The 71,542-nt window shown below is 39.0% G+C and overlaps 3 protein-coding genes and 2 long non-coding RNA genes across 9 annotated transcripts; 3 read left to right on the forward strand and 2 right to left on the reverse strand.

The window, feature by feature from the left end:
* Positions 1–3,738: 3,738 nt before the first annotated feature.
* On the forward strand, positions 3,739–6,755 carry LOC148737082 (uncharacterized). Its single transcript, XM_088749253.1, has 4 exons — positions 3,739–4,583; positions 4,714–5,109; positions 5,623–6,161; positions 6,412–6,755. The coding sequence occupies exons 1-4, from the start codon at positions 3,739–3,741 to the stop codon at positions 6,753–6,755; spliced, it is 2,124 nt and encodes a 707-aa protein (XP_088605379.1).
* A 3,758-nt stretch (positions 6,756–10,513) lies between these two features.
* Positions 10,514–33,919, forward strand: LOC148737083 (replication factor C subunit 1-like). 4 transcript variants are annotated; one of them, XM_088748640.1, is made up of 19 exons: positions 10,525–10,609; positions 10,719–10,809; positions 11,575–11,680; positions 12,734–12,928; positions 20,036–20,347; positions 21,206–21,385; positions 22,174–22,423; positions 23,834–23,980; positions 24,947–25,165; positions 25,960–26,045; positions 26,520–26,657; positions 27,264–27,359; positions 28,046–28,144; positions 28,727–28,878; positions 29,697–29,814; positions 30,361–30,506; positions 30,982–31,063; positions 31,632–31,775; positions 32,029–33,919. In XM_088748640.1, exons 1-19 carry the CDS (start codon positions 10,549–10,551, stop codon positions 32,338–32,340), a joined length of 2,934 nt encoding a protein of 977 aa, XP_088604766.1. In that variant the 5' UTR covers positions 10,525–10,548; the 3' UTR covers positions 32,341–33,919. The 4 variants fall into 4 exon arrangements, 2 of the variants coding, with proteins under 2 accessions (XP_088604766.1, XP_088604767.1); XR_015996597.1 differs by lacking the exons at positions 31,632–31,775; positions 32,029–33,919 and having other exon boundaries at positions 10,514–10,609; positions 29,697–29,795; XR_015996598.1 differs by lacking the exons at positions 29,697–29,814; positions 31,632–31,775; positions 32,029–33,919 and having other exon boundaries at positions 10,516–10,609.
* LOC148737084 (uncharacterized) lies at positions 12,097–14,695 on the reverse strand. Of its 2 annotated transcripts, none has more exons than XR_015996599.1 (2): positions 14,551–14,695; positions 12,097–12,766 (listed from the first exon to the last, which is right to left on the reverse strand). It is a non-coding gene; the product is annotated as an uncharacterized LOC148737084 (long non-coding RNA). The 2 variants fall into 2 exon arrangements; XR_015996600.1 differs by lacking the exon at positions 12,097–12,766 and adding an exon at positions 13,561–14,268 and having other exon boundaries at positions 14,551–14,690.
* LOC148737085 (uncharacterized) lies at positions 15,044–16,712 on the forward strand. The gene is made up of 2 exons (XR_015996601.1): positions 15,044–15,184; positions 15,375–16,712. It is a non-coding gene; the product is annotated as an uncharacterized LOC148737085 (long non-coding RNA).
* Positions 33,920–36,274: 2,355 nt separating the features above from the next.
* Positions 36,275–43,365, reverse strand: LOC148737086 (uncharacterized). Its single transcript, XM_088749254.1, has 10 exons — positions 43,119–43,365; positions 42,472–42,608; positions 41,686–42,178; positions 41,526–41,573; positions 40,926–41,105; positions 40,009–40,273; positions 38,365–38,540; positions 37,819–37,948; positions 37,000–37,171; positions 36,275–36,485 (listed from the first exon to the last, which is right to left on the reverse strand). The coding sequence occupies exons 1-10, from the start codon at positions 43,363–43,365 to the stop codon at positions 36,282–36,284; spliced, it is 2,052 nt and encodes a 683-aa protein (XP_088605380.1). The 3' UTR covers positions 36,275–36,281.
* Between the last annotated feature and the right edge of the window lie 28,177 nt (positions 43,366–71,542).

A 71,542-nucleotide genomic window follows, 5' to 3' on the forward strand; every position in this document is an offset into this window, starting at 1 on the left:
TTTTCAAATTTTCAATTTTCAGATTGTTTAAAACAGTTTCCTGGAGTTTTAACAAGCAGAGACATTGCTTAGATGTAGGGTAACGGAAATAAAGAATTCTCAAACCCGCTTAATGATGACTTCGTTCTCTTAAAAGTTGAAGGCTCAACTGTGTAAATGAAGGTGTTTCCATGTAAAATTTATACGGTAACGGAAATAAAGAACTCTCATATCCGCTTGATGATGACTTCGTTCTCTTGAAGGTTGAAGACTCAGCGTAAATGAAGATGTTTCCATGTAAAAATTATAATAATCGAGACTTTTTTCCTTATGTTCCGTATTTTTAGAGATACATTTGTTTCTTCCGTTATAAAATAATTTGAATGAATACTCGGTTATTTTAGTACATGGAGACAGAACTAAAGTCAAACAGTCTTGAATCACCTGTAGTTAAACGCTACGACGATATGAAGTGCTTCTCAGAGTTTTCATACTCACTGCGTTTGCTATAGCTAAGGTAATGAGTATTTTTACTAGTCTAATTGCTTTAGAGACTAAACTAAATTCCCCCCTTTGGTTTTTTTCTCCTTGAGTTACAAAGGTCTGAGTGTCTCTTATTCATTGCCATCAGAATTATTAATCATCCCGATTAATCTTCTTGTTCCTGTTTTGTCCTTCTTGTCATGTAAAAAAAAAAACTTGCGCGTTTTTATGAGCCACAATTCTGCCGGGTTTCACTGAACATTTCACGTTCAGAATTTGTGTTGAGACAAAAGCTTCATGTGATAGTGTTTCTCTGGAAACTAAATTTTCTAGTTAACAACAAACAGTAAAAATATTTCTTTCCCTACCGAAAAATAGCTTTTATTACGTATTTATGATTTTTTAATGATGAAATTGATCTGAATAAATTTTGTAAAAATTTAAAACTTAGAAAACGTTGCCAAAAGTTAAAACCAAAATACCCCGAATGAAGTTCCCGCACACGATCGATTTTGTTGCAACTCGTTTAGAAAGTTTCTAAATTTGTCGGTGCTTTGTACAATCGTAGTTTCCTTCTTCATCATTTTCAATTAGTTATCATTATTGATAAAATAGCAAATTTCTTTGCACTCAAGTTTCGGGCCCTTGCTTTTCTTGAACTCCAGACTTTTATTACTTTAGGAGTTGCCATAGTCTACATTTTCATCCGACCCACACAAAAGAATGTCAAAGTTAACATACCATGGTTTGCAACTGTTAAGGTGTAGAACCAGCCTCCAAACAAAAAAAGAAGAAATATGAAAGAGAGCATCAGGCGGGCCATCTTCATGTAATATGTCCAAAAAGGAAGTTTCTAATCCACTATCACGGCAGTTTACTTTTTAAAAATATTTTTAGTAAAGTTAGACAAAAGCAGGAACCGTCAATTTCCCATCTCTAGCGCTTTTAGGTTCTTGTAGAGCCAAAACTGCGAAGTTTTACAGTTATCGTCATTCATTATTAATCAAAACTGGGCGGACAATAGGTTTCTTAACTGTTCCTCTTCACTATTTTATTCAAACATCACTTGTGCATAAAAAATGCTAATCACCAGGCCTCTTGTTTTGTGGAATTTTAAAAGAAAATTTATCTGAAGCATTAATCAAAACGAATCGAACGAACGATGAAAAAGAAAACAAAAATAAAAGAGGAGAAGATAAATCTAGAGATACTAATTGTTATGATGATTTTTAGTAGTATCACTCATTGACTTCCCTTGGGGTAAGTAAATTCCTAACCCTGCGAGCCAATTTTGACAGATCTAAGCCTTTTGTATTCTTGACTATGTTGGAATCAAAACAATTCCACAGTTTCATTAACTCCTTGAATAAAAAGAAATCAAATAACCACTGGGTTTGGTGTTTTCCATTCAATTGGGTAAGTGAGAGTGAAGACTGTCAGTCAAAATGATTATACAGTCAATAAAGAAGTCCCGACACGTCACACAACGTGAAATGATTTGCCAAAAGTTTTCTTCTTGGAACTTTTCCCATATATATTTTTAACACCAAAAAAAAAAAAAAATTAAAAGGAATGAAAAATGCTATAAATTTGAACGTGCGAAAGTAAGTCTGTTTATATGACAGGTGTGAATAAACATTTTAATCAACAAATAGACGAGCCTCCTTTGTGCTCTGTTCTGTTCCAAGGCACAGCGGAAGCGGATTGAGCACGAAAGAAGTGTAGGGGGAAACACGAGATGTAGTCTAGCTTTTTTATCCACTTCGTGAGTGCTCTAGCCGCTTTCCAAGTCCCTAACAATAGAGCAGAGTACAGTCATGGCTCTTCTATTTGTTTTATAATGAAGAATCCGTTAACCTCCCCACGCATTGCTTTCAATATTCAAATCAAGCTTTATTTCCAGTGCGAACAACAGTGTCGTCAACATGTTGTATACTCTCATAAAGCAGGCTAAAATAAGCCAATCAGAATCCCTACTAGAATGGTTCAAGTAATCTGATTGGTTGAACGAGACTAAAGCTGTCAAAAATGTCGAGCCATCAAAGTTCATTCACCATCAAAGTTCGTTCACGATTTGCAATAGTTCACAAAAAAAAGGAAATAGTTCGGCAGGCCGAATTTAACACTATTGCATGAAGCTCTAACTTGTCTTACGCAAATTCTGAATGTGAAATGTTCCGTGAAACTCGCTTACATTATTGTTATTATTGTAAGAAATAGACAACTTATTTGAGAGACATGTTTCGGCATGCTTATGCCATCTTCAATCAATGAGTAACTGAACGTGAGTAATTATATAGCATACAAGTAGATGAATAAAATATTTACAGTATGATGTAATACAAAAGCGGGTACTAGTTACAACGTGATAGCAAACCTCAAAGGTGTGAACTAAAACGCTAGAAAAGTGTTATAATGCTGTAATTGTTTGTTAAGTTCAGGTTTGGTCTCATTTATATAAAAAAAGCTTCTTTGAGTTTTAAATCAATTGAGTTGTTAGCAGAATCCACAATACTAAAGCACGAAAGGGAGTATTTGTTCTTACAAGAAGGAGATCTGTTGAAATGCTTAAAAATGTCGGGAACCGTGAACAATGCATTATTTCGTTTAGTTGTTATTGTTCTTTGTTGTGTATGACCGGAGATGACTTCACTCAATTTCCCAAAATGTACTTTGTACTCTTAGGTATCACGTAGCTGCTTAGTTAAATAGAGCGATCCTGCCTGCGCTCGTGTCGGTTGATGCTGTAGTTAAGCCTGGAGTTTAAACGAAGTGATTCTTAGAATAAAGGAGCTGAATAATTAGGAAAGGTGTTGGTGCGTTTTCGACAAACTGGCGACCACGAGGGGGCGGCTGAACGAGTATGGAAAAGGAAGAGGCAGAGTTAAACGCGAAAATTAAAACGTTAAGGTTTAGAGTCAAGAAGACAGACGAAATCCTCCAAAAGGATGATCGAGTGGCGTTGGAGAGACACAGAACTTCTCTTCAGAGTGTGGTGACTGCAGTTACGACGCTGAAAGAGTCTATAGAGGAGAAGAAGTTTGCTGAAGGTGAAGACGAACAAGCCGTTCACGAATGGGCGGAAGAATTTGAAGAATCGGTTGACGAGGCGGATAAATGCATGCGACAATTGGCAAGCAAAATAGAGCTGATCCATCGGAAATCTAAACATGAAGCCGCCATCTTTGAGCACAGGCAAGCCCTTCGTACATTTCATCAACCGCAATTGAGTTAATAAAGGTACGCCCTAAGTCTACGGGGTTACGACAAGTCGCCATGTTGACAGGAATCACAACAAGAGCCATGCAAGTATTTGATGTGGTCTTAAGTTCCGTCGCCGGTGATTTTAAGCTCGACGTGGACATTACGAAAGAAAACAAGAGAGAGTTATTGGTCCTGGAGAATCCTAGCTACAAGCCTTTAATTGAAGCAAATCCACACCTCAAGGCAGTACGAATGGATGATGAAGACACGAAGCAAATGTTGCCCGTTCACATCATGTTGGGAGCCAATGACTTTGCCAAAATACGCACTGGGGAGCGGCTGCGAGTAGGATGCCGGGGAGATCCTGTTGCTGAGTCCACCAGATCTGGATGGACAGTTATGTCGCCTGGGGCTGATAGTGGCTTATCGCCTGCGCTGTCGGTTGTAAACTCTAATGCTGACTATGAGAAGCTGTGCGCTCTTGACGTATTAGGACTGGCGAACTCTGCAACCGGAGATCAGAGTGCTGTTTATGATGAGTTCATGGAACAGTTAGTTCGTTCTCCGGAAGGATGGTACGAAACTGGGCTACCTTGGAAGGAAAACTGCCCTCCTTTACCAAACAACCGGGAAGGAAGTTTGCGCAGATTAAACACTCTTGCACGAAAGCTGAGGAAGACTGACCTGCTAGATGAGTATGACGCTGTGATCAGAGAACAGCTGGAAGAAGGCATAGTGGAGCGAGCACCAGTTGAAGTTACTGGAAGAGTGTTCTTTCTATCTCATCGTGCAGTTGTGAGAAGAAATGCTGAGACAACGAAACTGCGAGTGGTGCACGACGCGTCTGCGCGTGCACAAGAGAAAGCCCCGTCGTTGAACGATTGCGTCCATGCTGGACCTCAATTACAAAACAAGCTGTGGAGTTTCGTTGTTCGAAACTGATTCCATCCTAAGGTAGTGGCTGGCGACGTTCGTCGTCGTGCATTCCTGCAAGTGCGAATCCGAGAAACCGAGAGATACCCTACGATTTCACTGAATCGCGGACAGGAAAGCCAAGCAAGTTGAAACGCTGCGTTTCACTAGAGTGGTGTTTGGTCTCGCCCCTTCGCCATTCCTTCTCAATGGAGTGATCCAGCAACATCTAGCGAATCTGTTGTCCACATACCATGATGCTGTGAAAGAGATCCTTAAGAGCCTCTACGTGGACGACCTGTTCTGTGGAGGGCCTACTATCGAAAAGGCGAAACAGCTAAAACGAGAAGCTACCGAGATCTTCGCTGATGCCAAGTTTAAACTGCACAAGTGGCATTCGAACATAAAAGAGCTTGAGACAGCCTGTGAAGACTACGAGCCATCATTCACCAAGGAGCAGTTAGAGAACATACCGGCAAAGGGAGAATGTAAACTCCTAGGCGTTGGTTGGGACAAGGTCGAATATACTATGTATGTGTGTTTCCGGCCACACCAGCCGAGCAAACGAGGTGTGCTATCCTGACCAACCTGGCTAAAGTGTACGACCCACTTGGAGTGGTGTCACCTGTCATGCTTGAGGGGAAAGTTCTGTATAGAGTCCTATATCGACAAGAACGCTTGGGACGCCCCCTTGTCAGAGGAGACCATGAAGAAATGGAAAAAGGGGGAGAGAAGTCTACTTGAGGCAGTGTCGGTGAGACGCAGTATTCCTCTCTACCAAAAAAAAATTGACGAGATTTAGCTCCATGCATTTGGTGATGCCAGCAGTCGTGGGGTGTGTCCAGCAGTTTCCACCGTGGTCAAGCAAGCCTCAGGTACATCACAAGGGATAGTAACTGCAAAGTCCCGTCTAGCGAAACAAGGTCTTACGATTCCTAAGTTGGAGCTCTTGTCAGGTCACATGACCGTAAGTCTAATCACCAATGTACGCCAAGCGCTAGAGTGACTAACTCTTGCGACTAAAGACCGTTGCTGGTTGGACAGTTCTGTTGCCCTACTTTGGATTGCCGATAAAGGGGAGTACCGTCAGTTTGTGCAGAATCGTGTTAGTAGAATCCAGTCTCATCCAAACGTGCTGTGGCGTCATGTTCCGTCAACTGAAAACCCCGCCGATCTAGGAAGCGGTGGTGGTAGTGTGGTAGGCGCAGACCTGTGGTGGGATGGACCTACTTGGCTCTCAGAACCTGCTAAGTGGCCAGACGACATCATGCCAGAACCAAGCCGTGAAAGTATGGCAGAACGAAAGCTCCAGAAAGAAGTGTTCGCGGTTGGATTCGAGACCCGTGATACCTTGGATTTGGTCCTATGGAAGTTCGAACTGCGTAAGGCCATGAGGATTGGTGCTTGGGTCATGCGATTCCTGCATAATTCACGTAGCTTCTCCAGCAAGACGAAGGGACCACTGACTACAGCTGAGGTTGAGACATGTCAGATGTTTCTAGTCAAGAGAGCACAGCTACAGGGGATGATACACGCCAAATTTGACCAAGACCAAGAACAACTGAGCCTGCAGCTTAGTGAAGGTATGTTGGAATGTCGAGGACGGATCCAGGGTGAGTACTCAATACCCCTGCCTGACTCAGCTCTACTAGTAGCGAAGATAGTGCAACGGGCTCACGTCACTACACTCCATGGGGGAGTTGGTCTAACCATGGCGAGGGTGAGAGAGAAGTTTTGGATACCACGTCTTCAGAAATTGACGAAAATAATCGTGAAAAAATGCAATGGGAGCAAACGCTTTCAAGCCGTGGCCTTTGCAAAATCCACCACCAGCACCCTTGCCAATAGAAAGAACGGAAGGTAACACGCCTTTCAACGTGATAGGCGTGGACTTTTCCTGGCGTGTGAAATACCGTGACAAGCGCAAGGAAGGGAAAAAGGCCTATGTGGTGTTGTACTCCTGCAGTCTAACGCGAGGAGTGTTTCTGGATGTGCTGCCGAGTTTGGAGACTACAGAGTTCATCAAGAGCCTGAAACGGTTAATTGCCAGAAGAGCACGACCATCGAAGAGCTATTCGGACAACAGCCAGACGTTTGTCGCTGCAGCCAAGTGGTTAAAGAAAGTACAGAAAGATGAAAGATTCCACTCGTATCTAAGTGATCAGTCCATCATTTAGCAGTTCAACCTCAGCCGAGCACCCTGGTGGGGCGGACAATTCGAGCGACTGATTGGGTTAATGAGTCAGCGTTCCATAAGACAGTTGATCAAGGACAGCTCAGCTGGGAGGAGTTAGGCAAAGTAGTCCTGGACGTCGAAGTGACCCTTAATAATCTTCCGCTTTGCTACCAAGAGGAAGATGTCCTACCTCTTACATTGACACTACACAAGTTACTCTTCCTCAATGCCAATATCCTGCCTGAATTACAGCCACACTAGCTGGATGACAAAGATTTACTTAAGCGTACCGAGTTCTTGTTGAGAACTAAAGATGCAATGTGGCTTTGGTGGACGGCCGAATACTTGCGGTCGTCACGTGAGCGCCATCGTCTTAAACACGGTCACAAGAAGTGTACCCTTGCTATTGGAGATGTAGTCGTCATCCAGTACGCTCGGTTAATAAGATATATATATATATATAGCTCTTTGGCATACAAAGCCTTGCTTTCATGTCCAAATTGAGCACTCTAACTAGGATGAGTCATTGCTCTGCAATTGCGCATGCTCGCTAGTGTACTCTAGTTTGAGCACTCTGGCATGGCTTAGACGATACCACAAAGGTTGGATCGTTTGGTTCTCCTCCATCCTAGCATTAGCACTGCACTGATGAGGCCCAGAAGGCCGAAACAGTACTGTCTGCAGTTATATATATATATATATATATATATATATATATATATATAACTTCCATCGTTCATTGCGAGTTAACACTGTTCGCCACTCTTCTTTCTCTGGTCAGAATCGAAATGTTGGAGTGTACTTCCTGTGACGTTACTTCTGCTGTAAAAGGGATTTATTATTTCATTTGTATTTTTTTTCTTTTCTTGTTTAATGATATATCAATATGTGGTTAATGATTGCAGATCGATTAGATACTTGATTAATTCCGATTAGTACTTCGGACTCGTAGTGGGCTAGGCCGTTTAGCTAGGTCTATGCATACTACTAGTATACGAATGATGAAAGGACTGACTGCTTCTGGATAATGATGGTATAAATGAAATAGCAAAGTTTAAGCGCGGTGATATATTTTCATAAGTATAATAAAGGTGTTTTTTGTCTTGTCACTAGCGCTGGACAACGAAAACATTCAATTCTGAGTCCCTAGGAAGATCTTTTGGATTCCGCGTTCCAATGCTCCCTCACTGAGCCATAGGGGCAATGGTGGGCTAGTCATTCCAAGTGATAAGAGCCCTGCATACTGTTACGAGCAGCAATGTCATAGCCTCATGTTTGTAAGTAGAATAAGAAAGATGGCTAATTTTTAGCTCAATAAAGAAGTGAGAAAGATGTCGCTGTGTATGAAGCCGTTTTGTACAATTTTTCTTTGCTCCACTCGAGGGAATAGACGAAATACATCTTTCTTTATGTCTTCACGGAGCTCAAAACTCATCATCTTTCTTATTCCATAATCATTTATTGACAAGCTTTACTTTTCCCAGACAAATGATGTTTAATGGAAAGGGCTGGACCTTAAAGTTTTAAGTCCATCTCCTACCATGGGCAAGGGCAAGGCAAGGGCGATAACTCGCGAGAATACTTTTTCAAGACAGAGCTAATATAAATGATGATAGTGATTTGAAAAGAACTAAGTTAAACATAGTGAAAGCTAACCATACCCTGACTATTCCATGACGCAATTAGGATGCAATTTAAATGCAATCCTGCTGAACTGACTGAAAGAGGAATCACGGTGAGAACATAGAATGCAATCTGCCGTCAACACAAAGCTATGTGCATAATACGTAATATGTGATATATGATAAACCTAATTATATAGTCTTGTGAATGGCTTACCGCCCCATTTGTTGTTCTCTTTATCCTTGAAATGGTATGAACGGAATCTCTGTGGCAAGTATGGTCGAATCACTGTCCCTGGCTCGTATCCACTCCTCCTCTGTTATTCCGTATATGTTTCTATTCTGCAGAGGACGAACCTAATTCTTGAGATCCAGCGGACTCTTGACATAAGCTTGCCTATTAGCTCCAACTCCATAAGCCGAAATTGTACTTTAGTCATAGCCCAGAATGCTTAGCATTTTTGCACCAAGACCTTTTAAGAACAAAATGCAGATCAAATAAGGGTTTGGTTCGAGGTGTTTGAGGGTAAATATTGAGGGAAATAAGTTGGGAGGAAGAATGAGAAGTTTTGGATATTTTTGTAGCTTTTCGATTTATCATTTTTGTCCACCCATGTTAAAACTGATTTCTATGAATTCCCAACAATTACGAAAATTGGAATATTCGCACCTAAAACATTGTTATTTTAATGGCTATTTATTTCTATTTGTTCTTTTCAGTGAATGGTTTCTTTGGGGCAAACTTTGGCATAAGACCTGTCCTCCTCCTCCCCCCTTCCACACCATTCTAAACTCCAAAGTGGAACATTTTTTTGGTTTTAGCTTTTGTTTTTACCATAATTACAGGTAATGTCGCAATCTGATTTACAAAATGATTCACTTAAAGTGCACCTATACCCAAAAAATTTTTTTCGCTTAACGAAATAAGCTTATTTTTTGGAGTATTTCTCTGCAAAAATTTCTTAATTTGCTCAAATCTTTAATTTTCTGTGCCCAGTCAAAATACGGAAAATCGGCCGCCATCTTGCCCCACGACCGAGTTTAAAGAGGAATGGCTCTAGCGGGTAATGTGACGTCAAATCGAGAACACGAAAATCTGCATTTCACACATTTTCACTTGTTTGTGAAGGTTGTCGTCGATATTGTCCGAAATATGCCGACTAGGTGTGTTGTATGAGGAATGTACGAAGCGCGATACCCTCTTGCAAATTTCGCGCGTTGACCCATACCATTCCCATACCAGATCCTATGGGGAATGTATGGAACTTTACGAAATACGTAGAAATCCCATAGTGAAAGACAATAGAATGCACTTGGCGGGCACTAGTCACTATTTATGGGTTTGATATGGGAGCTAACATCCCATATAAAAACCATGCAATGCTCATAGATTAGCCATATGTTGTCCCATACCATTTCCATATTTGGACCATATATGTTCCATATCAACAGCTTTGGTAAGGGTGCATTTCTTTGATCTCACATAGCAACTGGGGTTCCTTTAATTTCCAATGAGTGGCCCATTTAATTAATTCAACTCTGTCCTTAGAGACCAATGTGAGAATGTTCTGTCCATGAACATGAAAGGGAATGTTCACTGACTTTTCTTTTTGATTTTCAGATCTGACTGGAATTCCAAGAAGCTTTAAAACTGAATGCCAGAAATGACTTTGGTATCTCTGATCAGCTCCCATTCCAAACAACTTAGTAAAAGTTAACCACTCAGCTCCATGATCTTTCATTACTTTAAGTGCTTCTTGTAACATCGGCCTCTGCACTTGTTTGTTAAAATGGTCAATAGCTGCTGGGTCTCTCAATGACATCTTTACCTGTTGTGATGTTACAGGAAAATGTTCTGATGGAGACTTCAACATTTCACTAATTAAAGTTTCATGGTGCTTCAAAACAGTTGCTGGCCATAACTGGGCAAGGTAACCACTGGAAAAACCAAGTTCTGTATCACTAGCTTGGGATGTGTTCAGAGATGGAATGATGAACTTGTCAAGGAATTCAAACAAAAACTTGATTTCAACTTGAATCATAGGACTTGAGCTCATCTTAATGACATCTTGCCAAATAGTGTGGTGGCTATCTGAATTTGGCAATCTTTGAAGGAGATTCTCAGCAAGCTCTAGACAAGCTTTTCCATACTTAAGATACCACTGGAGTATCATGAATCGCGATTTTGATTTTATTGTTTTGGGAATGGCAAGAAAGCCTTTCTGCGCCGAAGGTAGATCTCTTCATTTAGGATTGAGCACACTTACCATTACACCTTTCTGCCTTTAATAAGATTTGAATATTATAACACTTGGGTTGAATTTTTATGTGGTATCCTACAGATGAGGAAGAAGTTGTGCCTAAGAAATTAAAACCCTCTGCCAAACAGACAGAAACAAAAGCAACTAAAGAGGTCCAGCAAGTTAAAGAGAGGTAACATTCAGCACTCTTTTTCATTATATTTGATATATTTTAGTACCAAACCCTTGTGTTCATTTAGAACATTGGATATTAGTCTAGCTAGCAGGGCTCGACACTAACGGCAGCCCACTAGCCACAGACTATAGTAGAAATTCAGTTTTGGTCAGTTGTTTTCAATTTCCACTAGCCAGTTTGGCTGGTAAATAAACTGAAATTGTCATCAAAATCTAAGATGTCACTAGCCACTTGGCGAGTAAGTTGAAAATTTAGTTTTGAGCCCTGGCTAGGGATTCCTCTGGATTCTTTACAGAATTCTCTAGCTAAATTTTAATTGTACAAGTTTTTTTTTTCTTTTTTCACTCTATGTCATCAGAGGCAGAGAATGTTAGACTTGCCTTTGGACACTGCTTTCGTGCTAACACATTTCACACTTTGATCTTCAGGAGTGACCAGCATTTTAATTTTTCGTTACAATTAATAATTATAACCCCTGAATCAGACAGTGAGGTCCTGAGAATGAAAGAAGCTCTTGATTGTTAAATAAATTCTCCTTTCCAGCATCATAGGAAATGTATAGAGAATGGTATGGAGAATATGCATACTGATATTAGGGTGAAAAAAAAAACAACAACAACAACAACATGAGGGAGACAGTGTAAAACAGTCACGAAGAGAGAATTTTAACACAACATTCTTGACATTATTGAAATACTAATTCATGGATTTTTGTAGTTATCAAATAATCATTTTTTTTTATTAATATTATTTCTGTTTCAGTCCAGTCAAACCTAAAGAGAAAAAAGTGACCTCTGCTTTTGATTTCTTTGGTTCAACTTCAGTGGAAAGGGAATCCAGGAAAACATTTGCTAATAAAAGAAAACAGGTCAGTGACTAACTGCACTTCTGTGTTATTCCTTTCTTATGGGGCGGATGGGAGGTAGCAAGGATTGGTGTGAGGAGCCGTTCCTGGTTCACCCACAAAACAATTTTGAGAAAAAATTCAGGCATCATGTGTAGTTTAAACATTATTTCATGCATCACAAAATGTAACAAGGAAAACATTAAACCTCACTATACTATGTCTTTCTGTAAAATTCAGGTATCATGTATGAATCAGACACTCTCTCATAGTAAATTGTATGTCAGCTTGGACTACAGTTAACATTTTCAGTGTACCATCTTGCAAAACCAATGGATAATGGCCAATGCCTGAGTCACATATCGTATAATCAAATTATTGATTTTAAGAATTTATTTTAGGGCATGGAGAGAGTAGATGTTGGAGAAAAGTTGTAGCCAAGAATACTGTTCTTCTAGCGAGGATTAACTAACCCTGGTTTTAAATGATTCCATTTATTACACCAGCTTTCTGTCAGTCACTGTACTTTTCACAAAGGAAGTTGAATATGCTTCAAAATCTAAATTACACCAAATTGTGATAGTGATATAATAAACAGTGATCCCTTACAATCAAACAAAGATATTTACCCAATGGTATCTCACAGTAATTCTCGCAATTCCTCGTACTAGCAAATGACTCAAGTTGCATAATCATGTCTATGACGTCACCTAACAAATTCTAATTACAAAACAAATTGTTGGGGATACAATGATGCCAACACCAGAGGCCTTATAATTACACGTACATGGGATTACACCCTCCTCTACTTCCAAGATCTGAAATTAAATTCTCGGTACTGCCTTTCACATATGTCATATGATTTGTACTCTGAGAATATGGCATTGAATCAATCAATATTTTTCTTGCTTGATGAGTTTCTTCTCATCACATAATTGCCACTTGACGTGGAGTCGTTGTTGTTATGAGAAATTAGAGGATGATTCTTAAGGGTGTTGAGCTCAGTCTAGAACCCAGTCTGCTTCATCCCTTAGTTCCATGCAGAACCATCTAGAAAATGTTTTAATACTCCTGCAGAGATCTGACGAGTCTGAGGAAAGTGAAGATACGCTGAAAAATAGAAAAGAAGAATCTAAAAACAGGAGAGATAAAGGAGGAAGAGAAAATGGGAATGTGAATGGTCAGACAACAGAGCAACCATCAAAGAAAAGAAAGGAAGACTTCTCAGAGGCAAAGCTTGATGTGAAAAAGCCCTCCCCTGAGAAGAAAAAGGTGTGTAAACTTTTTGATGATCATACTTGTTTAAAAGTTGAAAATGTAACCATTTTTATTAATTAATGCTTAAACCTACTATCCTGAAGGTTACTCAAATTGTTTGCATCTGTGAAGCTGTTCTACTTTGACAATAGATGGTTTTTTTCTCAGATACAGAATACATGTACTTCACTGTCAACAATCCTATTGAGAACAGCTCTTGCCCTGCCAGGACAAATTGTTTGCATCTGTGAAGCTGTTCTACTTTGACAATAGATGGTTTTTTTCTCAGATACAGAATACATGTACTTCACCCTTGCGAAATGGTTTCCTAGCTTTCTAGGATTCCTAGGAATTTCCTAGGAATTTCTTAGGAGTCAGTGGAATTTTCCTAAAAACATTTAAGCTCTCTAGAGGTGTGAACAAACATTACTAGGTTCCTAAGAATTTCCTAGGAAATTCCTAGGAATGATTACAGGTAGAATTTACATAAAAAAATAGATTCTTGATCCTTGGGAAATTCTTAGGAATTTACTAGGAAAAATTATTTTTTAAAATAAAACCTTAATTTTTAAGAATTATACTTGTGAGTTTAGCTTTTGAAAGAAAAGTGCCATTTTAGATGTTTCAAAAAGTCACTACTTGCAATATACCACAAATTTTTTTTATTTTGCATTATAATTTACAACTCATTAATTTTAAAGCATATATTCTTGAAGTTTATACAATTTCCAATAAAACATTAATTTTTTATCCTTCAATTGCATCTCACAATACAATGAAATAAAAATTTACTGTAGTAAAGAATACAAGCAGAAAACTAAATCAAATGCAATTCAAGTGGGATTTCAATCCATGTGTTTGGTGCTCCAGTCAGATAATAAAAAATGCTATACTGCAAGGACAGCGACTCTGACCACACTGAAATACAAAGTTATATCAGCCTGAGGCTTCCCTGAAAAATGGTTTATCACAATGTGTAAGATTCAGCCAACATAATTTTGCACTGTCTCCTGATTTATTCCAATTATATGGTGAATTCTACATACTTTCCATTTAAAGTAAACTTAAGTTCAATATAGATAGTATCAAGTATCAATTTATTTGCCAGATTAGAATATTTTATACAAAAAGCTTAAGAACATATCTTTACTTAAATATTATAACAAGGAAGTCTTATTTGAAGCGATGGGAAATTTCAAATCTGGCATATTGAGACTTAAAAAGTGATATTTTCTTATATCTAACCACAGACAGCATTAAAGTTTGCAAATCTTATTATAACATGGTTTCTGGAATTGCCATTTAGAAGCATAATCTCCAAAATTTCAGTGACACTCTTTGCTTTCAGGTCAGACCTAAAACATTGAGAATAAGAAATATCAATGCGATGCTTCTTTTCAAAAAGTGCTAGAGGAATAAAAGAATAGTTGTAGGTTCAGAAGGAACAGTTGAGGAAGAGAGGATTTTGAAACTAATTTCTTAAGCTTAATTGCCATTTTTATAAAAGAATTGCTTATCAATTCTATAGTTTTTTTCGTACTGGTTTTGAAACTTACAAGCATCATTGAAGCTTGAAGTGCATTGAGACATTGTGAAATGCGCTATATAAGCTTAAGCATTACATTACATTTTCTTACCCGGTCCAACGTAACGATGCACAGAGCGCATGTGATTTTCCATTGTCTGTTGTCGCGAGAGAACACGTTTACAAGCCGTACATTCATACTTCTCTTGGCCGTTAAGTTTGACTAATTTGTAAATTTGATGTTCATTCCCATCCATGGTTCATACTAGCAGGCGTTAACACTAACTTTAAAAGTCATTTATCGCTACTTCGATCACCGTTCATAAGATGGCGACCATGGCGCTGAATGGATCACACGATCACTAGTCCCAGTCTTTCATGAGCAAAATCTTCACATGACCGACACATGACCAAGTATAATCCAATAAGGTGAAGTTTCCAGGCTTGCCGCTCAATTCAACGTTCTATTCCGCTCTACAACGTCCTTTACTCGAAAGTTTTGTGCGTTGCAGCTGAGTCTTGCTGTGTTCTTCTCTGATCTAAACGTTTTAAAGCGTTCGCAGCGTTATGTGGGTTCTGGTCGAATGGATCGAAGAAGGTCATAGCATAAGCGTCTTAAAAGACAAAGACATAATACGTTATGGAAAAGAAATCGCAACACGAATAGAATAATGTCGTGGAATTGTCGCCATACGAAGTAAAAGAGGGCACTCAGATTTTCAAGGCGAAAGTTATTTCTGTTCATAGTAAGTATTACACTTTTATTTGGTTAATCGTTGTCATATGTATCATTTCTACTTCTATCGATTGATTGCAGAACATATGAACAAATATGTAAGAATTTTAAGCTTAGCTTTAAAAGTAGCTTTTCTAAGTTTCATTAGTTTAAACTGAATATAATGGTAATAAATGCTTCTTATTTGTGTCATTTTAAAGGTACTAAAGGTGAAGCTACAAAGCAAGAACTTAGTTTGCTTGTTCCAGGTAATTTTGAGTTAAAGGCTTTTCATAACTTTTGCACGTGTGACAAAGCGAAGCGCCATTTTGCGGGGTGACGACGTTACAGCGGACCAATCCTTTTCCATCCCCCTAGAAAAAAGCATTTCTGCTTTAGAGTACACTTTAAAGCTTTTAATAGCCCATAGTCTTTTTGTATGCCTAGATCATTTGTGAAAATTCACATCACTTTTGGTTTATTTATACGACAAAGATCCAACATAAAACCTTCGCAAATTATATAGGAACTGTCTCAGAAGATATAATGAAAGCATGAGAGACACCAGCGTCGCAACTTTATATCAGAAGTCACTGTTTATATGTAGCGATTATTCGCAGAGGGTGAGGTGAATATCGTCGAATAATCCCCGAGACGAACTCGAGGGGATTATTCGACAATATTCACCGAGCCTGAGGTGAATAATTGTTTTAGTATAATTTCAGAGCTGAACAATAGAGAATTTTCAAAAGTCATAACATTTTAGTAACATTTATTAACATTTTATTTTAACATTTTATATAAACCGCACAGAGCGGTTTATATAGCGTCTTAGTATGATTTCTGAGCTGAGCAAAGAGTTCCAGCCATCTGATTTGTCGAGCAGTTCCTTATATGATGCTATATAAACCGCCCCACGCGGTTTATATAAAATGTTAAAATAAAATGTAAATGTTACTACAATGTTATGACTTTTGAAATTTCTCTGTTGTTGAGCTCTTAAATTATACTAAAACAATTATTCACCTCAAGTTCGGTGAATATTGTCGAATAATCCCCTCAACTTCGTCTCTGGGATTATTTGATGATATTCACCTCGCCTTCCGTGAATAATTGTTAAATAAGGAACCACTTGAGCAATCAGATTGCTGGAAACTCTTTGCTCAGCTCTGAAACTATACTAATTAACAATTAAAATGATATCACATAAGAATAACAATCTTAATTAGTTCAGATGCCAAAATAGCATTGACATGTTTGTGCGCGCATTTTATCAGCCAGAATGAAAACATGCTCCACTGGAAAATAATGATTTTGCCAAAAATGTATATTTTGATCCAAACTTTTCAAATTGCATCAGCCTTGCACGATTTCTGATAATTGATATATGTGAATCCTAAGTTGTCAATTTATTAATCCTTTGAATGATCTTTTACTGTTTGTTTTGCATTCCAAGTAATTTTGTATATACATGTACAATCTATAGTAACAACAAAAAGTATTGTTAATTATAATGTTTATTTGAGTTGTATATAATAAATTCAATTCAATTCCTATCATATGGTGTTGTATGTTTTATGCAGTTAAGTGCAATTTAATGGAGTTGACAATGTGGAGCACAAGTGCTACTCGGCGCAGTCAGCGGTCTGGCATGCACCTGTATTCCTTTTGTTCTTGGTCCACAGGGCGTTGTTCAGTTTTGTTAGTGTTTTAGTCAGTGTTTTTCTGAGCGTTAGCATTTTTCCCTGTTTTTCTCCTTCTGTGTGGGGGCTCATGGCTGGGTCGCCTGGATTTGCCATCCATGGGAGCAGTCTTCATCTAGGAGCTGGCTGCCAATAGTGGAAGCTCCTGGATGTCTCAGGCACCCTACCTCCACTTTGTGGGGCAGTTGTTAAAGTGTCTATATTCTATTTTTCCTATTTTCCTAAGAAATTCCTAGGAGTTTCCTAGGAATTTCCTTGGGGACCTAATCTTGGTCAGACAAAAGTGAAATGTGTATCCTAAGAAATTCCTAGGAATTTCCTAGGATTTTTTTCGAATTTTAATTTTTTCACTCCTAGGAATTTCCTAGGAAATTTCTAGGAATTCTTTGAATTCTTTGTCCCAATTTACTGTGAAATTTCACACCTTATTCCTAGGAATTTCCTAGGAATATTCTTAGGAAATTCCTAGGAAAATCTTAGGATTTCCTAGGAATTTCCTAGATCTTTTCGCAAGGGTGCACTGTCAACAATCCTATTGAGAACAGCTCTTGCCCTGCCAGGACAAATTGTTTGCATCTGTGAAGCTGTTCTACTTTGACAATAGATGGTTTTTTTCTTAGATACAGAATACATGTACTTCACTGTCAACAATCCTATTGAGAACGGCTGTTGCCCTGCCAGGACAAATTGTTTGCATCTGTGAAGCTGTTCTACTTTGACAATAGATGTTTTTTTTCTTAGATACAGAATACATGTACTTCACTGTCAACAATCCTATTGAGAACAGCTCTTGCCCTGCCAGGACAAATTGTTTGCATCTGTGAAGCTGTTCTACTTTGACAATAGATGGTTTTTTTCTCAGATACAGAATACATGTACTTCACTGTCAACAATCCTATTGAGAACAGCTCTTGCCCTGCCAGGACAAATTGTTTGCATCTGTGAAGCTGTTCTACTTTGACAATAGATGGTTTTTTTCTTAGATACAGAATACATGTACTTCACTGTCAACAATCCTATTGAGAACGGCTCTTGCCCTGCCAGGACAAATTGTTTGCATCTGTGAAGCTGTTCTACTTTGACAATAGATGTTTTTTTTCTTAGATACAGAATACATGTACTTCACTGTCAACAATCCTATTGAGAACAGCTCTTGCCCTGCCAGGACAAATTGTTTGCATCTGTGAAGCTGTTCTACTTTGACAATAGATGGTTTTTTTCTTAGATACAGAATACATGTACTTCACTGTCAACAATCCTATTGAGAACAGCTCTTGCCCTGCCAGGACAAATTGTTTGCATCTGTGAAGCTGTTCTACTTTGACAATAGATGGTTTTTTTTCTCAGAAACAGAATACATGTACTTCACTGTCAACAATCCTATTGAGAACAGCTCTTGCCCTGCCAGGACAAATTGTTTGCATCTGTGAAGCTGTTCTACTTTGACAATAGATGGTTTTTTTCTTAGATACAGAATACATGTACTTCACTGTCAACAATCCTATTGAGAACAGCTCTTGCCCTGCCAGGACAAATTGTTTGCATCTGTGAAGCTGTTCTACTTTGACAATAGATGGTTTTTTTCTCAGATACAGAATACATGTACTTCACTGTCAACAATCCTATTGAGAACAGCTCTTGCCCTGCCAGGACAAATTGTTTGCATCTGTGAAGCTGTTCTACTTTGACAATACATGGTTTTTTCTTAGATACAGAATACATGTACTTCACTGTCAACAATCCTATTGAGAACAACTCTTGCCCTGCCAGGACAAATTGTTTGCATCTGTGAAGCTGTTCTACTTTGACAATAGATGGTTTTTTTCTTAGACACAGAATACATGTACTTCACTGTCAACAATCCTATTGAGAACAGCTCTTGCCCTGCCAGGACAAATTGTTTGCATCTGTGAAGCTGTTCTACTTTGACAATAGATGGTTTTTTTTCTCAGAAACAGAATACATGTACTTCACTGTCAACAATCCTATTGAGAACAGCTCTTGCCCTGCCAGGACAAATTGTTTGCATCTGTGAAGCTGTTCTACTTTGACAATAGATGGTTTTTTTCTTAGATACAGAATACATGTACTTCACTGTCAACAATCCTATTGAGAACAGCTCTTGCCCTGCCAGGACAAATTGTTTGCATCTGTGAAGCTGTTCTACTTTGACAATAGATGGTTTTTTTTCTTAGATACAGAATACATGTACTTCACTGTCAACAATCCTATTGAGAACAGCTCTTGCCCTGCCAGGACAAATTGTTTGCATCTGTGAAGCTGTTCTACTTTGACAATAGATGGTTTTTTTTCTCAGAAACAGAATACATGTACTTCACTGTCAACAATCCTATTGAGAACAGCTCTTGCCCTGCCAGGACAAATTGTTTGCATCTGTGAAGCTGTTCTACTTTGACAATAGATGGTTTTTTTCTTAGATACAGAATACATGTACTTCACTGTCAACAATCCTATTGAGAACAGCTCTTGCCCTGCCAGGACAATGCTCAGCTGTTGTAATGTATGATGTACATGTATGATATACTGTAAATCCTCTATTAAGCCCCCCCCCCCTCTAATAAGGCTCCCCTCTATAGAAGAAGAAATTCATTAAGCCCCCCTGCCCCCCCCCCCTTCCCCTGAAAAAAAAACAAAAATTCAAAGTCACACTCCTTGTTAGTAAATACAATCAGTTTATTCAAGGACTGCAATTTTAATTTGTCATGTCCTATATTGTATCCTGGTAGTCAACTTCAGGCTAAATTAATAAGCCCCCACCTCTAATAACCCACTCCCCCCAAAGTACCTGAATTAAATAAGCCCCCCTCCCCCCCCCCCGGGGGCTTTTTAGAGGACTTATAGAACATGTATAATAGGCAGACCTGTATGATTCACATGTGTGATATTCATCTATGATATGCATGTAGCCTTCTAAACCTTGAAGAGTGACTAGCAGCTAATTCCCCTTAAGAGTAATACAGCTGAGTCATTCATTAGGATCACAAGAATAAAGGAAATGATCACCAACCTCAAAAGCTTTGATTGTTAAACAAATTCTCCCAGTCGGCACTGAAGAAAAATGTATAGAGAAGAGTATGGAGAATTTGACTGCTGATTTTAGGGTGTAAAGGGTTACCCTTTGTCCAGTTCCAAATTTTATCTAAGTATGGACTTTTCAGGAATTACCAAAGACAACTCCTGCTAGCAAACTGGCCTCCAAAGCTGCTGCATCTGCATCACCAGCAAAACCAACAACCACAATTCCGGAAACTCCAGTTAGAGACTCAAAACCAAGTCCAAGGAAAACTGTTACTCCCACAAAGAATGAAAAAGATGACAGTAAGAAAACTCCAACCAAGGGAACGCCAAAGGTGTCAAGAGCAGAGGAGGCAGATGAAGTTCCTCCTTCTTTGGAAAAGAAAAAATCTGGCTACCGTAGTTTTATGGCAAGAGATGGTCCAAGGGCCCTTGGATCAAAGGAAATTCCTCAGGTGGGTTAGAAAGTCCATGATCTGATTGTTAATTCTCCTTTCTAGCTGTCACTCGTTTTCCTGTAACTTAGTGATAAGAATTTTGGTGTTACACAGGCATGTAGATCAAGATGACAACTTCTACTTGATTATTGAGTATTCTTATTACCAGTGTGCTGGATAATGTATGGATATTCAAGGGAGAGGTTACATGTTAATCACACCTGGTAGTTGAACAACCATTTCTCAAAGCTCCTAACACAGGGCTTGACACTAACTTTTCAACTTACTAGCCAAGTGGCTAGTGACATCTTAGTTGTTTTTAGATATTACGACAATTTTAGTCTGCTGACTAGCCAAACTGGCTAGTGGAAATTGAAAATCACTAGCCAAAACTGAATTTCTACTAGTCTGTGGCTAGTGGGCTACCGTTAGTGTCAAGCTGTGCTAATGGTTTGTTTTCCATCCTTTTGTATTCTAGTAAGAGATGTACAACAAAGGAAAAAGAAGATTGTTATAATTAAAGCTGGTTTGGAAAATCTGGTGATAAATGTCACAGAAAAATGTTTTAAACTCGTAGTTTTATTTAGGAAAAAAATTAAATGTATTTTATTCTTTTACTCTCAGTTTTTCTTATCAAATGTTGGATCAATGTCAGTGTTTGAGAAATCATGCACTCGTTAGGGGTGGGGTACATGTAGGTGTGCCATTACTCAGATACCAAATGTTTATGGTGCTTCCAAACAGATGGTACTAATTTTTTTGTCCCTTCTAACTTTTCAATTTGAAAGGTATTAAGAGGCCCTCAAGGAAAGAATTATTCATTTTGTTTTGTACATCTCCTTTAGTCATGCATACTCTTGTTGATTTAATGTTTAGGGAGAAGAAAACTGTTTGGAAGGACTGACGTTTGTTATTACTGGAGTCTTAGAAAGTATCGAGAGAGATGAAGCAATTGATCTGATTCAGAGATATGGTGGGAAAGTTACCCAATCAGTGAGCAAGAAAACAAGCTATGTCGTTGTGGGACGGGATGCAGGAGAAAGTAAACTTTCTAAGGTAATGGACAGTTCAAAACAAAGAAACAGATAGAGCTTTAGAAACAAAATTGAAATGTAAAGGAGGTTATTTGTTATGGCAGTGGACATCCAAAGGTTGTGTGTGGAAGTTGAGTGCTACATGCAGAAAGGATTGATCAATAGTTTGAAAAGTGTTTGTTTTACAGAAACTTATGTAGGAATGCACCATTTGATAAATTGGGTAGCTTGTAAAATTCTCTTTTTTTTTTATCCCAACACTTTTACTTTCAATAATTTTTTTTCTTAAGTCATTGGCCTTCAATTGAACATTATATTTTAAGTTTATGTAAAATTCCGTGCCACCACCACATGAAAATTGGTGATTATAGTTTACAAGCAGATATTCGGGAATATTAAAACAGTCTATAAGTGAAGTGTGGAGGCGTGGTGGCCTCATGGTTAGTGCACTCTACTCCAGATCAAGTGGTCCGGGTTTGAGCCCCGGCCGGGACATTGTGTTGTGTCCTTAGGCAAGACACTTTACTCTCACAGTGCCTCTCTTCACCCAGGTGTATAAATGGGTACCGGCAATTTAATGCTGGGGGGTAACCCTGCGATGGACTAGCATCCCATCCAGGGGGGAGTAGAAATACTCCTAGTCACTTCATGCTACAGAAACCGGAGTTAAGCACCGGCCTAATGGGCCACTAGGCTCGTAACAGACTTTACTTACTTTTACTTATATTGAGTGAAGTAGCTTGAGGAATTACTGGTAGCTTGTGACTTTGGTTTCACTGGTTTTTTTTGTCTCTGGTACTTCACTCTTAGGCTAAGCAATGTGGAACATCACAAATAGATGAAGATGGTCTGTTTGAGCTTGTCAGAACAAAACCGGGTAATGCGACCAGCTATGAACCACCTAGAGTGGAGAAGAAGTCTAAGAAGAAGGAGAAAGCTGAACCAATGGAGGCACTCAGCCAAGGAAAAGATCACTCTGAAGGTGATTTGTCACAACTGAGTGAAAGATCTGTGACTTCTCCAGCGACACAAACACCATCATCATCACCTGCGCTGAAAGGTGGGTGCTGCGAATTCTTTCAACAATTAGAACAGGAGCATAATTTCAATGGAAATTTCCTCACCAGTAAAAATTAATATCCTATTGTATGGTAGTTACATTTAGCAAATACTTTCTAGGCTCTTTCTTGTGTGTGTTCAGGTGTAAGTTGCTAATGACTTCTAAGTATGTGCTGTACCAAAACAGTGGCACATAAGCCATAGGCTAGTCTGTGATGACTGATTACATATGCTAATCATTCATTTATTCATCCTCCTGTTTATCTTTTCATTTATGTATCACTTTGCTCATTTTTCCATCCTACCATCTATGGGTCTGTGTTTGTCTGTCTGTCTGTCTTTCTATCTGTCTGTCTGTTGGTGTATCTGTCTATCTGTATGTCTGTCTATCCGTCTGTTTGTTTGTCTATCTGTCTGTTTGTTTGTTTGTCTATCTGTCTGTCTGTCTATCTGTCTGTTTGTTTGTCTATCTGTCTGTTTGTTTGTTTGTCTATCTGTCTGTCTGTCTATCTGTCTGTTTGTTTGTCTATCTGTCTGTTTGTTTGTCTGTCTATCTGTCTGTCTATCTGTCTGTCTGTTTGTCTATCTGTCTGTTTGTTTGTCTGTCTATCTATCTGTCTTTCTATCTGTCTGTCTGTCTATCTGTATGTCTGTCTATCTGTCTGTTTGTCTATCTGTCTATCTGTTTGTTTGTCTATCTGTCTGTTTGTTTGTTTGTCTTTCTGTCTATCTGTATGTTTGTCTATCTGTCTGTCTGTCTATAAGTTTGTCTGTCTGTCTGTTTGTCTGTCTATCTGTCTGTCTTTCTATCTGTCTGTCTGTCTGTCTATCTGTATGTCTGTCTATCTGTCTGTCTGTCTATCCGTCTGTTTGTTTGTCTATCTGTCTGTTTGTTTGTCTATCTGTCTGTCTTTCTATCTGTCTGCCTGTCTGTCTATCTGTCTGTCTGTTTGTCTATCTGTATGTCTGTCTATCTGTCTGTCTTTCTATCTCTCTGTCTGTCTGTCTATCTGTCTGTAAGTTTGTCTGTCTCTGTCTGTGTCTGTCTGTCTGTTCTTGTGTGTGCTTGTTTATCCTTCCAATCAATGTTTATCAGTCTGTCCACTAGCCAGCATCCCCATTCGTTCCCTTACAGCAGCGCCAACCAATCAGTTTAATCAACTATTAATTTTGTCAGGTCACTCACCCACTTTCTTATTAGCTCACCCACCCACCCACTTTACCTATCAGTTCACTTCTTAGTCCATCTGTCTGTCCATATAATTATCTGTCCTTCCATCTTGGCACACTTTTTTAAACAAAGTTTAGTTTGTTTTCCTGTTTGTTTGTTTGTTTGTTTTGAAATTTTTGATAGTAAAGGTCATTTGTTTCCTTTTACTGTTTGTTTACTTGTCTGTTTGCTTTTATCAAGGAGAACCAAGTTTGCTGTGGGTGGACAAGTATCGGCCTCGTGCTGTAAAGCAGATTATAGGTCAGCAGGGTGATAAGAGCAACATGAGAAAGCTGATGAACTGGCTGAGAGACTGGGAAAAGAACAGAAAGAAACCAGCCTCTAAATGTGAGTTTGCATCTAATTCTAGGCGTTCTTTGTACAACATCCTGTGTCATGTAACTTGTTCGACGAAGGATCAAAAGGTTGTACTCCAAGCCCAACCCATATGATTGTGTTGTATTCGTGGGTAAGGTGCTTCACTCTCAAAATGCCTCTCTTTCGCAAAGAATGGAAGTGGTTCAGGCAAACTCTCAGAGGAAGCAGATGGAAATGAATGCTAGGGATGGCAGGGCTTGACACTAACTTCTTTTCAACTTACTAGCCCAGTGGCCATTGACATCTTAGATGTTTTTAGATGTTACGACAATTTCAGTTTGTTTACTTGCCAAACCGGCTGATGGAAATTGAAAACTACTAGCCAAACTGAATTTCTACTACTCTGTGGCTAGTGGTCTACCTTTGGTGTCGAGCCCTGGAAGGTAACTTGATGCGGAAAGAGCAACCTTGTCTAGAGGGAAGTATAGATATACTGTAACATACCTGATGCTACTGGAACTTGGATAAGCTTCAAACAGATTGGCTTTCTGTCTCTTTACCCTTCAACTCGCATCAGTGATCAAGACTGAATTTCTCCTTACAATTTTTTTTTTTTTTGGCTTAACCCTTTAAGGAATAAACTTTTTAAGAGTATCAAGATTTTCCCTTGCTCACAAAGAACACGCTATTGCTTTTTGTTTTTTTGTTTGTTTTTTTCTAAGTTTCGTCTTTCCGCTCAACTTATGCGATCGATAAGATGCTGAGATCAGGCCTTAGAACTAAGAAGTGTTTCATAAACTAGAAGTTATGATATTAGAAACAGAAGCAATAGTGGAATAATAAATCCCTTGTTCAATGATGTTGCTTATCACTCGCAAAATAGGCCCGCATAATTTATGTTAAACATTCTAATAAGGGGCATTTGCTCAAATTACAAGCACACATAATAGTAAATGGATAACAGTTTTAATTCAGTTCCTTTTTTTTTTTCTACAGCTTCGTTTTTCAAGAAAGATCAAGACGGATCGTCCTTTAAGGCAGCTCTTCTGTCTGGTTCTCCAGGAGTTGGTAAAACAACAACAGCAACACTGGTTTGTGAGGAACTTGGTTTTACTTACATTGAAATGAATGCCAGTGACACACGGAACAAAAAGACTTTGGAGGAACATATATCTCAGTCATTAAGCAATAAAACCATGGATGGTTTCCTAACAGGTAGCAAAATTTCTGTAAGATTTGGAATGACGAAGGGCGAACGCTCGAAACGTCAGCTTTTAAACTCTCTACGGTGGCCAATTTACATTATTAACTAAGTTGATAAAACCAAATTACCTTTTCTTACTGAACTGACTTCACTGCATCATTTTCTTAATTTCACCTTTTTGCTGCACTGTACATGAATGAGTTATTACGGTAACCTAAAATGTATCATTCTAATAAACATGCAAACTATCTTTATTTTAGCATGCTTTGTATATGCGTGTCAATTGTTTTGTTCTCAACTGTACACTGCACTATTGTACAGTTCTTCTCAAAAGTAAGTTGACAGTCTCGACTTGAAACTCGATCTTCGATACTCGAAACTATCGAGAGTCCAGGTTCGAGAGATCGAGTGTCGAGTATCGGGTATCGAGAATCCAGGTTCGAGATATCTAGTGTCGAGTATCGGGTATGGAGAGTCCAGGTTGGAGAGATCGAGTGTCGAGTATCGGGTATGGAGAGTCCAGGCTCGAGATATCGAGTGTCGAGTATCGGGTATCGAGAGTCCAGGTTCGAGATATCGAGTGTCGAGTATCGGGTATGGAGAGTCCAGGTTCGAGATATCGAGTGTCGAGTATCGGGTATGGAGAGTCCAGGTTCGAGATATCGAGTGTCGAGAGTCGAAGGTCACGAATCGAGGGTCGATCCGCAGTGTCAATAAAGCTATTTTATTATTGCACGCAGAGCAATAGTAAAGGACGAAGTGCTTAACATGCGGCTTCTTTTTTTTTTTTTTTTTGTTGCGTCAGGTCACAAAGCAGACCCCAGTAAACATGTTCTCCTTATGGATGAAGTTGATGGAATGGCTGGCAACGAGGATAGGGGAGGCATGCAGGTATGGGGGGAAAATATGATATTTACCTGTTTTGTTTCTTTCTGTGTTTGTGCTTTTTCCTTGTTTTTGGTTTTTGTTTTTGTGTCTGTGCTTTTTCCTTTTATTTGGTTTTTGTTTGTGCGTTTGTTTTCAGATTTGTTCTTATTTGATTTTTTTTGTATGTTTCTCTTTGCTTTTTGTTGTTGCTATTTTGCTGTTGCTGTCTTTTTTTTTGTCCGAATTACCTTTGGCCTCATTCTCAAAACGAGGCCTAGTGCTCAACCATTCGTGTGGAAGTGAGTTTGATATTCATGCAAATGAAAACTTCCAGGGAAAGGATGAGTACCAGGACCGCTTTGAAAAAGAGGCCAAGGGTATTTCGGAAATGGGCTATTGAAGTCATTGTTTCAAACTCTGATTTGTCTTCATGTTCTTCACTTTGGAAAAAAGCAACCTTTGACAAAAATATTACTGTTAATTCCATTTATTCAACAGGAACTCATATCGCTGATAAAGAACTCAAAGATACCCGTCATCTGCATGTGTAATGAAAGGAACAGTTCAATAATACGCAGCTTGGCAAATTACTGTTTTGATTTGAGATTTCAGAGACCTCGGGTTGAACAGATCAAGGTAATACTAAGCGTGCCTTTTTTTTTTTGGTTTGTTTGGTTGGCTGTTTGGCGTACGCATGCATGCAGAATACATATTATTATATCTTCTTTCCCAGTAAAGAATTTGAAGTTAGGAATAAACAGTATTGCTCTCGTGTATTACAACACCCCCACGCGCGTGTGTAATTGGTGGGAATTACACGTGCTTCCAGTGCGTGTAGTTACGTGCGTGTAGCGGTTTACACGCGTGTATTTTGATTCGTCTTTTGTAGTTGTCTGCACGCAAATGCGTGTACTCTCACACGAATGCGATCGCTGTGGGAGTTTGTATTTCGACTTAATGATTTCAAATACATGTCTCAAAGCCTTCGTCAAAGCGAAATATGCAGCTATAATGAAACTCTGACGAAAGACTAATGCTCTATAATGAAACTCTGACGAAAGGCTAACGCTCTAAACGTCAGCACCAGAAGGTCTCTTCGGTGGCCAATTTGCAATGTCAACTCTGTTGATAAACCAAACTACAAAGTCTCCTACTGCGGGATACATGTTCGTTTTGAAAGTGTCGGCCTTCAAGTCTGATCTTACAAATAAATGGAGAATCAAAGATGTGTTTGTTTTTCAGGGAGCCATGATGAGCATAGCATTTAAGGAAGGACTCAAGATACCACCCCAGGCCATGGAGCAAATTATCGTGGGCGCAAACCAGGATGTTCGACAGGTAAGTTGACAAAATTAACTCCACTGACATATGGATAGAGCTGCTTTTTTGCATTCAACTACCAAGCACAATTTAGCGAGACTCTCTCCCACCCGAGTACCGATCAAAAGTAAGTTGGCAGTCCCTCGAAGCTCGCGTACGGTCTTTATACTGTGTTTCAAAATAGTATATTTTTATGCTACATAGCAACATAGCCTAAACAAAGAACAGTGGAACTTCCATTGTAGAGCTTTAGATGTGGAAGCGGGTGAGAAAATAGCATTGAAGAAGAAAGGTGCATATTGAAAACCTGAAGTTCTAGACAAACAAGAGGGGGGAGGGATTGTTTAAAAGAGGAAGATTTCTATAGTGGTTAGTATGGGGGTTCCAAAGTGTTCACCGTTGCTCAAGACTTAAAATAGTGATCTCGTGATTTCTTGCTTGCGTTTTTTTTTTTTTATAATTTGTTGTTGTTGTTTTTGTTGTTGCTATGGATGTTTTAGTGTTGTTTTGTTTTGGTTTTGTTTTTTCTTTCTGGTTTGTTTGTATGTTTGTATGTTTGCCTTTGTGCTGAGCTAAACTTTCTTCAAATGCGAGAAAATGAAAAAAAATACTAAAGAAGTAATAACAGGGAGGGAAAAGTTAACGAATTGGGGGAGTTCAGGATATACAGGATTCAGTTAGATTGAAAATGGTTTTTGCCGCAGGTTCTTCATAACTTATCAATGTGGACAGCTAAAGAAAAGTCGCTTAACTATGACCAGGCAAAGGAAGAGGCTGCCAAAGCGCAAAAAGACATCAAAATGGTAAGAAGTTTATCATCGAATGGTGATAAATTATTTATTATATTTGTTTAAGATAACATTCTGTCCATGTCTACACCGTTGCGATTCGTCTACGGTCGTTGACGAATCGTCACACCGGAAGTCGAGAGGCATAAGTAATATGTGAAAATGAGTACCATGGTTCGACGGAAGTTGAACTGTGTGTTAACGGAAGTCGAGGGGCGTGAGCAATGAGTGAAAATGAGTGGCAGGTATGAGAAAATGATAACATTAACCTTTCACGTTAAGGCGTGAAACGACTGAAAGTCCATCGTCAGAAAATTATAAAAAATGCAGGGGTAGAAAATGTTGACGAATCGACACGATTCGCACGGGTCTACTCGATAAGTTGGGTCGATTCGTCTCACCGGAAGTCGATTCGCAGAAGACAATACACGACTCAAGCTTCACGACTAACCCTGCAGATTTAGTCGCCCTTATTTTTTACCGGTGACCATTGCGGCCCAAACGGTAGCAGCTTGTTGGACTACAGGTTGGTTTAAAGTCATATATAACAGTTGCATGGTTTAGAAAAAAAGTGACAGGAGGCCTTTTGATCGTCAGGGTGCATTTGATGCCGTGAGGAGACTTCTCTCTGGAGCTGAAAGTTCGAAGATGAACTTGATTGAAAAATCGGACATGTTCTTTTGTGATTACTCCATGATGCCTCTCTTTATGCAAGAAAATTACCTCATGGTTGAACCAGGCCAGGGCCGGTGAGTTGAGATCTCAGTACTTTTGTTATTCGCTTCAAGTTATTAGAGCAATTTTCAATTCACTTCCGAAAGTAATTCGGGATTTTTATGGTATTGCTCCACTCCGCTTTGTGATTGATTTAAAGAGGCGGCGTGGCCGAGTGGTTAGGGTATTTTGGACTTGTAATCCGGCGGCCCGGGTTCGAGTCCTTCACCCTCTACCCGCTGGATTTGTTCTCGTTTGCCCCGAGTTTAACTCCTCGGCTGCGCTCTGTAAATAGCCTACTGGTCTGCCTCTTTCCAGTGGGGATTTTCATGCACTTCATGTTTATTTAAGATCTTTGTTTGATTTATTTGAGGGCTACAAGTTCATCAGTCGAATTACTGTTATGTGTTACCCTCCTTAAATAAAGTTGTTATTGTTATTATTTTAATTATTGGTCCAGAAAACTCACGTTATCCTCTCAACCAGTCAGATTCAAATCTTAAACCCACCACGACCGCGTTTTCCCGCGCTTTGAGCTTTGAAGAGTAAAGAAAGCAGGAGGGATTGGATTAGGTCTGGTCGAGAACGACCCAAACCTCCCTCGTTTTCGCTCGGCCACTTCTATGGCGCCCTTACTACTTCGTTCTGTTTTACGAACTGAATGTCTGAAGCAAGTCAGTCATTTACCAACCATTCATTTAAACTTTTTAGGTTAACTAATAAGTTCATTTAGGGAAAAGACACATTCTCGTTAAAGAGTACTTACGAAAGTGGATTGATTCGTAATTTCGATGTTATTCTTGTTTTTTTTTTTTTTTTTTTTTTTTTTTCCATGCGTGATTGCCTTATCTAGTGGTGATATCAAGAAAACGCTGTCACTCGTTAGTCAGACAGCCGACTCCATTTGTGATGGAGATTTGGTCGAAAAACTCATCAGGCAAGGAGGCAACTGGTCCATGTTACCCATGCAGGTACGAGATGGCGCTTGACAAAATTTTGCCTTTGTGATTTGGGTTTTTATTACAATCCCTGTCGCTCTTGTCGTTCATCCACAGGGACCTAACCCGCGTAGCTGGCGCAGAAGAAATGCCACCCCCCCCCCCCCCACACACACACACACACACACACACACTAGGCATAAATTCGCAACATACCGAGAAGTATAAATTCCTTGGTTCGTGTTGCCCGCTTAACCCTTTTTTCCCCTAACATTAGTAGGATATGTTCCCATACAAGGTGCTAGGGACAATTGGTCCAGCAATCTAGAACGTTTTTAGTTGGTGATCATTTCCTTTATTCTCCTGACCTTAATGTGTGATTCAGGGGTGATATTGTAATGAGAAATTAGATGTAAGTCGCTCTTAAGAGGTTAAATGGTTAAGGAAGAGAGGAATAGCGCGAACCTCTCTGTCATGCTAATACTCGCTCAATAAATGCCCATAAGAATTAAAAGTAGCAGCCAAGTAACATTCCAGTTTGACCTTAGTGTTGATTTAGCGCTGCTGGATTTTTTTCAGGCCATGTTTTCGTGTGTGATCCCGTCAACCTTTATAAGCGGGGGAATGGGTCAGAGGATCGAGTTTCCTCAGTGGCTGGGAAAAAATTCCAAATATGGCAGGCTAGACCGCATGCTTCAAGAATTGAAGGGTCACATGCGATTGAGGTAAGGGTATTTGTGGAATGTGACCAGTGTAATAAAGAGCATTTCCATCGGGGTTATCGTAGTAAACTGTCAGAATAAAATAGAGTAATCAAAGGTAGCCAATGAGACGCGGAAGTAGAAACTGGAAAATTTCCTGAAGTGCGAAAAAACGCAAATAATTAAGACGCGTTTTACGTGTATTCGGTACAAAAGATTTTGGCTTTTATTGTTGTTGTCGTTGTTTTTTGTTTGTGTTGTGTGTTTGCTTTTTTATCAGTCTGCATTAAGCATCAAAGCAAAACCAAAGCCTTTCTCACTCCTAAATTCGTATTATCATTGTTATCGTTATCAGTATCATTATTCGTTGTCATTATTATTACTAGTAGTAGTAATACGTATTGTTATTGTTATCATTGCATTTGATTTTATTTATTTATTCATTTCTTTTTTCTTTTTTGTATTTTTTCGTATTTTAATGTTTATTGATATTTTTTAGCACATCCGGAAGCAAGTTGTCAATGAACATGGACTACATTCCTTATCTCAGAAAAGTCCTCACCAGCCCGCTTCTGACTCAGGTATGTTCGACGGAAACTCGTTTCTGGTGTGAACTTGCTCACTTGAAAATCAATCAATCAATCAATTTATCAAACAATCAACTAATAGGCCAATTGACAGTTGTGTACTTAGTTGCCAAGCCTTTGATTTGGAGTGAGGCCGGAGATGACCTTGTTTTGATAGAGATCAGTATCTGGCTAGCAGGATAACAAAGTAATTTACATTAGAAAATCACCAACGTTTTTATTATAACCAGGTCACCCTTGGCCTTAATTCTTTTCAAAGGCTTTTAACACGTTCTTGGAACTGTCATCTCATTACTGTTTACTAACCATTTACATCCTAATCTATATATATAAATATATATATAAAGTGTGATTTGATTTTCGTAGAACAGTGCTCAATACATAGAAGTAGAGCGAAGTATATATTGTGGGAGGAAAATATATATATAATATATAATTTTTTTTCCATACTCTGCGCATTTTCTTTGGCACTAAGAAGGAGAATTCGTTTGACAATCGTGGATTCTTAGTTTGGTGATCATTTCTTTCATTCTCATTGTCTTGATCCCGTTTCTACACTTAGGAATCAGACCAGATTAATTCTGGTGTGTCCAGTGTCATTCAAGTCATGGAGAACTATGATTTAACCAAAGAAGACTGGGATTCTATCATTGAGGTTGGTCAATTTGAAGGACAGAGAGATCCAGTCGCGTCGATTCCTTCAAAGGTTTGTGCATTCCTGTTGGCCGCTAAGACATGAAAATGCGTGGTGTTTAGATTTCAGTGGTGGAGTCATCCGTGGTGTATTTGGGGCAGTGACGACTGATTGCCTTTTTTTTTCTGAGCTTCCCGTGATAAATCCCAAGTTTAAAATTGCCCTGCAGCTTGCTCGCCAGCTACATTACTTTATGTTCTTTATGAGTAACTTGGGAAAATGTCATTTATAATCGCTTTGAAATTTTTATGACATTTCTCTTTAGGTGAAAGCAGCGTTCACACGAACCTACAACAAAGAAAGTTTTAAGACACCTTACGCCATTCGCGCGGCGCCAAAGAAGGGACGAAAAGGCGGAGCAGAGGACGGACAAATGATGGAGGAAGAAGGAGAAGGAGATGTGGTTGAACAACAGGACGACGACGATAATCTGGAGAATAACCCCATGATCAAGGCGTCAAAGAAACCAGCCAAAGCAGCAGCAAGGGGTGGGGCAAAAGGCGGAAAATCAAAGGAGGGTGCTAAGAAACAAGCGCCTACATCAAAGGGAAAAGGACGAGGAAAAAATAGAAAATGATAGGTTTGTGCGGGGAGGAGCACCTTCACTGGGAAAATAATCGACTGGGAGGACAAGGATCGATTTTAAAATGTATAGCAATGGAATAATAGCTTTAGAGCGGATGACAAAAGTGAAAAATTTCAAGGAAGCCGAGGCGTGTCTTTCATTATTTTCTGCGATTTGACTGCTTGGAAAGATGTGTACATCCAGCCATCCGCGAAATTCTAACCAAGAAGTATGATTCTTTAATCCAGGTCTTCCTTAGCGTTGCCTTCCTGACTGCTTGAGGTCTCTGTCATCCGAAACATACAACGCACACTATAAAACACGAGCAATGAAAAAGTAGACCCGATGCTAAAATTACAGCGACGCATCATGCCGAGAGGGAATTCCTATTCAAAACTATTCCACTTAGAAACGTACGTTTCTGTGATTTCAGATTTGAGCTGCAAGACGTTTGTGAAACGATTTCATTATCCATGGTCTAAATCTACCATCGCTTTTAACTCAAATACCTGAATTACACGTGTGAGGGGGATCAAGGAGGCATACTTGTGTCGCCCAGGACTTACATAGGTGGCTGTATAATTGTTCACTAACTTTACCCTCTTTTGACTCTGTTTGCGGAGCAAAAATTTTTTTAATTTTCGTTTTCTTTTTTTTGCCGTCTCACGCGTCCGCTTCCCTTTTTTTGTCAGCTGAATAGTTCTGAATGGATGAAATAGATGAGAGCAAAGCTGCTCGAAATGTCAAAATAAAATTAAAAAAAAATAACAACAAATATAAAAAAACAAGACGAAGCGATAAGGCATCAAATACTTTGTAGCACTCACGCGAAAATAACATGGCTGAATTTTATAACCGTATAACTATTGTCTTGACACCAACTTTCACCTTTGATGGTGTTATGAATTTTACATGCATCACTACCATACATTTCTTTTTTCTTTTATAAAACTTTGACTCGTAAACAACGTTGTTCTGTTGGTGTAACATTTTATTTCTTAAAAAAAAAAAAAAAAATTGTTTAGCCACTTTATGTACTTTACAGTCCTCCGTCGTGTCCTGTTTCAGCTTTGTGCGAACTCTAAGAGTGACTAACATCTACTTTCTCCTTACAATTTCCCCTCTGAATCACACATTAAGGTCAGGAGAATGGAGGAAATGATCACACGAACTAAAGAAGCTCTTGATTGTTAAACAAATTCTGCTTGTCAGCACCTTAGGAAATGTATAGAGAACAGTATGGAGAATATGCATGCCGATATTAGGTTGTAAAGGGTTAACTCTGTCCAAGAGATTATAAAACTCGAGCGCAGACAAGCCTGAGGGGGTGTAAGCGCACAGTATGGAAAATTCCATTTTTATGCTTGTGACAGCCTATATTGTATTTTTTGAATTCGTAACGTTTAAGCACGTGAGAGAACTCGTAGAACGTGATATGATCCATGTTTTGTGTCGAGAATCATGATGGATAACCAGGAACAAAAATTCATACACCGTAGTTTCTCTGATTTAGTCCAACCCCTCGGTCTTTACAATTCGTAAGGATCAGCTGAAATTTAACGGACAAAATTAAAGTAAACAAGAGCGTTAACCTGTAGTTTGAGAATGAGAATTGAAATGGAAATTTTGAGTACTCAATCAAAAAAAGCCTACGGACTTTATTCATGTCCAGTTCGTCTTTTGAAGTCCGCACGTCAAGCTTTATCTCATACCCTAGCTGAACTAATGAACATGTCCATTTCAACTGGTATCTATCCCCACAAATTAAAGCATGCTGTAGTAATTCCAATTTATAAAGCGGATGATGAAACTGACCCAAACAATTATCGCCCAATATCGTTACTGTCCGTGTTTAATCGAATATTCGAAAAACTAGTGTACAAACGCCTAAAATCTTTTATAAATAAAAATGATATATTTTTCACATCGCAATATGGATTTAGAGAGAACTGCTCAACTCAACATGCAATTCTGGATATTCTAAATACAATTCAAAACAACATTGATAAAAAATTATATTCCTGTGGCATTTTCATTGACTTGAAAAAGGCCTTCGACACAGTTGATCATTCGATTTTGTTGCATAAATTACACCATTATGGAATTAGAGGATTGATTAATGACTGGTTCTCATCATACTTGTCTGTCAGGATGCAATCAACCCAAATCGGTTCTATTGTCTCTAGCAAAGAGAGAATAGTGTGTGGAGTCCCTCAAGGTTCTATACTTGGTCCGCTTCTTTTCTTAATTTATGTCAATGACATGCATCGTTCCTCTAAAAAGTTTGACTTTTACCTATTTGCTGATGATACCAATTTACTATATGCAGAAAAAGATCTAAAGAAACTTGAAGTTGTCGTCAATGAAGAGATATTAAAGTTGTGTGAATGGCTGAATTCAAATAAATTATCTCTTAACGTATCCAAATCTAATTTCGTTATTTTTCATCCTTATCAACACAAACTATACCGAGAAGTAAACCTTAAAATACTTGATAATAACTCGGAGCAATTGGTATCTCTTGAACGTAAGACATATGTTAAATACCTAGGTGTTCTCATTGACGGTAATCTCTCCTGGAAGCATCATATTAACTACATTTCCACGAAAATAAGCAAAGGTATCGGTATTGTTGCAAGGCTAAGACACTTGGTACCGCTCACTACTCTTATAAACATTTACCGCTCGCTCATTGAACCGTATATTTCCTATGGCCTCGTTGCTTGGGGCCAAGCCGCCAATACTCATCTAAACAAAATCGTCATTTTACAAAAGCGGGTTCTTCGTCTAATGCACTTTTCCGATTATACATCTCACAGTGCTCCTCTTTTTAGTCGTTCGGGAATTCTACCGATAAAAATGCTTTACTTCAAATTGGTTGCCTCTCTGTTACATGACATCAAAAATCGCTGTGCTCCTCTCAATATTTCTGAACTTTTTACTCACTCTGAACAGGTTCATTCCTACTCTACTCGTTTCTCAGTAGCTGGAAGCTTTTATATAAAACAGGCGAGAACAAATCATCAGTTGTTTTCCTTTTCTAGAGTTGGTGCGAAAATATGGAATGGCATCCCCCCTGAAATTCGTAAGCTAAAGAAAGCACCTTTTAAACGTGAGCTAACTCACTTGCTTTTGAAAATTCTTGAAATTGAGGAGATGAATGTTGACTTGCGCTACCTTGACCTTTCTAGCTTATATTTGTATTTCAACTGATTAGCTTTCTCTTTGACCTGTTAAAAACTCCCTTGTGTGACTGGCTCAGTTAAAACCTTTAACATGATTTTACTACTATTATTTATTATTTATTTTTATTTGCTCATTTATTTATTTATTTCATTGTTGCGTGTGTGTGTGCGTGCGTGTGTGTGTGTGTGTGTGAGCCTATACAGTGTCTGTTTAGGTAGCCCGCCTAGAATAGCTTTGCTAACTGCGGGCTACAAAAGCCTTTATTTCTTTCATTTAAAAAAAAATAAAGTCAATGTTGTTGTTGTTGTTGTTGTTTGTTTTGTTTTTGTTTGTTTCTGCGTTTTTCCGTTTTTTTTTCTTTTTTTTGTTTTTGTTTTAGCTCTGTTGATTGTTGGTTTGTTCGCTTCTCCATTTGTTTGTTTATCTTTTTTTATTTTTTTTTATTTTCTCCAGTTCTTTGTGTTTATTTGTTTGTTTGTTAGGTTAGAATGGAGTGAGGAGTTCATGCCACTGCCTTTTTGCTGTCATTTGCTGTCCAATTTGCTGATCACCAAATAATGTCGTGATATGAGCGTTGTGGGGTTTGTAGGATATCGCTGAATCTATCTTACTCATCAAAGTGAAGTTAAGCGTCCCCTGCTTTTTAACGACTTTGAGGTGAATAATTATTTTAGCCTAATGCTCAGTCACTGTAGGCGTTTATTCTTTCCCCTCCTAAACTGAGTTTACTCTCGCCTAAGCTACTCTATCAGCGAAAAGAACGACTTCTAATCAGCAAGTCGTTTCGTGGAACAGAAATTGTCTTCAGGATAAGCGTTCTTACCATTTCGAAGTGAACATCTGTACAGCTCCACTCTAAGACAGGGCTTACCGTACCACTGAACTGGGTTGATTCGTACAAATCGAGCTGTCACAGACGGTTCTATTGTATTGGGCTTTACAAGCAATGGGTGAGAGGACCCACTGAACACCTGAAATGTGATCAAATGAAAGAATAGAACAGAGCGTACGATTCTGTTATTTTTCATTTCTATGATGGGGAAGCCTTTCCAGTTACCTTTTTTATCTATAAAAAAAAAAAAAAGTTTGCAAAGAAACATTTCGACATAATTCATTTCATTTCAGCTGCAAAAGATCGTGTTACAATTTGAACAGCATCTCGCCTAAAGAAGGGTATTTCTCTCGGCGGACATTAAAGTAGTAGCGTGGCACAGTTCTGATATATAGCAAACAAGACCAATCATGGTTTCGTCATGGCAAGCGTTCTCTTGCCTTTCGTGAAGTCTTCTTGTTTCTACTTGGAGCTTTAACTGCCAAATGATGACATCGAGGTTCCCTCCGATTGCCTGTTTTGGTTTTGGGTTCTCGAAACGCGACTGAAAACTGCTCCATTTGAACAGAAACAAAAAACGGCAAAGGTTTGAAGCGAGGCGTTAAATACAGACACTGATCACAGAATAGTTAAGATTACATCATTCCTTCTACCTTAGTTCCCAGTCCGTTTTCGGTGTAGTTAAACCACGTGCTATCATCCATGCTGAAACTCAGAGTAAATTTGCGCACGAGCCAATATTTAGTCTCCTGACCTTGAATGGCCACGCCTTTTATTTCATCAGCGTAACCCAAGTCTACTTGAAAATATGGTTCGGCATTTTCGCTGAAAGATAAGGGAGTTTGCATGTTGATTACATGCATTTTTTCCATAAGGAAAGCAGTCAGGGCATAGAGGAATTCGAACGATCTTTAAGAATATTTTTCTGCGTTATGTGCATGGATTGACAGACGAAATGAAAGTCTGCATTGGCTTAGTGGAGATGGTTGCAAGATCGACATAAGTTAACAAAAAAGTAGTACCTGAGTACAAGGTAGTAGGGAATTTTTCGTCGAGCGTTCAACTCGGTATATACAAAGTATCTCATGAAATAGCATAGCGAATGACTGAGATATCGAGTTGAACACAAGAAGAGAAATCCTATATCTACGAGTAACCTTGTATGATTTTTTTTTTTTTTTTTATCGTATTAAGACCATAGGCCACAATCCGAGAAATTTTCGATAATCGACCTTGGATTGAAAATTGTAAACGGTGTGCCATTCATTCGTCAACCTGACAAAGTGGCGCGAAGGGTGAGTGACGTGTTAGCAGTTGACTGGCGATATGAAACACACGTGAAAAATGCCGTCATTTTACCCTTGCGTTGTGTCGGCTTTCTCAGGGCTGGAAATCCTTTTATAATACCGAAGTTTTTCAGTATACAGTATTTGCATTTCTATGCCTTTCGGAAGAGAGAGCTTTAATCATACCCATTTGGACACCAAGCACTTGTTCTGTTTCGAAGCCTTCCGTAGGATGCCGTATAACTCTCGCCTAATTCAGAGCTACTGTAAAGTTGAGAGTCACTCAGTAAACCGGTCTGTAAACCATAACTGCAGTCTGAAGGTTCAAGACAAAACTAAGACATGAATGATAAAGTGAATTCTTATTAACCATGAATAGCGCCGAGCTTTTCCCATCTCTCGCAGCGTTGAAGAGAAAAAATAGTCAATAAAGAGAAAAAGTCGGCAACTTGAACAATCAGTCGCTGTAACGAAGGGCTAAAGCTCGACTGCAAGCATTAGAGACTCTTTACCGCTGCCAATTTAGATTACTGTCTTAACTCTGTTGAAAACCAAATTATCTTGCAATCAGAGTGAAAACCGACAAGTAATATTTTTGATAGCGCTAATTTGCACACTGCAAAACAAAAACCTTTCAATATTGGTGTATAAAAATTTCATAGAGGAAAGATCCGAAACCTTCTATAACAAGACATTAAAAGATGATGCAAGAAAAAATAAACACATTTTTACCTGGATCTGGAAATGTGTAAACTCGTTTAAAAGCGTCAGATCCCTCGACACATTTCCTGCCTAATGCTACCACGTCTCCTTTCTCTGGAATATTACCACTGACAGACTGCAGGCACAATCCACCAGGGCTGTACTTGATTGCCTTCCCATAACCCATTCCACTGGTCTTTTGAAATCTAATTCAACATTAAAACTTAAATGATACTATTTTCTCTCGGCTCTGCGAAAACTGTTGTTTAAGCTTGCCAGTAGTTTTAGGGAAATGGAATTAGTAGTACATTTTACTAAGAGCGACTTCCAGAGGGTGACACGGCGATAACAAAAAGGAAATTTTCCACCCTTTCTGTTCAGTTGGGTGTATTTTCTTATAAGCTGTTTGCTGGATAATGCATTGAAACTTTGAGAAGAAACACACAAGCCTCTCCCTGGGGAGCAGTGTCAAGAAATTCTTGACCATTAAGGAGAAAAAATCGGGTCATCCTCGGTGTAAAAACCTGACGAGGTGTTCTTTGTTTCATGAGGTATTGTTTGGCTGTACGCTATTGTTTATGATGATTTGTTGTCTTTGTTTTACGTCACTCGTGAACTTCACAGGTTTTTACACCGAGGATGAGCCAAAAAATCTCAATAAAATACATGGTTAAGAAGAGAGAAAAAAAACACATCTGGTTGGCTTTTGACAGTGGACTGAAAACACTGCTTACTGATCGTGGAATATGACCATATCTGATAAGGGTGGTAAGTTTCTGAAGAAACTGTGGTGCTGCGTCAGTGGGAGTAACACAGTAATTTTTATCAACTGAGTCGGATAATGTAAATTAGCTATCGTTAAGAGTTTCGCTCTCACGAAGGGCTAACGCTCGAAATGTTAGCTTTTAAACTCTTCACGGTGGCCAACTTACATTATCAACTTAGGTGATAAAACATAAATTACCTTCTTACCCCCACCGACGCGCGCAGCACCACAGTTTTTAATCAGAAACTTGCCCCCTTTATCGATATCTGATGAGGTTTTTGTTTTCCTGCTTTTTAGTTAAATGTAATTATGCATCAGTTTTTCAAACTTTAATTAAACCCTTGGATCCCCAAGAGTCCAAATCTTATTTTTCCTCATCACCCCTGAATCACTCAGTAAGTTCATGAAAATAAAGGAAATGATCACCAACCAAAGAGGCTCGGATTGCTAAACCAACTCTCCTTGCCAGCACCTTAGAAAATGTAGACAACAGTATGGAGACTACGTATGATGCACGATCCTCGCAGTAGAGAGCGCTATTTATGCAATAGCGAAAATCAGACCTGAAAAAAATCAGGCCTGCACGGGATTCGAACCACTGAACTCTGCGATACTAATGTAGCGCTCTACCAATTGAGCTAACAAGCCAACTGGGAGCGGGCCGTTCGGTTGATTCGTAATAAACCCGTGATGATAAATCAGATACAATGAATATATGAAATTCAGGTCTGATTTTCGCTATTGCATAAATAGCGCTCTCTTCTGCGAGGATCGTGCATCATACGTATCTATAACCGCAGTTCAAAATATATGAACTTTTATATATTCATGGTACCAGTATGGAGAATATGCATACTGATGTTAGGTTGTAGAAGTTGAAGAGAAATTCTTTGAGCGTCAATCTTCACCTGTGTGTTTTATCATCGCAAGCACTAAACGACAACCCGACAGGGGTCCCCTCAGTTGGTAGGCTGTCATTAATCATTGGCTTGGCGCACATTTCAGAGCATGCGTGCTGAAGGGAGCCATCCTTGAGTAGAAGAAACCATGACGAGTCACTTATACAGTCTGTGTCAAATACTAGAATTTCTGATTCATTGACTACACATGAGTGGGATTTGGGGCTGATACATAGTCCATTCGGGCTTCTTAGTGGACTGTGCTTTGGAAAACCTAAACAAAAGGAAAAAAAATATTTTCATCCATCTATTCGTCTATCCGACTAACCTACCGCACATCGATTCCAGCCCTCCACCCCTCCTCCAACCTCCCATTATCCTGTCTGCGTATCGTCTGTCTGTCTTTCAGTCTATCTAAATCTATATGCCTTTTGTCACAGTTGCTGGGATCTGATTGGCTTAGCTATTGGATATCTACTCCTTTAGTAGATGGGAATCAAATAAACAGCCCGATTAGTGTGCTGTTACAAAACGAAAAAAAGAGAAAAAAAAAAAACAAGACTAATGCTGTTCAGTTTTGCTCGATTGCGATTCATCATTCGTTCTCGATTTATATGCTCAAAATGTTAATGCGGGTGCCTTCCTCGTCATCTATCACATTAAATGCAAATTTCGAGCTCTTGGTATAATTTACCGAAAACCGTCACTCAGTTACGAAGCTGAACAAAATTAACTGCTTCAAGTTGCCTTTAAGTGATAACCAGGCAACGTGAGTTGTCGATGCCAGTTGAGAAGAGTCATGGGCTCTTTCATCTGCGTCACACAGAACTAGTGACAGACTGCATGCAAAGGATATGTAACCAGCGAGGGTAATTTTGATTCACGCAGAGAAAACTCGCTACTAAGACAGCGAATAATAAGCCTACCACCGCAAGGGGGCCCTGGTTTGCACAAGAGAGTTTCACGCGAGGGTCCCAGCTCTGAGCAGTCTTTTCCACCGTTCGCAGGTCGTGGATTGTTGCAGTACCTCGCTCTGACTTTGTAACCGGTTGAACAGGTCTTGCTACAAACGCTCCACGCTGACCAAGAGCTGTAACCACCGTTGACTCAAGTAGACATATGATATTATCCATAAGTATTGGGTCAGAAAAAAGAGAACTTTTAATAAATTAAATCTGAAATAGACCGGTCAGTATCTATCACTCGGGGGTGGGGAGACAGATGTTTTCTGGTTGTGTTATAATGACCCCCCTCCTCTCTCCTCCCTGTATTATTCTAATGATCTCCCATCGGTAGTCAATTTTCTCTAGTCCCCCCCCCCTTTATACTCTGTTGACGACTGACCCCCCTCAGTTTCTCTGAGAACTATGTGATCCTCTAAGTCCTCCCACCCCCCCCCCCCATTCCTTCTTCAGGGCGCTAACACTTATACATGTGTGCAGTTTGAAGCAATTTACCTCTGCAGTGAATCTTCCGAAGAGAGCAAGACACTTAAACTGATACCCAAGTTCTTATCTTATCTTTACCTGGCAGTGGTGTCTCTATTGGGCAAATGAGGTCTGGTTCCTTGTAATCTGAGAAATATAAAATCAAAGCTTAGTTGGGCATATAAGTAAGATATAAACTGCGTCGCTACTTGGTATACCACATCCCTAGTGCACTAAAAAACTCAAACAATAAACCTGCCTTGTCTTAGCTCCTTCAGCCAATACCATTTTCTCCTGGGAAAGGCCATTTTGCCAGAAATCCATGGAGAAGGGAGAAAGGGCCATTTTTTTTGCGCCACAAAGGTCCCCCAGGGTATATGTCCCACAGACGAATCACTCGTTGTAAGCAATGCCAATCGATTTCGCCTTGGCAACCAAGGCATTCGGTTGCTTATGGCAAACTCTCCACTCGACCAGTCGTTAAATCGTTTGACCATCATAACGTCTGTTTGATTAGGAAAGTTTCCAGTGAAGGTGTATTGATTCGGAGCTTGCCAAACTCCACCCCAGCATCCTGGCTGAATTGCATCGAGTCGATACAGAAACGGGCTGTTATTGGTCGAATCATGCTTGATGATGTCAGCTTTTCCTAAAATGGAAAAGTCTGCCCATCTGAGCTTACCGGCCAGTGCGTAGGCATTTCGCTGGAGGACTGTTCTTTCATTCCAACCCTTGTTGGTGAGTGCTTGTATCTGTGTATCTTACGGTTTTAGATTAAAAAATCGTTTTCCTTTTTATCTTTCAAATCCATTCAAATAGAGTGTATTAGAGCAGTTGAAAACGTGGAGAAATGAAAGGTAATTTCTCGTCCGACTCATCTACAATTGCAATTAACTTTGTGTCGTGTTCCCCTTAGTAAAACATTAAGTGATCAATTTGTGGGATCTGGTAAACCAGATCAACAAAAAAGTGACCCATAACGGTGTAAGAATCAGAGCAGCCTTTCTGTTCAATCAAATGATACGGACTGGAATGGTAGATTTACCAATAAAGTCCATCCCCCGCCAAACCTTCTGGATTGATCACAAATTGTTTTGACTGGCTTTGTGCAGGGTCCATCCAAATGCAGCCGGTAAACTCCATCACGCTCAAAGCCATCCTCAAAATACTGCTTGCAGCTAACTGTAAATCAAAATCACAATTTTGAAATCTGATTTAAGATATCAAAGCTTTACATGAAAACTCAGTACAGTTACTTTTGTCGGAAATTTGATGATTGGATGCTTTTAAAAGAGTAGAGAAAATTATCCAAGAACGGCTTTGAACAAGGGGATAAAGAAACCGGATTAAAATTTAATCCTGGCTGAGTGCATATGAGCCCTCAAACAACTGGGCCCAGGATGAAGAGAGGAACCGTAAAAGTAGGGAGTCTAGCCCCAACAGCACGCCACAGAGTTCCAAACAGAGCCATTCTTTGCGGATTCCAACCCACTCCCGTTGAAGCTACTTTGTCGTTTAATGTTGGCCTCCTATGACTCAAGGATTCCAATAAGAAGTTACGGGAAGCGCAAAAGAAACGAAAACGAAACGAAGAAGTAAGTCAAGAGAGGGATTCGCTACTTCCCTGAGAGTAACTCGCAGAATCAGTTTAGTTCGGTAATTCTTGCCACCGTTTTCCTTGAGAATACTTACCATAGCACTTGGTTTTATAACAAGTTGACTTTTCAAGCGTCTGTCCTCGGCAGTCGCCATCACGAACACACGAACGAATACGATACCGCATTCCTCCTCGTCCGCAATACTGACTGCACGCTGACCAACGAGACCACGGGCCAAAATCCTGTTCATCACCTTCTGCAGTATAGAGAAAAAACTGGTCAGCTTCTGAGCTCTCATGAGCCTCTTTATGAAAACGAGTCCTTTTTCTGCAGTGACTCATACGTGTGCTGACATATATGTATATATATTCTTAAACAAGGGTTTTTTCCTATTTTTTTTTTCAAAATGATCACCGCATAGTAATGTTCACACTAACGAAGAACGAGTTCATTCTTGTAAAGAGAAAAAGGGGAAATGAAATATGCTTCGGGCTCGTTTTTTGATTTACCAGCCTTTCTTATTTCTGCAACACCTCTTTGACTTATTCTCCTTTTCTTCGGCTGGCGCAATCACGATGTGAGTAGCATGTCAGTCATGATAGATGCACGAAACTAAGCTACCACAATTTGGTGGCTATAACACAGTGGTTGGATGTCAAGGGGCAAGGCATACGCGAGGGGATCAATTCTGGCCGGCTGGGCGCCAATTTCCCTACCCGCTGTGTCGCAAAATAAGCGAAAGAAATTGAAACGTCTGCAGAGATCTTTAATAAGATAAAACGTAGGGAGAGGGAGATATCGACTTTTGTGGCTGTTTGTAACTCTTGTGAGACAACCTAGTTCTACATACATGTTATCACTGAAAACCTTCGCACATGCGCAGACGTCTGACGGCTTTGTTGGTAGCTATAGCTTGTCTAGTTTTTTTTCTTCTTTACGAATGGGCGAAGACGAAAACCCTCCAGATGACATATTGAATTCAAGCAATTGAATTCATGAACATCTCGTCTGTCACTATGAAAAACCGTAATTCTGAACAAATTTGCCGCCTGTTTACTAATTTCGTAAACGTTTACTATTGACATCTAAAGCAGGTATTGCAATTGATAATTTTCGGTTCACAGCCTCCTTTGTGTACCTGACCTGAAATATCATCACAATTAACCACAATATATTCTAAAAGACGAAATTATTTCCTGATTAGGTATAAGAGTGTTTAGGGAAAAAAAACAAACAAACAAACAAACATTTTGACTTACCTGTTCTCGCCAAAATTGCGAGGATCCCAAACAATAAAACAGGTAAAAAAACTCGTGACATACCGTACGCCTTACGACAAGTTGTTTCCAGTGTTTCGATGTAACGACGTGTTATCATAAAAAGAAAGGTAATGGAGAGTAAAGTAAGAAATGCTGAGGCAGTTTCAGCCAAAATTTGTGAGTAAGAAGTGATTGACTAAAAAATAGTAGAACTCAATTCACCCCTTTACGATATCATTGCAAGAAATGACTTTTTTGCGATTCACTACCCAAGTCCATGACATTGACGTGAAAATGACATAAACTTGACATTTCTTATATCGTGTCACTGGCTACCATAATTTGTTACTGAGAAAAAAAGAGAACTCTTCAAAGAAATTTGAAAATTGTTTCTTAATTGCTTAACTTCCGAAGACTAGCAGAGGGTCTGGATGGGGTTAACTGACCACTGACAAATGGCCAAATTTTTAACTGACAACTGACAAATCGCTGAAAAACTAACTGACAACTGACATTTGTGGTGGGCTTTTACTGACAACTGACAAAAGCCCGGATCGCCTTTGGTATCCTAAAAACTGGATGTAAGATAAGGACAGTTGATTTATTGTGTTCAAAGAAAGTACATTTTCCATTACATATCAGTAGGAGTACGCCAGAGTGTCCTATTTCGTTAATAATTACCGCATGTGCCATCCACATGAAGGTCATATGTCACATATCAGTTATATGGTCTTTGATACCCAACTCGATCGTCAACTTACGCGATGGCCGTGAATGCTGGTATTTTAAGAGCTGTTGTAAGCTTTTACTGAATTGAGTCGGAAACGACATTGGAGCGTCACAGAAGCCGCATTCCTATCAAAGATGTTAAAACCGCACTGGCGCTGATAAAGCACCCTACTTCGTTTCTTGGTCTAAAGGACTTGTCTAGTAAATATGACCTCGGAGATTTTGATGTGAATCTTTATCACATGGCTCCGAAATCAGGCGGCAAAAGCGATATAATTTTCCGCTAACTACGGACGAGCAATGGAATTTGGAGCTTCCTACCATGCTGGCTGGAACTGGAAGCGAATTAAACAGTATATATTGGAGTGGTTTGGTATTGGTAGATTTATATCAGTTAATAGCCTACTCTTTATCATAAAACGCCCATTAGATGTCGACTTATAAGCGCCGTCAGAATTTTCTCATTCTTGAATTCATGTAAATTATGCTTTATGTAGATTATAATGACATAGCTAAAGTGACTGTGAAAAATTTAATAATATAAATAATAAAAATAATGATATTTATATAGCGCCTATCCAATGATAGATCTAGGCGCTTAACAAATTGAGAGGAAATTCAAAATTAAAGTTAATTAAAGTAAATAAACTTAAAACTGAAGTAAAAGTATGTAAAGTCTATTCAGTCCTAATGGCTAAAGAAAAATCTTATGTGTCTCATAAAACTCAAGTCTCACTTAAACTTCTCGAAGAAGGAATGCACCGCCTGCACAACAGCATAGCTTCAATTAACAACGATTATCTCCAAGATATTGAATTGAGCACATTACTCACAACAGTTGTGGAGAATCTACAAGCAGTTTCACATTTTAAGCATAAGACCTTCACCTCATTACAGTATTTCCAAGACTTTGGATTAATTACCAAGGAGTCGTTGAAGAGAGTAACGAAATGGGCAGACAAGTATTCATGAAAAATCCTACTATCCTGACCCTCAGACCAGCCCGGAGTTTGCAAATGTAAACTTTATGCGACCTCTACCTTCAGTAGAGATCGACCCCGAGATTGAAAGTGCTATGAAAGAATTTGTGGAGAAATATCGTCCTTTGAGGCAAAGGACAGTTCGGGAGGAAACTATCAAGGGCAGGGCAGGGGCTTTATCACCGGCCGTTTACACGGAGCAACAAGATTCCACCAAAGTGGACTTGTTGGCGGGAATAGGTAACGATTTCAACTCGGGAGATCAGTCAGAACGGTTCAGCAGCGACAAAGGAGCTGTTCAAGCTACTTCGAAAGGTGGGAATGTAACAGATATCACATTTGTTGACGACTGTATCGTCGAAGTGTCAGCTGCCGATGGTGCGAACACATGCAGACGAATATGACACGAGCTCAGAAAACGACCGTTTCTGACCAAGAGGATGAAGATATTACCCCAATTACGGTTTCTAGATCTGGGCGGCCAGTTCGCCCCCATTTTCGCCTGGGTTTCTTCGTTATGCTTTCTCTAATAACCTAGTTGAAAAATACACAAAAGAACGTTCCTTTCCAATCATTTCATCGGAGCGAACCGCAACCGAAGCTTTGTAAAACAAAACATAAATCCAATATATTATGCTAGAGGACTCTTCACAAGTTTTGTTTTCTTTCTGATGATTGCACGGGAAAACGGAAGTTTGTTTTCAGAAGAGTCGTAACTGACTTAAACAATGACTGAAAGTCATTTGAAAGATGTTATTTCATTCCAGTACTAAGAAAATGCAGTCCTTATTGTATCAGTTTTCGACTAAATTTTCGAGTGTACGCTATATATATGTGCTTTTCAGCTAAAATTATAGGGTCGGAAAGTAATAATTAACTTGCCAAGTTAATCATTAACAGTCATTTAACTGACAACTGACAAATGGCGGCAAATTTAACTGACAACTGATAAATGGCCGAAGATTTAACTGACAACCGGACATTCTTACCCACCCCTCCCCCCATCCAGACCCTCCTAGCAGTGTGGCGGTCAGGACGTCGCGGTCAATATAATCGATAGCCTTATATTACATTATGAGACAAACAATTAAACGTTCATTTATCAACAAATCCACGATGAAGAACAACATTTTGTCTGACATGGTTTTAGTTTATACAATATTTTTATATGGCAAGGTAGTCCAGAGGTAAATCTCTGACCGTCGGGATGCTGCTATACAGACTGTTTCCACTTAAATGGTCATAAGCTGCGTATTTTTGTTCGCGAAAACCGGCAGACTCAAAATATAAACATACACGGAACATAAAAAAAGTTTGGTAACCTCGCTTGCTTGAGTCGTGCTGGGGAATATTGGCCCAAGGTCGCTTCGCTCGGCCCGTACTGCCACGACCTCGGACCTCGGGCGAACAATAATTGTGGTTCTATAATTCTATGATATTGAAAAAACGACTTCTTAGTACTTTTACAATTTTGTTTTACAAAAACACCGATTTTTTTCCCTGTTCTTTAAACCCAATTAGTCCCGAAGCTTCAAAAATTTACACAACTAGTAGAACTTTTTCCTAAGCTCTAGAATCTATGATCAGGTGTTCTAACGACACACTCGAAATCTACAAACGTGTACGCCTTAGCAGGTCAAGTTGTACAGAAGTAGAGCATTCTACTCTTTTGTTGTCCACATCAATTATTCTAGTATATATTTCAGTTTACCCAAAGGACGGCCGATGTTATTTCTGAGGCTTGCTTCATTGCAAGGACCAGAGATCACCATGATGAGCTGAACCGCGATGTACCTCAGCGTGATCGCAGTCGCTCTGACATCGTCAGGATTTGTATGAATTTTAATAGTAATGTCACGTTGGATGCATTTTTAAGTTTAATTTCATCAAACCTGTTTTGTTCTTTTTTGTTTTTAAACACGAAACTACATATACTAGAAGAGTGTTAGTTGTGTTCAAGTTTTATTACCGGATGATTCGTTTACAGTCTAACTGAGCCTGCAATCCTCCAAAACTCTGATTTTCCATTTCGTTTTCTCCTTAAGGATTTTCGTCCTTCCACGAGTTATAAGCATTAGAGTTAACACTTATATTTTCATGGGCTTAGTTTTCCACCGGATAGTGTCTGTGTTACCAAGACGTCATAATCTTTATCATATTACAGTATATGAAACGTGATTAGTTAACAGATCAGTCGAGTTAGTGAACACACGTGTTTGGATATCTTCTTGAGAACTAGAGCCGCAAATATTGGTAAGTATATTCATTTTATGATGTTTCGCTTTCCGGTATCCTGTTACGTTTCTAATGCTAAATACATCGAATCAGTTAGCGTTTTGTGATCTTTTTTCAGTTGACTCTTTTCTATCCAAGGACATTAGAGAATGAAGTAAATGAGTGCGACAACGACCGTTTATCGAGTACATGTCCGATACAACCACAGTCTGTCTCGCACATGTCAAGTCATTTTCCTTGTCGATGTTGTCATCACAAATGTATGTTTTGATTCTATCAGTCCCCCGCTTTTCTCACAGTTATAACTTAGAGCGGTTGCTTCAAAATATAGGTAATCCCCTCCCCCTTCCCCCAGCCTCCTTCCCCCAGCCTCACCCCTCCCCCTCTCCCCGCCCTCCCCCCCTCCCCGCCCTGCCCCCTCTCCCCACCCTCCCCTCTCTCCCCCGCCCTCCCCCTCTCCCCGCTCTCCCCACGCCCTCCCCCCGCCCTCCCTTCCTTTTCCAGCCCTCCCCCTCTCCCTTGCCCTCCCCTCTTTCCCCCGCCCTTCCCTCTCTCCCCGCCCTCCCTCTTCCCCCCACCCTCCCCCTCGCCTTACCCTCTTCTCCCCCGCCCTCCCGCATCGAATTAAATCTATCAGTTTGTCAAGGTTTCGTTTCTTTATTCGTCCCTTTGCTATTATTCTTTATTTTTTCGTGTTTTTAAATCGAAAACATCGCTTTATTAGCCCGCACATATGAGGAAATTTGAAATATTCTCATTACAATATCATGAAATTCACAAACAATACACTGGAGAACCTTTTTTTATTAATAGCTTTGCACTAAGTTTCCAGTATTTACTACGATGTAGCAATAGCTTTGAATGAAAGTTTACTTGGTAATATGACGTAATAACCTCGTATTTGCGTATTTAACAACATATTCTTTAATAATGAACGTAAGTGATGTCCCACCACAGATCGACATCGCTGCCATTTCATGAAACCCTTTGACACTTTCAAGATCTTTATGAGAAAATGTTTTTTTCCTCATGTTATTAGCTCACTGTAAGAGCCCGTGGTCTCTTCGTTAGTTAGTGTCTAAAAGAAATCAGAACTCAACGGAAAGGCCATAGGTCAACCAGACACCTTTTAGGCTGATGGCAACGATATCTTTCTGTGTATCACAAGCGGTACCTCTACGAAATACATAGCGTGGTTTTTTTTAGATTCAGAACAGACTGTCAAAGCATATGATATAGATTATTATTACAGAAACAAAGGGAATAGTAGTCCGTTCTTCAAATGATTAAGATATACCTATAACTCATACATTAAACAGGACCATTTAATACAAAACAAGCAGTACCTTTTAACAACTGTCGTAAAATGAAATACCTGTAAATACTTCCTAATAATTCTGGTCCATACTTTACAATTTCACACGTAAATTTACAAAGTTGCCGTGGCGATTCATTTGATTTTGCTGTCGTTATACCAATTTGTTGTTATACCAGTCTAATTCCAGACTGTTAAAAAAAGGCGTCTTTACTGCTTGACCTCAAATCTTCGCTGATCTCATTGAACATCGGTGAAAGAAGGTCAGTGAAGACTCTTATCGAAGGATTGATATGAACGAACAGGCAATACTCAAACCGAAGTTTCCAGAACATATAATCATCTGCAATTGTTTCCAAAATTCTAAGTTGCACAGTGTGATGATCGGTCTGTGCGACAGTGGTATCTTTCTACATGGTTAGGGTGAAAAGGTATAACAAGTGAGACTCGATTTCTGAAAAAAAAATCTCCGTATTTGACTTTTGAACTATAGATAAGACCCTTTTTTTTTCAAGGTTTAGAGCGCTATTCGAGTGAGTACCGTAGAAGAAAAACCAAAGAGATCACAATGGTCAACCAGAAATAAGAGAAACTATACCTTTAACACTTAATGAAAAAGTAAAAACAGCCGAGCTGCCTAAAGCGCGGGAAAACGCTCTTGACCAAGTCGTGATTGGTTTTAGTTTTGCATCTGATTGGTTGAGAGAGTGACACGAGTTTTCTGGACAGATCACAGAGCGAAGTAAAGCAAAGCTAATGCAATCCCGAAATACTTTCGACATTTAACTGACAATTTCTCTAAACATCATGGGGGCATACAGTCCCATACAGTAAGGAAACAAAACAAAAAAAGAACAACGTTCACCTTTTGATTTTTTATATCAGACCGATCTTGATTTCAATCCACATTAAAAAGTAACAACTGAGATTCAGTTTATAATCAAACGAAAAAAAATAGCGCCCAATTTTTGATCAGACACAAATGAGAATCTGTTTGGCCGAGTAGGACTGATAGTGACAGTTATATCCCCTGGGAGATACTTAGTAATTGAACACTCTCTATATTATCATCATTGTCAAGTCGTATTTAAATGGAAAAGCCTTATTGGTTGGTTGTTGATCAAACATAAAAACTCTGGTCATAAAATACTTTTGAAAGATAATTTTCTAATTAAGATATGCATTTACTGATATAAAGTACCGATTAGATTGTTGGCTATTTGCACCACTTTCCCTTCGCCCTCGCCTCCCACATCGTCGACCCCAATGAATAAATGACCGAAAGAAAGAATGGCTGAAAGTAAACCAAGTGAAAAATAAAATGGGTGACATTTGTGTTTCACAAAGGGTTAAATAATTAAACAGTTACACTTTATTTGGCCTTTTAACTGAGTGCTATCAGTCAGTTAGAATGCCAATCAATAAAAGCTAAATGGTAATGGTATTATCACCACAGTAGATAAACTTTTTTTACTCCAGGAACGTAATAGTCACTTGACCATGACCAGCGTTGTTGTAACAACATTCATTGTCCTGGTTGTTTCCATCGTTGTAAGAGCCTCCCCCACCCCCACAGGTTTCATCACCACCATTTCCACTGCTTCCCCCAGAGTACCCTCCTCCTCCTCCTCCTCCTCCTCCTATTCCTCCTCCTCCCCATCCATTAGCTCCACCACCTCCACCAAACCCACCATCGACATCGTAATTCAAGGCTCTTCCACCCACCCCTCCCTGAATAAACCCCTTACCACCTTCTCCACCCCATCCTTTGGTTCTATCAAAATGTACTCCACTTCTTCCACTGGAGTAAAACCCGCCACCACCACCACCTGAAATACAATGAATATATTAAGATTTTTTTAGTAAACAAAAGCGAAATTTTGTTTTTAATAGGATGTCAATCCCTTCGATTTTTGGAATTTTTTTACTCGTATTTTAAAACGCTCCAATACAACCGTAACCGGCTCGGCCAAACCTTAATACAATGCTTTTTAATTGAGCCGCTATTCGTGAGCTTTGATATTTGTATTTAGCTTCTGTAAGACCTAAATGTATAAACGGTTTTTTTTTTTAACCTTAAACCTTTATTATTATTATTTGTTCACATCAGATGGTCATTAGTATGCCGGCTTGCAAATAGCAAAGAGCTAATCGCGGCAAGCCAGACAGTTGACATATTTTATAAAATAAATACTCACATACAATTACAACATGTAGCATTAATCTTCGTGCTTACAAACATCTAGGTATTAGGATAATATATATGTAAAGAGGAAAACTACAGACTAAACATAATTACAGTTTGTAATTAATCTTTCATCTTATTAATTAGAGTATCTATGTCGACATAGGAGTTTTCAGTTTCAGGAATTTCGATTAATTTTCTTTTTTCTTATCTTACTTTTCCTGTCCAAGATACTGTGAGTTGATTTAACTCATTACCTAAAGTTTAATTTAGATGATGATTATTTGACCCGTACGGCCCCGCGCGCGTAATCTCATTAAAAACCATAGTGAAAGCTGACGTGTGTAGGGGCGGACGGGTTAAGGAACTATAGTTAAGTTTCTTGTTCTGCCCCAAAAAACAAAGGAAAACTTTTCCTGTAGGATCTTTATCGTGATGGTTCAGTGTGCGCTCGTGCACCGCGTCCTATTTAGGTTAAACCAAATTTTGGAAGTGGTCCTATGATAAAATGCCTGTTGATTAATTTGATCGGGCTGGACGGGAAAATATTTGACAGTCGGTCGTGAAGCACGGACCGCGCTGCACTCGGTCCGTACGCCATGAACTCGAGCCAAATATTTTCCGTTCTCCGGCCAACACCGCTACCGCGACTCGTCTTTACAGTAAATATGGCCTATACGGCCTTCGATCACGAGCTTGCTGGCCAAATTATGACACGCTACATTCACTGAAACTACATGGCATTCTCTAATCTCGAGGAAGCCGAGGAGGAAAAAGACGTTTTTTTTTTTTAACAACACGAAAACTTATCGGATATAAATGGTCATCACTCAGAGACAACCGAACACTAAGGCTAGGCATGTACCGCGAGATCGCTGCTTGATCCCGAACACAAGACAATCGACCTCATCTGTAACAAGTCAGCAAAGCCCGAAAACTGAGTTTGCTGGCCCAAAATTTTTATTTACGAATGTTTGTAGCCTGACTAAAACAAGGAACCGGGTTAGAGTGGCCGTACACTCGAAGATCATTTAAATGAGAACGATATTGATGTCTGCGTCGTGTCCGAAACACACCTTGAGCCAGATAAACCTGGCCCAGTTGTCAGCATACCTAACTACAACATGTTCAGACGGGACAGGAACTGGTCAAGATCGGTTTTGAGGGTAAAAGGAGGAACTGCTGTTTATGTGAGCAGTAACCTAGATGTTGTCGATATTTGCAGATCAAAACTACATAGCTTAATTTCTTGATATGATCTTATATAAACACGCAGCAAGTTCTATTTTCCATATAAGTATATTTTATCCGAGATGTATTAAAGAGTTATGTGCCTCCGATGCGTATATCGAGTTATGGATTCAATGTGTCACGCGGGTAAAAACCCTATTACTGAAATAACATGTGGAAAAAGCCATTTTGTGCAAATTGACAACAGGGTCAATGGAGGGGAAGAGAATTTTGGATTATTCCATGACAAAGATGATATTTGCTCTACATCTGTTGTGGTGCGTAGTTGTTTGTATTTTAACTTACCCTTCGTGCTCTGAATTTGTTCTTACAAATGTCATCTTTAACGCATTTGCCCTTGTTTAGAGCAGGACAAATCATGATATTTAATTTAGATTTACACCACATTTGTCCATATTTACACCCAAAAGCAAATGCACAGTTATCCTATTTATCTTTAGGACAACTGTCATATTTGTCTTCAAGTCAAATACTGACAAATATGACAAACATCACATTTGAACCACATTTGGACTGCATTTGTCTGACGTCAAATCTGATTTTTCATCCAGTGTAATTTGAAGAAACATTACTTAGATCTAACTTCAACTGTGTATGATCCTGCAGTTCCTTAAACTTTCAAAAGTGTCTGCATAAAATTTCATATAAGCAGACCACAAACTGCATTACTAGCCAAACTCTGTTGTTAATTACCTGTTTCTAATCATATAATTCCCACTACTCGACTGCAATTTCTTGTTTTTGCTTTTGTTTTTTTTTTTTTTGGCTTTTTTAGGAGTCTCTGCATTATTAGCCAAACTCTGTTGTTAATTACCTGTTTCTAATCATATAACTTCTACTACTCGATTGCAATTTTTTTTTCTTTTGCTTGTTTAGGAGTCTCGTTATTGGAACATTAGTTCTCTCAGATCTCTCCTGCCAAATTGTTTTTTGCGAAGTCTATAAATAAATGAATAAATAAATAAAATAACATTCCCCCAACGTCGCGAAGCCTCAGTTGAAGTAAAAAAAGCTCAGTTTTGTTTTCAGCCACGTTCACGCATCGCCTTTGGTAAGTAAAGTATCGTCGACTCCAAAACTGATTCCGTCGCCTGAAAGAGCTACATGCTCATTGTTTTTCGAAACGATTATCATTTTAGCACATTTTCTTTTCAAATAGAGCTCTAAACGGTTAAAGGGAAAACAATCTTGAAAGTTTTGAAACTTCGCGGGTAAACTCATGAAGTCAGCCTGAACCATCTCTATCAACCATCCATTTTTCATAAATTATAAGCCAATTAGAGCGCACGTTATAATATGATTATGATATAACATTAAATGAACAGCTGAGATGTAAGGAATCATCACGATATACCCTTACCTGAAAAACCATTATCAGCAGTCTGTGCGCCATGTCCATTGTTCCCCCCTGACCATGATTTGTATCCAGGATTCCCTGTTATGTTTGTGCTGGCGTCACATCCTTCATGTCTTGACTGAGCTCTATCTACCCCTCCTCCGCCTCCAGCTATTATCAAAGGTGTTTTGGCTCCTCTCACCACAAACGTTCCTCCACCACCTCCAGAAGAGTAAGAGTGCGTGTTTATTCCTCCTTCTTGACCAACGAGTATCTGAATGACTTCACCCTTGTTTAAGCGGAACGTTCCAATCATTCTTGCTCCTCTTCCTCGGTACTGAATACTTTTATTGCGTCTATCGTAGCCTCCTGCAGCTGCTATTGCTTCTATTCTGTAGTCACCAGTGTACGGTACAGTCCACTGTTGAACTCCGCTGGACAGTGTGACTTGCCCGTCATGATCATGTCCTGTGTAGTCACTGCCTAGCGTTGTTGGACCAGTTCTTCCACTGGTGTTGAGGTTTGTAAAAACGGCCTTGAAAGCTGAAAGGGAAGAGTTAAGTTATCTACATCGTTATAACCATAATTGTTTTAGCTTTTTTCTTTCATTAGAGGTAAATTTGCATCTACAAAAAGGACATGCAGCAGTTAAAATCTTGTAGATTGATCCTTAAAACTACTCGCCATTATTGCAATTATTAAGTTATATTTAATATACAACTTTTTTTATTTGATCAGTTATTCAATTCTTTGTCTCTCAATGGACTTGTACCCGCTAGTCACGAAAATATTTTTCCCCGAACGTTTATCAAGCATCGCATCAGATTTTGATTGAAATGTTGTGTCGATCTTCTTTGTTAAAACAGATCGCTTTTGAAATAGGCCTTCAACTAAAACTGTCCTTTCTTTTCCTCGTTTCAGAGGTGACTAACATACTTCTTTAAACTTTCCCTTCTTAAGTTTGAATTATAGATAAACCCATCCTCTAAAAAAGGCACTCTTGGATTTCTAAGTTATTTTTTCTTTAAATCGGGAAAGCGAGATTTATCAATGCTACTGGGCTAGTTTAAGCCATTTCTCCCCTTCCTTTGGGCTTTTCCAGGCGCTATTGCATTAATTTACATTTTCCGCTTCAGTGCTGACGAGTAACTGATGATATCCAGCCATTCTGCGTGAAAAAACTCGAAAGTTGAGCAAACCGTAAAATTTTGATTTAGCGTCCGGGGCTATTGAACCAGGGGATTTAATTCTTGCTTTTCACGTGACGTCATCGAATTTAGAAATTAGGAATTATCGATCCCTACGAGAATTCGGTTTAGTAAGTTAATAGAACAGTTGAATTCTTATCTTTTGAAAAATTTTCCGTTCGATTAGGTTTTTCTTCTTGTGGTAAAGCAAGGTTAAATTTCTAAGCTATTGCTTGACAGGATATTAACATACTGGTACGTAGGTTAAAGAAAAGACTTGTAATATTGCCGTTCTGTTGTTGAGGCTGGGCATCCTGTGCCCTGCCCGCATTTTGCATGACCAGCGGTTTCACTTTATGGCTATTTATTATCGTGACCGCCATTTTTTATTTAGTCTTTAGTTAGGTTCTAAGTGAAGTAAGGCCTATTAAAGGTTGGAACTCAACATCAAGGACGAGACAATCTTTTGGTTCAACAGTAACCTTTTATTCTGGGTCAGATGAACAAGTGACATGACCTCTAGCGTACTCAATTTGGTAATCAACGATGTAAGCGACGATACATACATATATACATACATACATACATACATACATACATACATACATAAACTTTATTTCCATTGGGATTTATGAATAGCACTAGATGTGCTAGTATCTCCGAACATATAGACCACTTTCATAAATGGCTGCCGGATTAATATTCTTTTGTTTAAATTTAAATTAGCCTTTCTGGCCTCGTTCTCCAGTACAAAATTCAGAAGAATATATTATCTCAAGCGAGGCCAGAAAGGCTAGTTTAAATTTGAACAAAAGAATATTAATCCGGCAGCCATTTATTAAAGTGGTCAATAACTACAAAACAAATGACAACAAGTTTAAAATCGAAAGACTCATATAAAACCTCATGTAAAAATGCTACTAATTATATACTAATCCCCACTAGATATATAACTCCTAATGGCACGTTTAAAATCGGCTAGAGTGTCCGACATTCTTAGTTCATCTGATAAGCTATTCCATGCAGAGGCAGCGAGATACCTGAAAGAGTGAAGTCCAAAAGTTGTGGTCTTCACCGTTGGTATCTGTAATTTCCTTTTACCCCTTAAATCATTCGCACTTTGACTGCGCTCTTTGAGAAGTGATGTGATATACCCAGGAGCCATGTTGTAAAGGCCTTTGTAAACCATAGTCAATATGTCCTGGACTTTTATATTTTAGTGATACCATACCAAGCCTGTTAAGTAAAGCTGAATACGAACTTTATCTGTCTCCGAGGACTAGGCGAAGCACTCACTATAAACGTAACCGTGTGGATCCAGAGAGAAGCTTTCCAAAACGCCCAATGACCCTAGACTGGTTATTGACCCTATCGCATATATGGGATACATGCTTCCAAAAACTAAGTTTTGAATCAATGTTAATTCCTAGAAGATCTATATCATCATGCTGCTCGATTCGCATCCCATCAACTATAATTATAAATGAAAAATTACGATCAGTTTTTCCGAGTATGAGAGAATAAAATTTACTTGGATTGGCCATAAGACCATTATTCCTAAACCAATCGACAACAATCGATAGTTCACTATTCATCCTATCATACAGGGCAAGGTGATCCGTATCTGAGCTATATAATTGCTGATCATCAGCGTATGCATTAAGCTTAACCTTTGTAATAAAATAGAAAATATCATTTAAGAATATGTTAAAAAGGAAGGATCCTAGGACACTTCCCTGTGGTGCACCTCTGTAATTATGCTCCCACGTGGAAAACTCATCGCCAATTTTTACCCTCTGTTGCCTATGCTGAAGGTAGTCATTAAATAAAGCACAACCCTGTGTATCTAAGCCGTACGCTCGCAATTTAGCAATAAGAAGATCGTGGGGGAGGCTATCAAAAGCCTTTGATAAGTCCATTATTACAACAGCTATAAGCTGCCCGCGATCTAGACATTCCTTCCAGTCCTCAACAAGGCGTAACAGCGTCGTATTGCAGCTATAAAACTGTCTGTAGGCTGAGAAAAAATCAGAGAGAAGGCCCTGGAAATGATGGAGTAACTGCGACGAAAGGAGCCTCTCATAGATGTTGTTTAAGGCTGGGAGAAAGGTGACAGGTCGAAAACACTGCTTATTCATATCCTCAGTATTTTTTGGTAGCGGAGTGACTTGTCGCATTTTCCATACTGACGGATACTTACACTAAAACTGTTTTGCAACAGACTGCAAAATGTCCGATCTCGCCGCATGCATTACATTTCTTGCCACGGGCAGGACAAATCGGGTCGCGTGCCATGTGGTCAGTGTAATTACAGCTAAAACAGCCTCTCACTTTTGTCTCCTGAGAGCCACCGGACGGTTTACCGGGCCTATATCCTCTGCCTCTGCCTCTACCTTGTGCTGTCCCTTTTCCTTTTCCTTTGCAATGAGATCGGCCGGAAACAGCATTTACCTGACCGGATGACTGATCCATAGCCTTGACCTGCATGTTCACCGCTTCCTGCACATGAGCTAAATCTTTTAAAACTTTCAGAGTAACATCTGCTTTCTCAAGGAACTTACGGCGAAGACTTGGATCCTTGCATTTCTCAATAAGCTGATCTCTTATCGCCTCGTCGACATTTTCAAACTCGCAGGAGATCTCTTTCTGCCTCAACCGACAAACAAACTGATCCACCGACTCTCCTGACGCCTGCTCCATTTGTCTAATCTGATGCCTTTTGAATGGAACATTTAACTGTGGTGCGAAATAGTTATCCAATAACTCCATACTCTCAGCAAACGGCTTGATATCCGCACCGGTCAATAACATGTAATAAAGCTCCTGTAAATTCAACCCTCCAGTATGCAACAGCAATGCAGTTTTCTGTTCATCCTTCGTAATACCTTTTAGCACCAAATACAGATTAAACGAGCGTTTCTACAACTTCCAGAGAACTTCAAGGGTTTTCGGATCTTCCTTTGGATTGAATGGAGGAAGGCTGGCCACATCAAGAAGAGGAACAAACGCTGCAGCTGGCGAAGCCTGTGAACTTGAAGTTGCACTCGAACTGGTTCCACTGTCCACCATCTTCTGATAAAATGGCAAGGCTTCCCGCACAAATGACTTCCAAAAATATCCCCTACCTTACAAAACGAATTGAATCCTCGTCGCCAATGTAACGATGTCACTTGGATGGCTGCAAAGTAACCCAGATTAAACTATAAAACGAAACCAGTCTTTTTTCATCCACCATGACAACCGGAAAGCATGGCCCATACAAATATCCATAGTCCTTTGCAATGTCTCAGAACTTCGACTAGGACAACTTCCGGTAGGATTACAATCAAAACATTACACTGCTTACAGTCTGTATTCTGTTTAACCATTTCATAGGAGTGGCGCAAGTCTCTTCAATTGAGTGAAAAAGTCACAAAGCCACTCTTTACCTCACAAGCGTAACCACTGACCACTCACGAATTGCACCCTTGGCGCGGAAATTGAAATCGTATCGAGTATACAAAGTTAAAGTGAGTTCCTTTAGATCTCCCGAACTTGTACGTATCGCGTTTAAAAACAATTACAAGTAAAAGAAGAGGTCTTAAAATCTGCTATATAAATTTTGTTATGCTTTCTGGGAAGTTAAAGAATTTCGGTAGGTTTCCTACAAATGAATAGAAATGGTAGGTAACGGACTTAGATTTTCAAATAATTTACAATAACTGAAAATTTTAGAGTCTGTTTGTAGACCTTACGTCCTGCCATGGTAACCGATATGACATCACCACTACCCTTAAAGTATTGCCCAACAATATAGTTGCAAAGATATTTATAATTTTCCCTCAAGATTAAAGCTCTTTTCTTGTAACCTTTCATGGTTTCACAAACACTACGACAACGAAACCATGGAGAAAATGTCCTAAGGAAAATTCCAGCCACTCATGGCCCCGTAACAAAACGTTGAGAAGTTGCAACGTCTAATGAGAAAGAAAAATGTCCCAAAACAGCCGAGATGTCTTATCGGTTGGCATGCGGTGTAATCGCTCCAAATGATCCGGACAAGCTGTACGAGGCACTGGTAACGGCAACAGAGCAACGGAGTTCACAGGACATACTTACATCAACAACTGTATACAAAGAATATACCGACAAAGAATCTAAAAACTCAAATTATTAGGCTGTATGTTCTGAACTTGAAGAGCTAAGGAATCATCGAGAGCCTTTCGAGAAGCCAAGTGATCGGTAAATAAAGAAAGTGAGACATCACTATTTCACTGTTTCCATGCTGAAGGATGCTCGCTAGTGTACTCTAGTTTGAGCACTCTGGCATGGCTTAGACGATACCACAAAGGTTGGATCGTTTGGGGTGACCATATTGGTTCTCCTCCATCCTAGCATTAGCACTGCACTGATGAGGCCCAGAAGGCCGAAACAGTACTGTCTGCAGTTAGTTATCTATATATATATATATATATATATATATATATAGCGTAGTACACACACACACACGCACAAAAAAAAAAAAATCAGTTTAGTTGTAAAAACCTTTGTGCTTTTTATATCTTTACATGCGTATATATAATTGTGAAGGGTAACTGAAATGAAAAAGAAAAGGTGTCCTGCATAGCAGTCTTTCAAATGTCCTTTTTTAATTTAGCCAACAGGGAGTCGTGCAGAGGCGTGAGGGGAAAGCAACAAACAAATTAGAAGCAGGGGGAGCTTATTTAGCCGGCCTTTTTCATGTCTTTTTATAAAAAATAAAATGTACAGTAAAATTGAAAATGAAAAGAAAAGGGTTTAGTGATAATAGGTCAGAGCTGCAACTAACATGGCTCACTTGACAGTTGTATGTCGAGCTTATGAATGGAAAACACTAAAAATTGTACATGGCTAGTCTTATTAACACCATACGTAAATGACATTGGTTACTGTTTCGGAAAATCATATATTAGAGTCAGCAGAGCGATGATTTTGCATACATTCTTGGGAACGGCAAAAATGATATAGAAGAAACATTCTAAGTACAGTGCTCATTGCGTAAAATGGAACATAAATAAAAGGTTGTGGTAAAAAAGACGCCTTATCTTATTCCACTGAAGACAAGCAAAAGGTGATATGGGTACCCTGCTTAAAAATACATCAATAACTACTAATTAATACCAGTTCTAATTTAAAGGAAAGAGTCATGAGAATAAAATGCAAGTAGTCTGTACCACGAAGCATGCCTTCACTGTTTAGACGGAGAGTCCTAAAGTTTTTAAAGCATATATTCGAATAACTTATGACGATAGCCCCACTCACCCCACCCTGCGCTGTTCTGTTTTTACTCAGAGGCTGGTCAGCGGTCCGTTTAGATAAAATCAATGGATGTACCCATCATCATTGTTGTCTCTAGGAACGAGGGAAGGGGAACGAGGAGCTGTGCAATGCAAAACCAGGTCTACGGCTTGTTAATCAAGTCGTCTTATAGGAAACGTTTGTGTCTTAGATGTGATAGTCGGAGTACGTTATAATTAGGATTATAAAACTTGTGTTTCTACAATGTTCATTACCTGTGCAGTTATGTATATCCCCGGTGAATCCACGTTTACAAATGCACTTGAATGATCCCTTGGTGTTTTGGCAAACGACGTTTTCATTGGTGCAGTTGTGGGTATCTGTAGCACACTCGTCGATGTCTAAAATAAAGTCAATAGACCTTTGGTCAAAATACTGAATTACAGAGGTCGCAGGAAGTGGGGTGGGGGATGGGGGGGAGAGGAGGTATGACGTGCAATGCTATTTGTCACCAGTGGTGTGTGAAGAAGCAAGTTAGAACAAAAAAATGCGAGGCTGTGGAGAGGAACATTCTTTGCTCCATTTTTCCCGGCACGAGAATGAATAGAAATGGTAGGTAACAGACTTAGATTTTCAAATAATTTACAATAACTGAAAATTTGAGAGTCTGTTTGTAGACCTTACCTCCTGCCATGGTAACCGATATGACATCACCACTACCCTTAAAGTATTGCCCAACAATATAGTTGCAAAGATGTTTACAATTTTCCCTCAAGATTAAAGCTCTTTCCTTGTAACCTTTCATGGTTTCACAAACACTACGACAACGAAACCATGGAGAAAATGTCCTAAGGAAAATTCCAGCCACTCATGGCCCCGTAACAAAACGTTGAGAAGTTGCAACGTCTAATGAGAAAGAAAAATGTCCCAAAACAGCCGAGATGTCTTATAGGTTGGCATGCGGTGTAATCGCTCCAAATGATCCGGACAAGCTGTACGAGGCACTGGTAAAGGCAACAGAGCAACGGAGTTCACACGACATACTTACATTATCAACTGCATACAAAGAATATACCGACAAAGAATCTAAAAACTCAAATTATTAGCCTGTATGTTCTAGACCTGAAGAGCTAAGGAATCATCGAGAGCCTTTCGAGAAGCTAAGTGATCGGTAAATAAAGAAAGTGAGACATCACTATTTCACTGTTTCCATGCTGAAGGAAATCTGTAATTTCTACAAGCTTCCATTTGAATCTAGAGATTCGAAAGCTATTCTAATGTCAAAAATTAAGGACTGAAATGACCCATGAATGCCAGTGCTCAGTGAAAGGATGGCTACACCATCAAGCAGTGATGCAATGGACTTTGTTGCTGTCCATAATAGCCACCATTTTGCTAGAACAAGGTATATGTATATATATATATAGCGTAGTACACACACACATACACACACACACACACACACACACACAAACAAACCAGTTTAGTTGTAAAAACCTTTGTGCTTTTTATATCTTTACATACTTATATATAATTGTGAAGGGTAACTGAAATGAAAAAGAAAAGGTGTCCTGCATAGCAGTCTTTCAAATTTCCTTTTTTAATTTAGCCAACAGGGAGTCGTGCAGAGGCGTGAGGTGAAAGCAACAAACAAATTAGAAGCAGGGGGAGCTTATTTAGCCGGCCTTTTTCATGTCTTTTTATAAAAAAAAAAAGTACAGTAAAATTGAAAATGAAAAGAAAAGGGTTTAGTGATAATAGTTCAGAGCTGAAACTAACATGGCTCACTTGACAATTATATGTCGAGCTTATGAGTGGAAAACACTAAAAATTGTACATGGCTAGTCTTATTAACACCATACGTAAATGACATTGGTTACTGTTTCGGAAAATCATATGTTAGAGTCAGCAGAGCGATGATTTTGCATACATTCTTGGGAACGGCAAAAATGATATAGAAGAAACATTCTAAGTACAGTGTTCATTGCGTGAAATGGAACATAAATAAAAGGTTGTGGTAAAAGAGACGCCTTATCTTATTCCACTGAAGACAAGCAAAAGGTAATATGGGTACCCTGCTTAAAAATACATCAATAACTACTAATTAATACCAGTTCTAATTTAAAGGAAAGAGTCATGAGAATAAAATGAAAGTAGTCTGTACGACGAAGCATGCCTTCACTGTTTAGACGGAGAGTCCTAAAGTTTTTAAAGCATGTATTCGAATAACTTATGACGATAGCCCCACTCACCCCACCCCGCGCCGTTCTGTTTTTACTTAGCGGCTTGTCAGCGGTCCGTTTAGATAAAATCAATGGATTGTACCCATCATCATTGTTGTCTCTAGGAAGGAGGGAAGAGGAACGAGGAGCTGTGCAATGCAAAACCAGATCTACGGCTTGTAAATCCAGTCGTGTTAGTGGAAACGTTTGTGTCTGAGATGTGATAGTCGGAGTACGTTATAATTAGGATTATAAAACTTGTGTTTCTACAATGTTCATTACCAGTGCAGTTATGTATATCCCCGGTGAATCCACGTTTACAAATGCACTTGAATGATCCCTTGGTGTTTTGGCAAACGACGTTTTCATTGGTGCAGTTGTGGGTATCTGTAGCACACTCGTCGATGTCTAAAATAAAGTCAATAGACCTTTGGTCAAAATACTGAATTACAGAGGTCGCAGGAAGTGGGGGGGGGGATGGGGGGGGAGAGGAGGTGTGACGTGCAATGCTATTTGTCACCAGTGGTGTGTGAAGAAGCAAGTTAGAACAAAAAATGCGAGGCTGTGGAGAGGAACATTGTTTACTCCACTTTTCCCGGCACAGAATGCCTGTAATAGGCTGGGGTGACACTATAGCTTGAAAACACATAATGGGGCTGGCTTGAGATCCTTTCTAAAGAAAGAGTAAGAAAATTGAAATTACGCGTCATAAGTAGAGCCGATTTTGAATTATAAACCATCCGAGGGAATAGGCCCCCATGTTGCAATGAAATACAAAATTAATTTTTATTATTTAAGTCTTGCCTTTTTTACAATCGTGGCCAGTGAACCCAGACGCACATAAGCATCGATATCGTTTTCTTGTGAATCCCAACTGGCAGGTGCCGTGGTTTCCGCATGGAGATTTAGCACAAAAATTCTTTAAAAGAGAAAGAAAGAAAAAAAAAAAGGAAATGGGATGTCACAAGTAATTATTCAATACCTTAACAACATTCTCCGACATCTCCCCGAGAACTTGAATACAAAAAGAAAAAGAGAATCGGGAAGGGATGCCTGTAGATAGGATTTAAAGAGTATAGTGACGTCCCTAAGAACAACATCTAGGAACCCCGGTCATAGCTCAATTGTATCTTTCTACCTGTTCTTAGCATCTCCCGGGCCATGAAATTGATCTAATTATTGCGACTGTTTTTAAGCTTCGAACCAATGGAATAAAACTGCCTTTTGCAGAAATGCCTTAAAATAACCATTCCAGTTATCTTTTCTCCCGAGAATTTTCTTATTAGAAGCGTGGTTGTGCTTTCTCTAATAGAACAGCGATCAATTGCTTACTCAAGGCAGGTGAGCATGGCTCTAAAATGAATACGACAAAGTACTCGCTTCTGTTAACGGTGTTGGGTGTCCGTCCTCAAGGCGCTCAAAGGATTTTTGTTTTTGGTCATTTCTTTTTTACAAAAAATCCGTAACGACGCTAGCAGGTGGTTAAAATTATGTAAAAATAACAAATAATGGATGAAAGTATCCCTCAGCTCTCATGAATGGCTTAAAAAGAGAGAGGTGCAATTGACATTTAATTAACAGCTCGTCTATGTACCTTAGTTCCATGGTACACATAATTCGATGCTTGTACCAGATCCTCGTCATACTCTTTAGCAGTTGAGTTATTCAGTTCACAGTTGTGTGCTTCTGCCCCATTTTCTCCAAAATAAAAGTTAACACTGACGCAGTTATAGTTCAGGTAGCAACGGTATTCACAGGTGTCCCTGTCAATCACACTGATATTTGCTATGGTGTGGTTAATAAGACGTTCTCCCACGAAGAACAGGGTCGATGGAAAGGCTAATACACGGCATTGATCTAAAAATTCAAATCATTAAAAGCCAAATAGCGTCATGGGTTCTAAAGGTCTAGGTTGCTGTTAAACTCGTTTTCCGAGCGCTTGGGTCTTCCCTTGATAATTATGACATATTCAGTAAGATACCAAGATCAAATTATATATATATATATATATATATATATATATCCTTTAGTTTTTTTCGAGAGAAAAGATCTTTAGAAAAGGATTGTATGGACAGAAGGAAAGTTCTAGTGGTTTCGACATGAGCACGTGACTTCTATTTATATAAACTCAGGTTGTTTACCGTAAATTCTATAAAATTCTATGATGTAATTTTACTAAAAATAGTCGTGTTGTGGACCTGTAGAATCTTCTAGAAAGATTGTAAGCAACTATATAAGAAGGTGCTGTAGGTTGTTGTGTTTTGGAGGAAAAAAAAGAAAAAGAAGAGAAAAAGATGAAGGAAATAAAGGAGTTAGCGAAGACAATTCATTTCAAGGTTTATCCCGAAACCATTGTATGATCTCCAAGAGCCAAAAAAGTTCTTTTTTCTTTCCTTTATATAAATGCAAACAATTTTCACGATGACCTCTGCTGAACCAGCTTACATTAAACAAAGTACATATCTTTTTTTTCTTTTTTTGTTTTTGTTTTTCTCATCTCGATCACTTTCTGCGGGACACCTCACACAAATAGCTTCACAGTCGTTAAAAATGATATCGACAAATTGTAGTTTTAACGAACCCAAACTCCGAAGAAAATTTGATCCAGATAACTTTGATAATTTCCATGAATGCTAAATAATAAAAGAGGCAAGAAGTTTCAATCTTGAACTCCCAACTTGTATACATTATGACAAATCATATTATTTTCCTCGCTCATCTTAAAATTTATTATGTGCGCGGTAATTGCAAGTTCTGCCTAACTCCTAATGGGCCACCATGGTCTACATCTCTACGTATGCATGGCCGGAACACGACGTGTGCACTTCTCTTCAGCTGGCAAGTTCCTGTCTGGCTTAGCCGAGTGGTTTCAAAGCTTTCAAGAATTTTTTCTATGTTTCATCCCGATTGAGATACATCCTTTTGAAGCTCAATTTCAAAAGTAAATATTTGCTTAAAAAAAAAAAAAAAAAACCATGATATGTTAGCTCTGTAAACGGACGAAAATAAGTTTGGAGTTAACAATATTTTATTCCTAAACGCGGGACGAGTTAAGGCCGCAACGAGGAAACTAAACTTTCTTTACTCTTCCCTGAAATAGTAAGAATTATTGAGTGTTGTTGAATTGATTATTTTGTCATAAAACCTTATGATTTTCAACATAAAGCCACACATTCTCGTAGTAAATTATAGCCAAAAAAAACAAAAAAAAAAGATTCAAGCATGCTAAACGTACTACGCGGGCGTCGTAAATCCGGGAGATTCGCTGTTTTTTCGCTTCCGAGCAGAAAATTTAGCACTTGTTTGGGGAAAGCCTTGGTCTTGAAATATCTCTTTCCCTCACCTCAAGCAGCGCTTATGCTACCCTCGTGCACTGAGAACTTCCTCTTGCGTGCATCCATTGAACGATATACACGCGCCAAGCACGATCATTCTCAATTTTACGTTAAGATCTTTATTCCGTTTTAGTCCTGTTTTGTTTTTCTCATTGTCCATATCAATTAAACCTCATTTCGATAAAACTTGTCCACGGTGGATCAATATCCAAAAAAACCCTTGGAATCCGCTATTGAAGTAAAAATCTTCCCGTTGCTTCATTGTGCATCGGTTTCAATTCAATTATGAAAATGCACTAATAAAGAGTTGTGAAATATAACCAATTTCAATGTGTTCATGGTTAGACATCCACGTCGTTCATCTCTTGGTATAGCCACCTGTCAAGTGAGGATCCGGAGTTCTCATATTTCCGCCCATTCGCACTTAGTTCCGTTTGCATTATTGGAAACATAATTGCTCTGTCTGCGTTGAAAAATTTTCTCTCTGTTTTCATTACCTTTGAAAAAAAAACCTTACTCATTAGGCTTCCAAAGACTGCGTAATACCTAACGCAGGAAGGTTGCTACGACGACTGAAAACAATATGCCTCGAGTGCCGATTGGTATATGTTTAACACATGTCGGAAATATGTTTATGAAGTGTATAAATTTTATTACAAAAGTTTTCTTCAAATAAAAACAAATGATGTCGACTAAATATGACACCAGCGACTAATTATGTACCAAAGAGAGGTCGTTATTCCACTGGAGAATGTAAAAAGAAGGGAGGAAATTTTTCGAATTGAAAAAATTTCCTTTCCAACTAGTTAATATAACAATTTCTATTTCCCTGAGTGCGAGGCTAACTATAGTCTCTTCCTTGGGTTCGTGCGAGCACCAAACAAATATACGGAATTTGCGAAAAAATGTTCATTAGTTTTGGATAGCCTTCATAAAACTTACGTGGACCTTAGAGTGTCTCAAAAGAATTCGAAGGCATAAGCTGTAAAAAAGATAACCAATTTGGTAATTGCAGACATTGTTCGGTCATAACGAAAAACTTTGCAGACTCACGTTCGCATATTGCAAAAAGAAAGAATCTAGAACATTTTTGAGCGAACAGAAGGTGACAGCGCACTGAAATGGAAGATGAGTTTCAGTAGCCATCTTATACAAGTATATATGAAGTTCATATATTTTGAACTGCGGTTATAAATACGTATGATGCACGATCCTCGCAGTAGAAAGCGCTATTTATGCAATAGCGAAAATCAGACCTGAAAAAAATCAGGCCTGTACGGGATTCGAACCACTGACCTCTGCGATACTAGTGCAGCGCTCTACCAATTGAGCTAACAAGCCAACTGGGAGCAGGCCGTTAAGTTATTCGTAATAAACCCGTGATGATAAATCAGATACAATGTATATATGAAGTTCATATATTTTGAACTGCGGTATTAGATACGTATGATGCATGATCTTAGCAGTAGAAAGCGCTATTTATGCAATAGTACTCTCTACTGCGAGAGAGTACTAATGTACTCTCTACTGCGAGAGAGTACATTGCATAAGTAGTACTCTCTACTACTTACGCAATGTAGCCATCTTGTCAGTTAAGCCTCTATATACGAGAATTTTAGTCCTGGAAAATGTGCGTTTCCAATTTTTTTTTTTTTTTTTTTTTTTAATAAATTGCATAGCTGAAGAATTAAGAGGAGAAAAACAAACGTTTCTTGTAAACAAATGCGAGCTTTAAAACATACCATCTGGGCAGAACTGAAATTGTCCGAAGGGAAGCAGCACAGAGATAAGGAACAAGTGGGGAAAAACTCTCATGTCTGCCAAAAAACAGCAGTAAAGAAATACTTTCGATGTTTTGAAGCTGTTAAGCAAACTGAGGAGCTTAACAGCAGTTTGTTGACAGAGAGGCTACGCTACCCTAGAAACGTGTTAGCCAATAACATTTGGCCGTGATATATGAAAGATGTTTCACCGCCCGTTACAGAGAGGCTGTGAGATTAATTATTAATGTCTACTGAAACAGTTAATTTGGTTAGTTTTCTCCTCTCTAGGGAGGCTTCTTATCTTCTTACAACTGTTTTAATAATTATAAGCAGCATCAATTGACAAAACTTTGGGAAATGCAAGCTCGTGAAAAGGTTATTTTTTTTTTTTTTTCTTTTTAAGATTCAAATTGATACCTCTGTGGTATTTTGACCACAGAGGGATTTTAAAAGACAATTTTAGAGATCATGGCTTCAATGAGGTAGACCCTTTTTTAGAGTCTCATTCGCACTGAGTTATTTTTAGCCTGATTTTCACCTGCATTCTAAGTATTCTTTCCTACAATTAAGTGAGTTTTTGATATTTAAATTAAATTCGAAGAGAAGGTTTTCCCCTAATTCCAAGTGAGGTTTCCATATTTTGTCTGTGAAATGACTAAGTGTATCTTTTAACTTATAGCAAGAGAGAATTTCATGAGCGCGCTCGACACTTTAGATCGCTGTCCTCACGGGTGGTCTAGCCAGAAATCAATTTTAGCTTGCATAGACACGAAAAAGTAGGATTGGAGAACAACCAAACTAAAAAAGGAAAACTTTCTTTCGACGAGAATTCGAGAGGATCGCCCATAGAGAGAGTGGCATACATTGCCAAACCGAAATCTGGTTTATAAAATAATATCTACCACAAAAACTCAACTTGTTTAAAAGATAAAAGGTTTAGTAGAACTTGTCAGGTGATCTGTCAGGTTGCCAAGCAACAGTAAGAATGGGAGCCTCAAGCCCATATGAAGACAATTTTCGAAAGAATAGGCTACTTTTTGAGATCTCATAATTTAATGTACTTTTTGCCGGATGATGCATTATTCACTTTGTAAGTTTGCTGAACATTGCTTATGTTTTTCTATGCAAATCATCTACGTCTTGAGTCTTATTTCTCCAAATTTTGCAACCGACAAAGTTTTTATCAGCAGATCGTTAATGAATCAGTCTTGTGAAAGACATAAAACGAAACTTATAATTTCACCTCAGTAAACACCTTTTTTTATCATATTACAGTTGTGATAAGAGCTTCGAAAAACCTACGTACAGACCTAATCGAGTGTTGTTGCTCAGGAAACCTCATAACTGAAGTTTATCTTGTTTTATTTTAATACCGTAGTCTTTAATTATTAAAATAAAACTTGTTTTATTTTAATAATGTAGTCAAAAGCTTATGGCTCTCCCGTGTTGCGTAAAAGGGTAGACGAAAAACAATGCCAATTTTGAGTATGTGCCTTTGTTCAGAATTTCGTAAGATTGCAAATTGCAATTATACTAGAGTTGCTGATCTTTCAAAATATGTAAAGTTGAGTTTGGGGAAATAAGTTTGGGATTTTTAAAATTTGTTTGAAAATCGTGAAGAAAGACATAAAATCACGCCATCCTGTTGTGTAGATGTGATCATCAAGACTTTGATAGAGCAAAAATTACCACGACTCCGATGCATATAGCAAAGTAAATATAATAACCTTAGCTCAAATATCATATTCTTAGCTGTTCGCAACAGTCCAAAGTTTTTTTCTGTTTTGTCGTTTTCTCCATTCTGCGGTCTCTGTAAGTTTGACATCGGCACCGTCGCTTTATGTCGCGCCTCGATCAAAACAGCCGCTCCTGAAAACGTCTAAACTTTGCAATTTGTGTTCCTTGTGCGCTTGATACGACGTGTCGGTGTTCTTAGCGACAACATTCATTAAAACACTGATCGAGCCGACTATGTAATTAAAGCTTACGTTCAGAGGTTTCTATCTTCGACCCTGTTCATCATTTATCCGTTGTTTAACAGACTGTATGGAAATTTGTTTCGCTAAATTTGTTCATGGGGGGGGGGGGGGGGAGGGAGGAAGTATGCGATCTCTCCCTATAATTCGAGTTTATCGTTCTCGTTACTTACTTCTGAAGAATCGATCACGTCGATTTTATGTCATTGAATTAACTTTACTAGTGCGTGCGTGTTTATTTCCAACGAGAACTTAATAAAGATTATAGATTTAAGAAAGACAATACTTTCGGTGTTCCTGCCCCTGAGGAAATGAGGGAAGTTTTTTGCTCTTTCGGGAGTATAGTCGGCAGTCCATGTTCGTAAATTTATCATATTATATTGTCGCGCTATCCAAATTACGTAGGGTAGTTCTGTCAATTAAAACCATCGTGACCTCCTTCCTGTTTTGAACTCATTGATTGAAAACTTCTGGACAACGATCGTCAAAAACAAAAGAGACGAGACATATGGCAAAAAAACCCAATCTTGGTAATGGAGGACTCAGGGACTCGGAGACTCTGGGACTCGGGGACTCGGGGACGCGCAGGGACTCAGTGACGTGATAAACAAACGACTCCCGATTCTGTAAAGTATAATTTTTGGTGGCCTCGAGAAAGGTATTACACTTCCGAAACAGGTAGACTTCTTTTCCAGAGAGGTGCGTAATGTTAGCGACAAAAGGGGTTCTTTTTTGGTCAAGTGACTCAACATTCTTTCGCATTTCTTTACCCGCGCTTTTGTTGCCGTTTGTAATTTATCCGCTTTCGTTTAGTAATACAACCTGTTTCGTAATACTTCTTTTCCGGAAAATCAATGCGAACTAATTACAACAGACGAAACTAAGGTGTCTACCTTCCATGATCTGATGCGAATCGTAAGGAATAATTATAAGTGAGAGTGTTTACAATTCATTCCTGAGGAAGAATTGCGGATTCAGTACAAGGACGATGAGGATACTTTCGTAACGAAGTAATCGCAGCTTGCGTCCGTTGTTATAAGCTCGCATCAATCTTCCGGAAAAAAAAAGGAAAATAAATTGTTAACACTCTAATTTATTAATTCTTCATCAAGAATAAATTGTAAACGCTGGAGTTGTACTGTATCCGCAATTCTTGATCACGAATTAATTGTAGACGCTCTAATTTATTCCCTACGATTCGCATCATATTATCTAAGGTAGACACCTCAGTTTTGTCCTTTGTTACTAACGACAACTGTTACGCACGTCTCCTGAAAAAAAAAAACAGTGTGCCTGTTTCGGTAGTATAAAACCTTTCTCGAGATCATCAAAAATTACACTTTACAAATCAATGCAAAAATCAGGTGCTGTTTGTTTATTACGTGTCCGCGCGTCGCTGAGTCCCGACTTCCTCGCGCCCCACGTCCCAGAGTCCCGGCGTCCCTGGGTCTCTTAGTCTCCGAGTCTCCAAGTCTCCGAGTCCCTGATT

The sequence above is a fragment of the Stylophora pistillata genome, chromosome 2 (genome assembly GCF_964205215.1).
Source record: "Stylophora pistillata chromosome 2, jaStyPist1.2, whole genome shotgun sequence".
NCBI classification, from domain to species: domain Eukaryota; kingdom Metazoa; phylum Cnidaria; class Anthozoa; order Scleractinia; family Pocilloporidae; genus Stylophora; species Stylophora pistillata.

Bases quoted from the DNA above. Each gene is read 5' to 3' on its own strand.
- LOC148737082 (XM_088749253.1), top strand. From the start codon at position 3,739: ATGTTGACAGGAATCACAACAAGAGCCATGCAAGTATTTGATGTGGTC. The intron at 5,110-5,622 runs GTATGTGTGTTT...CTGGTTGGACAG, and splicing joins GACAAGGTCGAATATACTAT to TTCTGTTGCCCTACTTTGGA. The intron at 6,162-6,411 runs GTATGTTGGAAT...ATCCACCACCAG, and splicing joins GAGCCTGCAGCTTAGTGAAG to CACCCTTGCCAATAGAAAGA.
- LOC148737083 (XM_088748640.1), top strand. From the start codon at position 10,549: ATGAATCGCGATTTTGATTTTATTGTTTTGGGAATGGCAAGAAAGCCT. The intron at 11,681-12,733 runs GTCAGTGACTAA...ATACTCCTGCAG, and splicing joins TTGCTAATAAAAGAAAACAG to AGATCTGACGAGTCTGAGGA. The intron at 28,145-28,726 runs GTAAGAAGTTTA...TTTGATCGTCAG, and splicing joins CGCAAAAAGACATCAAAATG to GGTGCATTTGATGCCGTGAG.
- LOC148737086 (XM_088749254.1), bottom strand. From the start codon at position 43,365: ATGAGTCACTGCAGAAAAAGGACTCGTTTTCATAAAGAGGCTCATGAG. The intron at 41,574-41,685 runs GCAGGTTTATTG...TATATTTCTCAG, and splicing joins GCTGAAGGAGCTAAGACAAG to ATTACAAGGAACCAGACCTC. The intron at 37,949-38,364 runs GTAAAAATGTGT...TTGAACCTTCAG, and splicing joins TTACACATTTCCAGATCCAG to ACTGCAGTTATGGTTTACAG.